The sequence below is a fragment of the Marmota monax genome, unplaced genomic scaffold (genome assembly GCF_021218885.2).
Source record: "Marmota monax isolate L192 unplaced genomic scaffold, Marmota_monax_Labrador192_F-V1.1 WCK01_AAM20220418_F8-fsc00027, whole genome shotgun sequence".
In the NCBI taxonomy this organism is placed as follows: domain Eukaryota; kingdom Metazoa; phylum Chordata; class Mammalia; order Rodentia; family Sciuridae; genus Marmota; species Marmota monax.
This window is the reverse complement of record NW_026694617.1, coordinates 3,375,243-3,447,331: the sequence shown is the minus strand read 5'-3', so window position 1 is coordinate 3,447,331 and position 72,089 is coordinate 3,375,243. Positions and strand designations below refer to the sequence as shown.

General features: G+C 35.0%; 1 protein-coding gene across 1 annotated transcript; it reads left to right on the top strand.

Annotated features, from left to right (window-relative positions):
• Positions 1–16,188: 16,188 nt before the first annotated feature.
• On the top strand, positions 16,189–55,322 carry Ppp1r3a (protein phosphatase 1 regulatory subunit 3A). The gene is made up of 4 exons (XM_046422365.2): positions 16,189–17,058; positions 47,235–47,293; positions 47,393–47,517; positions 49,420–55,322. The coding sequence occupies exons 1-4, from the start codon at positions 16,271–16,273 to the stop codon at positions 51,790–51,792; spliced, it is 3,345 nt and encodes a 1,114-aa protein (XP_046278321.1). The 5' UTR covers positions 16,189–16,270; the 3' UTR covers positions 51,793–55,322.
• Positions 55,323–72,089: the final 16,767 nt, after the last annotated feature.

Sequence of the window (72,089 nt, the reverse complement as noted above, 5' to 3'; positions counted from 1 at the left end):
TCTATGTTGGTTCCAAAGTTTGGCTATTGTGAATTGAGCTGCTATTGATATGTCTGCATCTCTCAGTATGCTGACTTTTAAGTCCTTTAGGTATGAACTGAGGAATGGGATAACTGGGTCAAATGCTGGTTCCATTCCAAGTTTTCTGAGGAATCTCCATACTGATTTCCAGAGTGGTTGTACTAATTTGCATTGCCACCAGCAATGTATGAGTATACCTTTTCCCCCACATCCTCACCAGCATTTATTGTTACTTGTATTTTCGATAATTGCCACTCTGATTGGAGTGAGAGGAAATCTCAGTGTAGTTTTAATTTGTGTTTCTCTAACTGCTAGAGATATTGAACATTTTTTCATATATTTGATTGATAGTATTTCTTCTTTTGTGAAGTGCCTGTTCAGTTCCTTTGCCAACTTATTGATGGGTTATTTGGTTTTCTTTAGTGTTAAGTTTTTTAGTTCTTTATATATCTTGGAGATATGCTCTATCTGAGGTCCTGGTGGCAAAGATTTTCTCCCATTCTTTAGGCTGTCTCTTCACATTCTTGATTGTTTCCTTTGCAGTGAAGAAGCTTTTTATTTTGATCCCATCCCATTTGTTGATTTTACTTCTTGTGCTTTAGGAATCTTGTTAAGGAAGTCAGTTCCTAAGCTGACATGATATAAACTTGGGGGTACTTCTCTTCTAGTAGGGATAGAGTCTCTTCTATTGCCTAAGTCCTTGGTCTACTTTGAGTTGAGTTTTGTGCAAGGTGAGAGATATGGACTTAATTTCATTTTGCTACATATGGATTTCCAGTTTTCCCAGCACCGTTTGTTAAAGAAGCTATCTTTTCTCCAGTGTATGTTTCTGGCACTTTTGCCTAATATGAGATAATTCTATTTATGTGTGTTTGTCTCAACACACCTTCATGTTTAAAACACTAGAAAAACTAGGGATAGCAGGAACATACCTCAACATTGTAAAAGCAATGATGTCACTATCATTCTAAATGGAGAAAAATTGGAAGCATTTCCTCTAAAAACTGGAACAAAACATGGATGCCCTCTTTCAGCACTTCTATTCACAAGCATCCTTGAAACTTTAGCTACAGCAATTAGACAGAAGAAAGAAATTAAAGGGATATGAAGAGGAAAAGAAGAACTCACAGTATTCCTATTTGCTAATGATATGATTCTATATTGAGAAGACCTAAAAAAGTCCACCAAAAAACTTCTGTAACTCATAAATGAATTCAGCAAAGGAGAAGGATATAAAGTTAACACCCATAAATCAGTTGTGTTTCTATACATCAGTGATGAATCTATTGAAAGAGAAATTAGGAAAACTCACCCATTCTTAACAGTCTCAAAAAAACTTGTAAATCAGTCTAATAAAAGAGGAGAAAGACCTCTACAATGAAAACTACAGAACATAAAAGAAAGAAATTGAAGACTGTAGAAGATGGAAAGATCTCCCTTGATCTTGGATAGGCAGAATTAGCATTGTCAAAATGGCCATACTACCCAAAGTGCTATATACATTTAATACAATTCCTATTAAAATTCTAATGACATTCTTCATAGAAATAGAAAAAGCAGTTTCATTTGGAAAAATAAGAGATCTGGAATAGCAAAAAAAAAAAAAAAATCCTTAGCAAGAAAAGTGAAGCAGGAGGCACCACAATACCAGACCTTAAATCATAGTACAGAGCTATAGTAACAAAAATGGCATGGTATTGGCACCAAAAAGACACATAGATCAACAGTATAGAATAGAAGACAGAGACAAATCCTAATCCACTTCTAACCACCATAATTTTAACTGATATTTACATTTTTATTATTTCAAATTTTTTTCATGTATTAATTTATTTGATACTTGTAACAAATCTTTGAGAAAGGAACTATTAATATTTCTGTTTTATAGATGAAGAAATAAAAGCACAGAATACATAATTACCTAATTTCATTTTCTTAATAAATTGAAGAATCTGAGCTTAGGCAGTACATCCAAGCACTGCATTTTCAGATCCCACAGCTGTATTTTCTCTTAATAATGGAAGTATGTTAATTCAATTAGCAATAGTCCAATGGAATCCACAAAAGATTAATAAACATAATTTTTACTGCTTATGATTGACTGGTCAGTACTGATAACTGTTTATGGACATGTTCTCCTTCAAGCCTCTCAATAATCAAACAATTAAGCATTTCTTCCTAGAATGAAAAGTGAGCTATGGAATAGTTAGATACCCTGGCTGAGATCAAACCACTTAGAAAAAAAGAGCAGGCATTTGAACCAGGTCTGTTTTATTCTAAAACCTATATTCTTGACCACTTTATCTGACTTCCTCCAGTAAAATATACTTATTAAAATAAATATTTGTGCCCAAAATGTAATAAATGTATCCAACAAAAATGAACCCAACTAAGGATTATGTAAAATTTAACTACTGAATTAGGTAGAGAGAAGTGATGGGAGGGGAGAGGAGGGAATGGGGGGATAGGAAGGATAGTAGAATGAAACAGACATTATTATTACTGTGTGTATACATGTGACTGCATAACCAATATGATTCTGCAACCTGTATACTCAAAAAAATGAGAAATTATATCCCATCTGATTCAAATGTATGATATATCAAGGTCATTGTACTGTCATGTGTAACTAATTAAAACAAATAAAAAATACATAATATCAACTATTAAGTTAATATATAAAATAAACTTTTGATGATTTACATTAATATAAATACAAAATAACCTTGAATTTTATCTTTTCCTTAATTGTGCAAACCAATGACTCTGGACTATCTACACCATATCAAATGAGGTTGCACTCTTGGATGGATGCCTAAGTCTTTCTCACCTGGTGCTCTCATCTTGAATAAAAGTGTGTATAAGCAGAGGGAATCAGCAGGCATCTTTGGTTAGTATGCCAACATTAGAATACTAGCAGATGAATATTTAATAATTAACAAAGTAAATGGCAGCCACAAGAGTCAATATTTTGCAGGGAAAGTAACTCAGCCTTCTGAGGATGTCACTGGTTGCCAATAAAAGATTTAAGATATCTGTCTGAAGCAAGAGTCTCATTCTAACAGGATGAAGGAAAGAATGTGGGCAGAAGCCCTAAAGCCAAGCTTGCAAAGATTATTCCCAAGACTTCCCAATCAATGACTAAGGCTATTAAGGCAATAGCCATTATTGCCCCTCTCTCTACCATGTGTTAGGCTATTAAGAACAAAATCTGTATTTTATATTCAACTTTATAAATTTAGGTCCCTGATATCAAGGAAGAAGTAAATTACATTTGCTTCACAAATAAATGATAAATTTCATAATAAAAACCTCACAGGCTTGCAGATTTCCCAGTCTTGAGGTTTTTAAAATAATAAATGTTCAGTACAAAGCACTTACATTTCTAAAATCAGATAGTTCATTAAGGATATACATGACTCTAGAATTCAGGCTTATTTACTCCTAAAACACTAATTAGCTATACTTTTCATTATAAAATGCAGATACTATGAGCACACATTTTGTCAATTAACAATATCTATCTCTAAGAAGTTTATATTTTTCTTTCAGCGCTAATGATGGAATCACCTACCACATAAGGTAAGAATCCTGTTGGTTATTTAATTTCAGTTTCCTCGAGTGTGAAAGGAAAGGGTTAGATCTGATGCTTGCTTGCTAAGTATCCTTAGAGTTCTACATTTTTGTAACTCTACATTTATATGTCTTAATTTTGGCCAAAAGAGTTCAAAACACATTATAAATTCCATATGAAATAAACAACTGGTACTGAATATTATACTAGATTTTTTTTTCCTTGAAAATTAAGTTAAAGAATTGGGATGCTATTCTTGGTGGCAAAATTCTTTTTCTATAACATACTCACTTATACTGAATTGTTTAAGTCTCTAGGGAATAAATGACACAGATCTTTAAAAATTTACTTTTATCTGGTAACATTTTCATTACCTGCTGATTTACCTATGCATGTTCAAGTGGTGAATATGAATATTTTCAAAGATTTTTTTCAATGATTAACAAATCTGTGTCCCAAACTATGTTTGGAGTAGTATCCTTTTATAACAAACTTTAAAAATATCAAATATCATTATTAGTTCTAAAGAGATTGCATAAGTCATTTTTATATCTTAGATAAGCCATCTCCAAATAGAAATATAACAGAGTCCCTGAGGGAGAGACAGTATAGTTTGAGGTATTATAATCATCAAACGAGGTATAGGTTGAAAAGGTTGAGAGACTCTGTCACAAAGAAAAATTATCTGGACACCCCTGGAGATCTTCCATCAAATGGAAGAAGAAAGTTCACAAAAGTTAATTATTAAAAAAATAAACCAAATCTAGAACAAATGAATTTTAATAACTACTTTCAAAGAATGATTACTTTGTTCATTATGAATTTCAAAACAGGAGTTTGACATACATATGATATTATGTGAATCTTGACTATTTTCATGAGAGAATTGAGTTCAAGTCTCACCTCTGTCACTTGGATAGGTTCCTTCATTTTTCTGGATTTCAGTTTTCTTATGTAAAAAGAATAGCTAAATCTTTGTTCACTGCCTATAAAGTTCTACGAATATAAAATTTTAATATATTTTATGCCAATTTTTGGTAAAAGTATTTTATAGCTTACATATAAAAAGAGCACATAATACTAGAGAGCTAAAGTTGTCTTTATATGGTGAATGGAAGTTCCTGAGTTTAAGGTTAGCAGACAAGTCATCAATACTTTAACTAAGTCTTGCATCAGAATCACCAGTGAGAGAGCATCATCATCCTGGAAATGTTACTCTGTAGATCCAATAGTGTATCTGAGCTTCTGTAGTGTGAGCATTGCTATGCATCTCTAGTTAAGAACCATTGTTCCACATTCTCTCTTGAAACATTTCTTGAGTTGAGATTGCAGACAAAACCTATGCTAAAAAGGAAACAAATACAAAGTTATAATTAATATCAAAAGACCACTTCTTTCAGAGACGTTTGCAGATCAATTCAGTTTTTCTTGTGACTTTCACTGGATCAGAGCTTATAGATCTTAAAAATTTTCACTGTTTTTGCATAAATGTGTGATAATAAAAATAGCAGGTAATAAAACAGTTTGTACTGAGATAGAATATGCATAAAGAGGAACACACATATTTTAAGTTCTGAATGTTTACATATATAATGTATAATTTTTTATCATTATATATAAATTTGATGTCATATATCTTCTCAAAATCTACTCACCACCCTTTTTACCCTTTTTAGAAAGCATCTGCCTTAGGAAGCTGACATGAATGACCTATAAAAGCCCCTGTGCCCTCTGGTCAATGGGTATCCTTGTTAAGACATCATAGAAAAGAAGAATGAATTTGATGTATTTTGCTTTTGGATCACTTTTGGCAAGGTCATCTCCAGTGACTTTGTCCCTTTACGTGTTCTTTTCCCAATAAACTCTTTATGGCACATTTTTGCTTTTGAATTCTAATAATTGCTCCTTTTCCTTATCCCTTGAGGGATGGCAATAGCTTTGGTACAACTGGCCTCAGTTTGTCACACTACCCCTTGTTGCTTTTCTGTCTTTACACCCTTGAAAATAAACCCTCCTGGAATTATCTAGGCCATCTATGTCTTATTCATTGGGATCCTGACTTATCTGTCTGTTTTGTTAAAACTGCATTTGAGAGCCAATCCCCCATTTTTTTTTTAACAAAAATCAGGTTGGGATGGATGAAGATCCCAAACTTTGTAAAAAAAAAAAAAAAAAATCTCCTGCTCTGCCAAAAACACCTAAGCATCTGAGGAAGAGTGTAGTTCAAGCTATACTGAAATTGAAATGGTAGTGGATATAAGAAAATGAGATGTCTATCTGATCTGATATGGAAATAAACAAGGAGTTGTGAATTTTAACTAAATACAAACATCAAGTCACAAAGCTGAGGCTAGTAGTGTTTCTTAGCATGCTCCAGAGACACTTGATCTGCAACATTACATTCATCTGGCGGCAGCCCATTAATAGAAAAATAAAGGAAAGCTGGAAGGCATTCATAGGGGAGAAGCAAAATGATAAAAAAGCAATGGGGTGCTGCCACGTGACAAGAGATGAAAAAGACGCTGTCCCTGTGCTTTAGCTAAGTGGTGAGGAAGGTGGACATGACAACTGTCTATCATCATGTAAAGGCTGTAAACTCCAAAAGAGAGGCACTGCTCTTTGTAGAGACGGATTAAAAAGAGAAAAGTTTAGATTAAGTAACAGGACTATCTCCTAATGCAGAGACGGTTTATGATTTGTAAAGCTAAATACTACATTATTTAATCTTTGAAAAAGACCAAAATGAAACAAGTTACAAATAATTTCTTAATATTATATATGTAGATTCCCTATAGCACATCTATCTTTCCACCTGCCTTCATCTCTGCCTATCAAAATCTATTGACATATCTTGTAAATTTGCCTTTCACAAACATAGGAATAAGAATAATGATTACTACCTGTAATGATTACTGTAGATTTTGTGCTAGACATTTAAGAAGCTTCTTAATTTACTGTAAACATTGTCTTGGAGCAATCAAGAAAACTAAGGATTAGAAAAATTGAGCAACGTTCTATAGGTTGTCCAAGTAGTAAGCAGCAGAATTTATGATATGAACCCTGGGGTTTTCATCTCATTGAATCACTGGATAGTACCTTATTACATAGTGAATTTTCATCATTCTATTATTTATATGCCTATATGGTCTCTTTTACAAATTCTATGAAGTATTTGGTAGCTAATTAACTTGACTACATGCAATATGTTTAGGTATCTTAGAATAGGTCTGTTTCTGGTTATCAAACTTGCAGGCAAGAGTAGCCACTTGCCAATCTTGAACAAATCATGTATTCATCATCATTCTAGCTATGAGGATAAGGTAAAGGCTAAATAATTTCATTTTTTTCTCTTCCTTGGTATCATCCATTTTTCACTTTGAAAAAATAATTTCTTCCTCAACTACTATATGCAATGCAAATTATTAGTTATAACATAGTTATGAAGCTGTATTTTGAAAGAAATTATGCCATTGGGCTCTTTCATTGAAAAAACATTCATCACCTCTCACACTTCATATTTTTTCAATTTAATTTAATTTGTAAATACTTGAAAGAAAATCATGCTCATGACTAACATTTCAAATACACAGACTACTATGGAGAGCAAGGAATAGACAGAGCCATGTTTACCTTGCAATCTTCAACCTCTGTGGTTAGAGGTGAGCATGGCTAACAATTTTATTTGTGTGTGTGTGTGTGTGTGTGTGTCTTTCCAGGGATTTTCTATGCATGTATCTGTGTACATTTTTTTTTCATGTAGCTAATTATCTTGGTTATCTCTTCATATCAGTACATAAAGCAATATTTTAGTCTTCTAATGACTGTTAAACATTCAATTGTAATGGAGTAACATTATTTATTCAGTTTCCATTAATTTATATTTAGATAGTTTCAAGAAACTTAAACAATTCTGCTATGAATATATATCTACATTTATTTTTGCATACTTCCCATACTGATAGGACAGATTTCTTGCTGGAGCATTTCAGGGTTAAAACATATATACATTCATTTTTTACATGTTTTTCTCAAATTGCCATCCCTAAAGTGGGTTTTTACATTGGCACAAATAACATGAGGGTCCAAATAGGCTGTTCACACTTTAAAATTTACAATGAACTCCAGGATGATATGGTTTCAACTTCTATATTGTGGGCATAAAATGGCAATTTGCCAAAGATGAATATTTTATTTTACATTAATACTTTATTCTTGAGGTAGACTAACCTTTGTCCACTTATATTTTCAAGTCAATAACATGACTTATGTGTATTTTTCCATGACTTAATGAAAAGAAACTAATGTTTAAAATAACAGATTTGGAGGATGGGAAGATGGCGGCGAGGGGAGTGCATTGCCCCCGTGTGCTGCTTCACTGTGTGGGAGTATGACAAGTCAGGACAGCTAAAGGCTATCTTGTTAGGAATTTCCAGCAATAGTGGGGTGCTCCGGAACCTGGAGGAAGGATTTCCATTGCACGAGGATCGGCTACGGGGACTCAAACACGAGAGGTTTGTCGCGCGGAGGGTAACACTGCTTATTCAGCAAATCGCCCCGCGGCTAGAGTCTGCAGCGCGCACTGGGAAACGAGGAGATAGCGACGCAGGGATACAGCGCTGCAGTTTCTGCCAGCTGTGCAAGCACCGTACTCAGGGCTGAATTCTGGGTTTGAGACGGGGGAAGGAAGCTGTCCATCTCGGTTCTCCACACCGGTCAGACCACAGAGGAGGCCAGCAGCCACCATGTTGGAAAGCTGACGTCACCATCCCTGTTTTCGACTGACCGCAGCTCATTCAGCCATAGAACAGGTAATTTCAGGCTTCTGTTCGCCTGTGGCTTGCAGACAGATTGCTCGGGCTCAGTGCCTGGGTGCTTCTTAGTGCCTGCTCTTATCGGAGTGAGCACCGAGCGCGGGGCGGCCGAGTTCCGGCTCCCGGAACCGCCCTGGCCCAGGGCTGGGGAGCCTGCGGAGGCTGCTTCTTGGAGTCTGCTCTTATCAGAGCATACACCGAGCACGGAGCGGCCGAGTTCCGGCTCCCGGAACTGCCCTGGCCCAGGGCTAGGAGCCCGCGGAAACTGCTTCTCGGTCCGGGTCCTGCTGAGGGCCGGTCAGGACTCACCCGTTGCTTTGGTTGCCCGGCAAGGGGAACGAAATGCTGCCATTCGCATAGGATACCAACATGGCAGAGATCTGATGTCATCAGAAAGCGGCGGAGGAGAGAACTTCATCAATACCAGCGGCGACAGAAACAGTTTGTCTCCTGGTGGGGGGGTGAGGCACAGACACCCGAGTCTCTCTCGATTTGTCGTGGAGCCAGAGGGGAGGAGCCGGGCCGCTGCCAGCGCCCTGAGCAGGCCCAGCGGCTCGCCGGCGTGGTGACCACGTGACCCCAATTGGAGAGGAGGCGGAGCGGAGCTGCCACCCGCGCCCGCAAGGTGGGCAGACCCGCGACCCAGTGGTACACTGGCGTGGTAGGAAGGGCAGGGCAGAACCACCGCCCGCACTTGCAAGGTAAGCAGACCTGTGACAGACTGGCGGGTCAGGCCCAGCGGCCTGCCAGCATGGTACACACGTCACCCCAACTGGAGTAGGGGCAGAGCAGATCCTTCGCCCACGCCCGGATCAGGCCCTGCCGGTGTGGTGGTCACGTGACCCCAATTGGAGTGGGGGCGGAGCAAAACCGCCACCCGTGCCCGCAGGGTGAGCAGACCTGTGACCAACTTGCAGATCAGGCACAGCGGTCCGCAGGCGTGGTAGGAGGGGCAGGGCAGAGCCACCGCCCGCGCCTGCAAGGTAGGCAGACCTGCGACAGACAGGCAGATCAGGCCCAGGAGCCTGCCGGCGTGGTAGCAGAGTCACCGCCCGTGCCAGGAACAGGCCCAGCGACCTGCCGGTGGGGTAGTCACGACACCCCAATTGGAGTAGGGGCAGAGCAGAGCCACCACCCGTGCCCGAAAGGTGGGCAGATCTGCGACCGACCAGCGGGACAGGCCCAGTGGCCTGCCGGTACGACAGACACGTCACCCCATTTGGAGTAGGGGCAGAATAGAGCCGCCGCCCGCGTCTGCAGGGTAGGCAAACCTGTAACCGACCAGCGGATCAGGCCCGGTGGCCTGCCGGCGTGGTACACTCGTCACCCCAACTGGAGTAGGGGCAGAACAGAGCCGCCGCCAGCGCCCAGAACAGGCCCAGTGACCTGCCAGCGTGGTAGTCACGACACCCCAATTGGAATCAGGAGAGAGCAGAGCTGCCGCCCACGCCTGCAGGAAAGAAATGCAAGCAGTATGAAAAGACAAGGAAAGAAAGGACCACAAGCAATGCAGGTCAACGCAACTTTAGAAGAGGTAACAGCTGCAGCAGATGGAATGTCAGATAAAGAATTCAGGATATACATGCTTCAGATGATCTGGAGTATCAAGGAAGACATTAGACAGCAAAATCAGACAATGAAAGATCACTTCAACAATGAATTACTCAAACAAATCCAGGAAGCAAAGGATCAACTTTACAGGGAGATAGAGGTTATAAAAAACAAAGAAACAGAAATCCTAGAAATGCAGGAAGCAATAAACCAACTTAAAAACTCAATGGAGAATACTACCAGCAGAGTAGAACACTTAGAAGATAGAACATCAGACAATGAAGACAAAGTATTTCAACTGGAAAAGAACATAGACAGCTCAGCAAGACTGTTAAGAAACCATGAGCAGAACATCCAAGAAATATGGGATAACATTAAGAGACCAAACTTAAGAGTCATTGGGATACAGGAAGGTACAGAGCTCCAAACCAAAGGAATGAGCAGTCTATTCAATGAAATAATACAAGAAAACTTCCCAGACTTGAAGAATGAGACAGAATCCCAAATCCTAGAAGCCTACAGGACGCCGAATGTGCAAAATCATAAGAGATCCACACCTAGACACATTATAATGAAGATGCCCAACATACAGAATAAGGAGAGAATTTTAAAAGCTACAAGAGAAAGGAAGCAGATTACATTTAGGGGTAAGCCAATCAGGATAACAGCTGATCTTTCAACACAGACTCTGAAAGCTAGAAGATCCTGGAGTAACATATTTCAAACACTGAAAGAAAATGGGTTCCAACCAAGAATTGTGTATCCAGCGAAATTAAGCTTCAGGATGGAAGATGAAATTAAAACCTTCCACGATAAACAAAAGTTTAAAGAATTCGCAGCTAGAAAACCATCTCTTCAAAACATCCTCGCCAAAACATTACAGGAGGAGGAAATGGAAAATAACAATGAAAACCAACAGTGGGAGGTAGGACAGTAAAGGGGGGGAGGAATAATCAAAGAGGAAAACAAACCATGTTTAGTAACAGAAATAAACAAATATGGCTGGAAGAACAACCCATATCTCAATAATAACCCTAAATGTTAATGGCTTAAACTCACCAATTAAGAGACACAGGCTAGTAGAATGGATCACAAAACAAGACCCAACAATATGCTGCCTACAGGAGACGCATTTGATAGGAAAAGACATACATAGGCTGAAGGTGAAAGGTTGGGAAAAATCATATCACTCATATGGACTTCGGAAACAAGCAGGAGTGTCCATACTCATATCAAATAAAATAGATTTCAAGCCAAAGTTAATCAAAAGGGATAAAGAGGGACACTACATACTGCTTAAGGGAACCATACACCAACAAGACATAACAATCATAAATATTTATGCCCCAAACAATGGTGCAGCTATGTTCATCAAACAAACTCTTCTCAAGTTCAAGAGTCTAATAGACCACCATACAATAATCATGGGAGACTTCAACACACCTCTCTCGCCACTGGACAGATCTTCCAAACAAAAGTTGAATAAGGAAACTATAGAACTCAATAACACAATTAATAACCTAGACTTAATTGACATATATAGAATATACCACCCAACATCAAGCAGTTACACTTTTTTCTCAGCAGCACATGGATCCTTCTCAAAAATAGATCATATATTATGTCACAGGGCAACTCTTAGACAATATAAAGGAGTAGAGATAATACCATGCATCTTATCTGATCATAATGGAATGAAACTGAAAATCAATGATAAAAGAAGGAAGGAAAAAGCATACATCACTTGGAGAATGAACAATAGGTTACTGAATGATCAATGGGTTATAGAAGACATCAAGAAGGAAATTAAAAAATTCTTAGAGATAAATGAAAACACAGACACAGCATATCGGAATCTATGGGACACATTGAAAGCAGTTCTAAGAGGAAAATTCATTGCTTGGAGTTCATTCCTTAAAAAAAGAAAAAACCAACAAATAAATGATCTCATACTTCATCTCAAAATCCTTGAAAAAGAAGAGCAAAACAACAGCAAAAGAAGTAGAAGGCAAGAAATAATGAAAATCAGAGCTGAAATTAATGAAATCGAAACAAAAGAAACAATTGAAAAAATTGACAAAACTAAAAGTTGGTTCTTTGAAAAAATAAACAAAATCGACAGACCCTTAGCGATGCTAGCGAAGAGAAGAAGAGAGAGAACTCAAATTACTAAGCATACGGAATGAAAAAGGCAATATCACAACAGACACTTCAGAAATACAGAAGATAATCAAAAACTATTTTGAATCCTTATACTGCAATAAATTAGAAGATAGTGAAGGCATAGATAAATTTCTTAAGTCATATGATCTGCCCAGATTGAGTCAGGAGGATATAGATAACCTAAACAGACCAATATCAATTGAGGAAATAGAAGAAACCATAAAAAGACTACCAACTAAGAAAAGCCCAGGACCGGATGGGTATACAGCAGAGTTTTACAAAACCTTTAAAGAAGAACTAATACCAATACTTTTCAAGCTACTTCAGGAAATAGAAAAAGAGGGAGAACTTCCAAATTCATTCTATGAGGCCAACATCACCCTGATACCTAAACCAGACAAAGACACTTCAAAGAAAGAAAACTACAGACCAATATCTCTAATGAACCTAGATGCAAAAATCCTCAATAAAATTCTGGTGAATCGGATACAAAAACATATCAAAAAAATTGTGCACCATGATCAAGTAGGATTCATCCCTGGGATGCAAGGCTGGTTCAATATACAGAAATCAATAAATGTTATTCACCACATCAATAGACTTAAAAATAAGAACCATATGATCATCTCGATAGATGCGGAAAAAGCATTCGACAAAGTACAGCACCCCTTTATGTTCAAAACTCTAGAAAAACTAGGGATATCAGGAACATACCTCAATATTGTTAAAGCAATCTATGCTAAGCCTCAGGCTAGCATCATTCTAAATGGAGAAAAACTGAAGGCATTCCCTCTAAAATCTGGAACAAGACAGGGATGCCCTCTCTCTCCACTTCTGTTCAACATAGTTCTCGAAACACTGGCCAGAGCAATTAGACAGACGAAAGAAATTAAAGGCATAAAAATAGGAAAAGAAGAACTTAAATTATCACTATTTGCAGATGATATGATTCTATATCTAGCAGACCCAAAAGGCTCTACAAAGAAACTATTAGAGCTAATAAATGAATTCAGCAAAGTGGCAGGATATAAAATCAACACGCATAAATCAAAGGCATTCCTGTATATCAGCGACAAATCCTCTGAAATGGAAATGAGGACAACCACTCCATTCACAATATCTTCAAAAAAAATAAAATACTTGGGAATCAACCTAACAAAAGAGGTGAAAGACTTATACAGGGAAAACTACAGAACCCTAAAGAGAGAAATAGAAGAAGATCTTAGAAGATGGAAAAATATACCCTGTTCATGGATAGGCAGAACCAACATCATCAAAATGGCGATATTACCAAAAGTTCTCTATAGGTTTAATGCAATGCCAATCAAAATCCCAACGGCATTTCTTGTAGAAATAGAGAAAGCAATCATGAAATTCATATGGAAAAATAAAAGACCCAGAATAGCAAAAACAATGCTAAGCAGGAAGTGTGAATCAGGCGGTATAGCGATACCAGACTTCAAACTATACTACAGAGCAATAGTAACAAAAACAGCATGGTACTGGTACCAAAACAGGCGGGTGGACCAATGGTACAGAATAGAGGACACAGAAACCAATCCACAAAACTACAACTATCTTATATTTGATAAAGGGGCTAAAAGCATGCAATGGAGGAAGGATAGCATCTTCAACAAATGGTGCTGGGAAAACTGGAAATCCATATGCAACAAAATGAAACTGAATCCCTTTCTCTCGCCATGCACAAAAGTTAATTCAAAATCGATCAAGGAGCTTGATACCAAATCAGAGACACGCCGTCTGATAGAAGAAAAAGTTGGCTATGATCTACATTCGGTGGGGTCGGGCTCCAAATTCCTCCATAGGACACCCATAGCACAAAAGTTAATAACTAGAATCAACAAATGGGACTTACTCAAACTAAAAAGTTTTTTCTCAGCAAAAGAAACAATAAGAGAGGTAAATAGGGAGCCTACACCCTGGGAACAAATCTGTACTCCTCACACTTCAGATAGAGCCCTAATATCCAGAGTATACAAAGAACTCAAAAAATTAGACAATAAGAGAACAAACAACCCAATCAACAAATGGGCCAAGGACCTGAACAGACACTTCACAGAGGAGGACATACAGTCAATCAACAAGTACATGAAAAAATGCTCACCATCTCTAGCTGTCAGAGAAATGCAAATCAAAACCACCCTAAGATACCATCTCACTCCAGTAAGATTGGCAGCCATTATGAAGTCAAACAACAACAAGTGCTGGCGAGGATGTGGGGAAAAGGGTACACTTGTACATTGCTGGTGGGACTGCAAATTGGTGCAGCCAATTTGGAAAGCAGTATGGAGATTTCTTGGAAAGCTGGGAATGGAGCCACCATTTGACCCAGCTATTCCCCTTCTCGGTCTATTCCCTAAAGACCTAAAAAGAGCATGCTACAGGGACACTGCTACATCGATGTTCATAGCAGCACAATTCACAATAGCAAGACTGTGGAACCAACCTAGATGCCCTTCAATAGATGAATGGATAAAAAAAATGTGGCATTTATACACAATGGAGTATTACTCTGCATTAAAAAATGACAAAATCATAGAATTTGCAGGGAAATGGATGGCATTAGAGCAGATTATGCTAAGTGAAGCTAGCCAATCCCTAAAAAACAAATGCCAAATGTCTTCTTTGATATAAGGAGAGTAACTAAGAACAGAGTAGGGACGAAGAGCAGGAGAAGAAGATTAACATTTAACAGGGATGAGAGGTGGGAGGGAAAGGGAGAGAGAAGGGAAATTGCTTGGAAATGGAAGGAGACCCTCAGGGTTATACAGTGGAGGGGGCAGAGAGAGAGGAGGGGAGGGGAGGGGAGAGGTGGGGAGGGGGGATGGTGGAGGATGGGAAAGGCAGCGGAGCACAACAGACACTAGTATGGCAATATGTAGATCAATGGATGTGTAACTGATGTGATTCTGCAATCTGTGTATGGGGTGAAGGTGGGAGTTCATAACCCACTTGAATCAAAGTGTGGAATATGATATGTCAAGAAATTTGTAATGTTTTGAACAACCAACAATAAAAAATTTAAAAAAAAAAGTAAGTGAACATTCTTTTTCATGCAATCTAGACAGTGTAGTCTGTCACTTTATAAAGCGTTGCTGAAATCCTATGAGAGCCCAAAAGGTAAATAGATATGATAACAAGATTGAGGGACAGAGTGAAAGCCAAGAGAGTAGAGAGAGATTGATGAATCAAGGAGATGGCTGATGAAGCAAAATGTCACAGCAGGTGGGAAGGAATACAAAGCACACACAGGAGGGCATGGTAGTGAATGGCTGTAATCCCAGGAGCTTGGGAAGCTGAAACAGGAGCCCTGCAAATTCCTTCAGTTCATTTAGCTATAAGCAACGTAGTGAGACCCCATCATAAAATTAAGAGATAAATAAAGTTAAAAAAAAAATAAAATAAAAAAAAAATAACAGATTTGGTTAATTCTTTGTTCTGGCTGCTTCTCAGACTATTTATTCTACCTGGAAAAATCCACTTCAGTCTTGCATGTCTAAATTCCACCTATTCTTTATGGTTTGTTTCAAATGTTCTCTCCTTTATCTAAATAATGTTTCCTTCCTCAGAAATTTCTACACTTCTATTTAACCCTTTTCTAGTAAACATTTTACATTTTAAGTCTCCAATCACTGTTGCTATCATTATTAACAGACTTTAAATCTATAAATGTTCTTATACTCCCCTGTCTCCCTTTCCCGGTTCCATGGATTGATTAAAATTAAACTATAAGTTTAGTATTATTTTACTAGTTTTATTTCCTTTTAAAATGTTCTAAGTTTTTGTTTTTAAGATCAACCAATTAAAATATTTTCATCCTAAATTTTCAGAATTTCTAACAGTGAACAATGTTCTATAAGTGCCTCTTTGGAATTCAGTTAATAAACAAATGCAACTTTAAATACTGAGAGTTAAATCTGACACACTGGCGAGAGCAAGCGTGGATGCTATCATATTAAAGGCCTTTGGAGGCAGGCTAGCATAGTTTACACGCCATTGAGCCTATTTATAGAGCTGACTCCTTTTTGCAATGTCAACTGTAACATTACACTTATTTTAAGCCTCAGTATCTCAAATATCAGCCCCTACTAGTTGTATAGTTCTCTCTTATTTGATATCAGAGAGCCCAATGGAGCCTTCTGAAGTACCCAGTCAGATTAGCAAAGATAATTTTTTAGAAGTTCCTAATTTATCTGATTCTGTTTGTGAAGATGAAGACATTGGAGATAATTTCAAGCCTGGCTTCTCTCCTCAACCCAGTAGACGAGGTTCTGAATCTTCTGAAGACATGTACCTGGACACCCCAACTTCAGGTACCAGAAGAGTTTCATTTGCTGACAACTTTGGATTCAATCTTGTGTCCATTAAAGAATTTGATTGCTGGGAATTACCGAGTGTTTCAACCAATTTTGACTTAAAGAAGGATGTTTTCCATACTGAAGAGTATGTACTATCTCCACTCTTTGATTTGCCTTCTTCAAAAGAAGATCTCATGCAACAACTTCAAGTACAGAAAGCAATATTAGAGTCAACTGAATATCTTCCTGGGTCTACAAGTATGAAAGGCATTATTCGAGTTTTGAATATTTCTTTTGAGAAGTTAGTATATGTGAGAATGTCCTTAGATGACTGGCAGACACATTATGACATTTTAGCAGAATATGTTCCTAATTCATGTGATGGTGAAACTGATCAGTTCTCCTTTAAGATTTCATTAGTTCCTCCTTATCAAAAAGATGGCAGTAAAGTTGAGTTTTGTATACGTTATGAAACTTCTGTTGGTACATTTTGGTCAAATAATAATGGCACAAATTATGCACTGGTTTGTCAAAAGAAAGAACAAGAGCCAGAGCCTGTGAAGCCACGGGAAGAAGTTTCTAATAGACAAATAAAAGGCTGCTTAAAGGTAAAATCAAGGTGAGGATATATCTTGCAATTATTTGTTATTCATCATCTTGAAAGATTTTAATGCTGTCCTTTATATCACATGTTGTAGTAAATAGTTACTTTAAAAAAGATATACTGCCTGCTATGTAAAACAGTGGTGTCAGGCTTAACAAGGTCAATGCTAGTCAAATAGTTCTGTTATTTCTTCTATAAATGTTAAAAAAAATGGGTATAAAGTAATAGATGGTAGGGGAACTATAATATGTGTATTACTTGCTTAATGAGTTATAAATCAATTTTAAACCACGAAATTCAGACTCTTCATAAGCTATTTATTTTGACATTTAAAGTATATTTATTTTTAGTACTTTTAAAGTGTCTGTGCTCTACTTCGAAACATTTCTGATTAACATAAAACTATATATTCAGTATGTACATAGTTCTCAGAAACTTGTAGACCTTTCCCAAAAATGAAAACAAAATATTTTAATGACTAATTGAGGCATATAGGGAATTTTGGAGTGATACATGTTAAGTTAAATCATAAGAGATAATACTTAAATTATAAACTAGCAGAATGATGTTAAGTATGTGAATGATATATAAATTACATATAGTTTATAATTATAACCAAATGTAAGATTATGGGACCCAAATTAGTATAATTTACTAAAAGTAAATGGAGCAGAATAAAATATGACCCAAATAGAAATAAGGATATTCAGCTATATAGATAAGAGATTTGGGATGTGACCCCTCATTAGTAACCCTGCTCTCCTAATAATATGAAAAAAAAAAATCCCTGGCATTCAGTTCTCTCGATAGTGCAGTGTTGGCTAAGTTCCATGACACTGGGTTAGTAGATAAAGTATTCAGGAGGAGTTAGTCTCCTTCTGCTCTGCACAGTGTCCTGAAGGACAAGTCCACACTGCTCCTCTCTCCACAGGCAAATATTTGATTATCCTCTGAGTGATCTATTCTAACTGTCCCTAAACATAAAGAGTTTAGTAACTGTATCAGAAATAATGTAATACTATGAAAAGGGAATGGTAGTAGGAATGAAAACACCCAGATTTTAGTTCTTTATGTAGAATTTAGTGAAAAAAACCTATAAGCTATGACAGTGGAACTTTTTAACCTCTTTTTGTTTTAATGTATACGACAATAAATAGTAACTACTAAATGTGTTGTTTTAATGCATTAATGAACTAAGTGTAGTCTAGGTTGAAGCAATTCTGGCATATGAAGTATTTCTACTTTCATTTTCTTTTAAAGTCATTTGAAAGAGTAACTTAATCAACTTTGTGAATTGTGTCAACTCTCTTAGTCCAAATCCAACTTTTTCAGATTTTAACTGATGCTGTTAAGAGAGCTAATAGAATCATAATTGTATATATGTGAAAACAATAGTTTAAATGTTTATAAACTTACTCAACAGCATACTCACTGTAGAAACAAAATAATGGTATTTAGCACACTAATTTCTCTACATACACTTGCATATATTAAATACTTTATGCATGAGATAGTCATCAGTGAATATCTGTTAAACATGCTGCAGGTTGCTCTGTAAGTGAGAGAAAACAGAATTTAAGAAAGGTATAGCCTTATTGTCAAAGGGTTCATAAAAGAAGCAGCATTTAACTCAGTGGATTTTCCTGCAATTTAAAGATGCAGCTTTATAATGAAAAAGAATCCACACTGAACTATAGTTTAGGTAGGGGATTCCTTTGATAGATTAAATTTGGATACCAAGAGCAAAATAGAGGCCTAATATTCTACCTCAGTCATGATATTATTGGAACTTCTCCTGGTTGAAGATATGTACAACTATCTATACCTGCACAGACATTTGTATTCAGAACAGTCATCAATGGATTCATAGCGGACACCATTCAAGTTTTAATATTGCTTTGGGGAAAAACCTGAGAAGAACTAAACCACAAAATGGTCTAAAGGCCTGTAAAGTTTCCTAATGAGTTATAAAAATGGAAAAAATCTCTCTCCTTCAAAACCACAAATACATTTTCTGCACTTCTATAACTTAAAAATGACCAACATAATTCAAACCACACTTGGAAAAAAGCATTTGCCTCTGGAGGAGGCTTTTTGTGCCGAGTTTCAGTCCAACATGAATTTTTACATCTGATTTATATACCACTCAAAATGGAGTGTATAAAGGAAATCCTGACAGATCCTTAGAACAGCATGTGCCATAATAGAATATTTATACAGCTTTTCCATGATATAATTTATATGCAATGGGGTTTCAAATATTCCTAAAACTCACACAAGAGAGCATTATCAAATTTCTAAATGAATATAGCAGTTGGATTTCATTGTGAAGAATTTGAGAATAGAGAAAAAGAGCACACCTTATTAGTGTTATTTCACAAAATGTGTACTTGGCTAAAATTAAAGTGAACAAACACACTTGATAAAAATTATAGATTCTACAATGTCTTCCTCCTTCCATATAGTTACAATATCTAAAAGTGTCTCTTATTGAGTGTTTGTACATTTGTTATGTAATTGGAGGTCATTTCTTTCAAAGTAAAAAACAGAAGAGAAATGTATGTGAATTTTTGCTTCATACATGCAAGTAGATTAATAATATTGTGCAACATAAGTCTGAGTTAAAATGAAAATTGTCTGTCCTGGTGCACAGAGCAACATCTAACTTCAATTACTCTTAATGCCAAAGTTAATTTGCTATCAGGATCCTGAGATTGTATCTTCTGAAAGTGTCAATAATCCCTTGTAATAAGTATGGGATGAACTGTGGGAACACTATGCGGTAGGATTTCTGTTATGTCAATCATTCATCCAAGCCTTGTGTTTTCTCTATGGAGATTTTTCTCAGGTCAAGTTTGGCAAATTTTCACATTGGTGTGGACTTTCTATTTTCTTTTGATGCTTGTTAATTTAACCACTTTGGACAGAAAGAAATATATATAGGGAGAGGAAAGCATAGTCTGTAACTGAGAGGCATGTGACTGAGAATGACCCAAAGGTATTTAATTGCACTGAAAGGCATGCATCATGAGATACTTGTTAAGTATCACCACATATCCAGCACTGGACTATGTGCTAGCAAACAAACTAAGCTACTAAACGGATCTACATTCCATGGGGTTTGTTTGAAAATGTATGACAAGAAAAACATAGATATAAATCACATTAAATGCACATAGATAAATAAGCAAAAATAGCATGCAGAAATGGTATACTCTCAAAATGAAAAATTATAGACTTCATAAATATTTTTGTGTTTGATTTCTAACTTTACTATATGTGAACTTGGGCAAGTTAAGTTTGGTTTCCTTGTCTATTACTTGGGAATAAAAGTGGCTGTGCCCCATAAGGGTTTGAGATTTCCATGAGGTAATACACATAAACTTTTGATGTAGTGTCTCAAACATAGGAAGTTATCAATGAATATTGGCTGCCATAAAAAGGCAATGCTAACTCAAACTTTAGGAATATTTGAGAAACTCTGTTAAGGCTTAAGCTCCCTCTAAGTCCATTTCCCATTTCTTTTCAGGTTTCCTGAATTTTCAGGTTTGAAAAGTCATTCCTTTGTCTTTTGCAAGATTTTTTTTCCAGCACTGGGAATTGAACCCAGGACTTTGTGCATGTGAAACAAACACTATATCACTGAGCTACACCCCCAACCCTCTTGCAGCTTTGGAATCAACAAGCAAACTGAACTGTAAATTTTCCTGAGATATGTGTGACCTTATGTCTGGAGTACCTTAAAACTGGAAGAGAACTTAGCAACCATTAAAATTTTACACATGAAAAATGAAGTAACAGACTAGAAAGTGTAAAAAAGGCATTACTTTTGGCATGGAAAGGATGTGCGTATTAATACCAGCAAAACATATGCTTAATAACTATGTGGTTACGGATCTATTTATTTCTCAAAGCCTCAGTTAAGTTACCAGTCAAATAAGGGGTTCTAAAGTCTGTGTTGTGATGATTAATGTAAAATGAGATTATATTTTTAAAGTTTCTCATAAGAGTGTTGGTTGCATATAATCATCAAAAGCTAACTATCACCATGGTCATTATCATTACCAAACCTTGTCCAGCTAACTAATTTCCTGATTCTTGGACTTGCACTGTTTCTCCAGACACTGTAGGTTTCCTTGTTCAAGTTCCAAAACAAATTGAACACATGTTTCTTAAGGACCTGTGTGCCAGGTCCTATGTTTAGGCAACAGTGTCCAATTGAGAAGTGTGCCTAGAGACATGGGCCTATGAGGACAAGGAAAGTCCCCAAGACAGAGGAAAACAACAAACCCAAGCTCAGGTTTTCTGGGTATACAATATAAGCCACATATCTCAAAATATAATAAGAAATACTTATATTTTAGCTTTTCTCGAATGTGTGATCTATAACTGACCTTGAGTGATGGCTAGGAGAGTGGCCTCCTCAGCACCTTGTTTTTTTCTCCTCCACCAGCTTAATGTATGTTCTCAACTGTTGGGTACACAGGTTGACTTCATCTGGTTTTGTATTTTATTAAGTGAAACCAATTTATTATTTTAAGCAAAGAAACAGCATGATATAGGTGTTGGATGGTTTTTATAACTTGGCCAGGTTAATGCAAATATAACCCTAGATGACTTTAATGCCAAGGGAAAAAAATGATTAGTACTCAATATTTCTTTTTTTATACTAGAGTAATAGAACCAGGCACATTCAGGAAAGGGACAAAAAATTTTTCTAAAGCATATTTTAAGAATGTGGAGAGTTTATCTTCCAGGATGGTAAAATTGTTAAAAGGAGGCTAAGAAAAGCATTGGAAAATGGGGCACAAGATATGGCCATGTTACAAGTTCCAGATAGAGCCATTGGATTGTGAAACTTCCTTCATTTACCAGTATAGCATAATCTGGGGTCCTGGAAATAGTCCAAAGAGGTGTAAATATCTCCATGAGGCCTCTGGGACCTAAGGTATTCCATAACTAACTCATTTTGAGTCCCTGCTAATTGTGGAAGCTGGGTCTGTTTAAGTGGGGGGGGGGGAGCTTTGGCAAGGACTTATGGAAACATAAAACACAGCTGCACAGGCCCATCAAGAGGGTGTTGGAAGCTGCCAGCTGGTTGACAGCAAGAAGCCAACTAGCCTAGAATTTCCTTGGAGGTCTACCAGGGCTTCACAGCTTCCTGGTTTTGTAGAAATCTGTACGCCCATTAGCCTAGACTATTGTGGGATTAGTATGAAACTTTTTGGAGAGAAGAGGAATGAGGGATTCTTTTCATTCAGGAATTCTCTCAACCTCTTGCTGAAAGAAAGTGCTATGGATGCTGTGGTTGGAGTGGATGCTCCTTCCTGTAAGCCTAACTTACTCACCAGAAGCCCATCTGCAGCCTGCAAAAAAAAAAAAAAAAAATGGAACAGGGTCCAAGAACTCTGAGCCAAAAATGCTCTAGGCAAAGAAATGATGGCACCATTGTGAAGTAAGCCAGTGTAGTTTTTCAGTTTCCTCTAATTCTGTTAGCTGTGATTCTTGTACCTATTCTAGGTTCTTGCCCCAAACCCCTACAGGAATAATGTATGGGAAGTAACCTCAGGGTAGATTCCTGGTGGGCCTGATTGCCCAGTGTCCTGTCAGATTTAAGAGATAATCTATACTCTGATACCTCACTTTGTAATCTTGCATGAATTTACGTGTATGTGTGTGTGTGTGTGTGTGTGTGTGTGTGTTTATGTATTTGGATGTGTGCACACACCTCACCCCTCCCTTAAGTGCAGACATCTTCAGAATGGCAGGGACTATCTCTGTCTTACATACCTTGAAATTGGTTTCACAGAAGGGTTCTGAGTGCATTTTGAAACAATGGAAATGGATAATTTTAGAGCAGAGAGTACCATAGGGTACAAGGCAGGTTTGAGTATATAACTGGTAAGGGATCCAAAGGCTCTGGGGTCTGGAGTATGTCTGTGTATTGGTGCTTGTGGATTCCAAAACTAATGAAGCATAATGGGAATAGCAGAGGCTTTATAGTAAGGCAGATTTGGGCTTTAACTCTAATTGCCAATGATTCGAACTTGGATATTATATTTTGTATCCATTTTATTAGGGTGCAAAACAGGTATGATAATTTCTACTTGACAGTGCTGCAATGAGAACCATATTAGCTACCATATATGTGCATCTATCCCAATGTTTGAATCAGTGACAATGTGATAAACTCTTGTATGCAGCTGGTCCTACGTCTAAGATTAATGGAGAAATATTTTCTTCCCTCATTATCATTTCAGCTGCCAGGACCCAGGCTAATATAAATAGTTTCAAAATTAGTCATGTTCAATAAGCTCTTGGGCACTAACCAGGGAAACTAATGTTTATGCTTCTGTGGGGACAAATGATTTTTAAATTCCAGCAATTTCTAGGTTACAAAAACTTTGGAAAATTACCTGTTCAAAAGTTAGAGACTAGGTCTATTTTTAAAGGAACTACCACATGGTTTTTCTTAAGATGGTTCTTTTAAAGAGGATTCTTTTGTACCAAAACATTGGCTTCATACAATTCAACCTACCATAACATTATACCTATGGCTAGAATATGAAGCTTATATAGTTCTTTTCCTCTAAGAAAATATATGCTCTATCACTGCATTTTGGTTATTCCTCTATTAAATTCCTCTATTTTAAAGCATTCTTTGTATTCTACCACTACATGAACAGGGAAAGCTTCTCAGGACACATCTCTCAAATCTTTTCAGCTTTCTGTTCTGTTGCTCTGATAACTTTCCAAGGGTAAGCAGCATGGTGGTATCATTATCCATTAGATAAATAACAATTGATTTTGAAAGCTTAATATAATGCCATCCTGCTGTTTAAAATTTTTTATGAAGAATAGAAATAAATTACTGAACTGGACTGTTTCACTGTATTGTTTGATGATGTAGACTGATTGTACATTAAACAAACATGTCTTAGGAAAATTTAATATCCCCACCCCCAGTTACTCTGAAAATGATCTGTGTTGTCCATTAGTGCTATTCAATTCACAATTATAATTGTAATATTGTAAGACAGTGGCTCTCTTTGCGCAGCTGTGCACTTGAGTTTTGCCCCTTTTGAAGTCTGAAGTAGCAAATGGTCAAACTACTTCCCCTCCTCCAAAGAGATATTTGTTAATCATGCTGGATAGTGACAGTGCTTTTCCTAACCATGTGAAAACACTTCCCAACCCATGATAGTATCAGGATTCCTAACCCTAACTACCAGTGGTATTCTGATTTGTTTTACAAAATTAAGCCAAGGTACAACCCTAACCTGTTGACTCTAATTCTAAAAGAAAAACCTCAAGCTAATTTTCATTGTTAAAATAATTACTGCAGGTGTCTTAACCCAACTGCAAACCACAGAATTTTTGTTCAGGTAAATTTCAGCTTCACAAACTGTGCATGGAATGAAGCTGGAAAAATTTATTTTACCAACAACTCCTTTTGGAGATTAAAATTTGTTATTTCATAACATATTGATACAATTTAGTTTATTTAAGCACTTAACAGTAGAAAAAAATCTTTTTCAGATGTAACAGAAAAAGAGATTGCCTTCCTCATATACAATCTTAAGGAGGTGCATAAAAAATAATTATCAATGTTTCTGATCTTAATACAGCACTGAATTTCTCTTCTTTTATTTTCCCTCCCTTCCTTCCTTCCTTCCTTCCTTCCTTCCTTCCTTCCTTCCTCCCTCCCTCCCTCCTCCTTCCTTCCTTCCTTCCTTTTCTTTCCTTTTTTTTTTTTTATCAGTACTTAGGATCAAACCCAGGGCCTTGTGCATGCCAGGCAAACTCTACCACTGAGCTACATCTCCAGCCCAGGGCACTTGATTTCCAAGCAATTTTCCTTGATTCATATTGTAGAAGAAACTATCTAATTCTGTCCTTTGCTTTCAGGCAGAATTATTCTGAAAACCGCTGGAGTCAAATGATTGTATGTCTCTTTTTAATTATCTCCTGGACAATTGTATTCTTTAGTAATGCATTCTGTAAGGAAGTTCTATGTCTCTACTATAGTCTTTCATATTATTCTGTCTTCAGTTATTCATTTACTCTTTCAGTTGAATTAAATGTTGGAATTCCTATACTTTATACTCAAAGCTAAGCAGAATTACATGGTTTCTCTCATTGATTTCTAATTTTCCTGTCAAATAACCTCAATAACTTTAGATTTCCCCCCAGAGGCTTAAGCTAATAAACTAGTAAACTAGTTCGTGACATTTTAATGCAAAAGTCAGAAAGTAAAAACCCATCACTAGCTGAATTCTTCTAGGGGTGAATAATATCCTTATTACAGGGTCTTACATTTTTTGGCTCTGCTGTGTCAGGGGCAGCCAATGGGTTAACAGCTGGCTGGCTAAGGAGCTTTCCTAATCCAGCACACTTAGCTTTCAGTTCTGAGTATTGAAGATATTATTATTATGCTATTTCTTTGGAAGCCAGAGAATGGAAGGAGACCATTTTATAAAATTAGAAATTTAAAAATACTTCAGAATGTTATTGTTTTTTCTTCAGTGCTATCTAAAAATATAGCTATATTAGAATTCCTGAAAACCTCTTAGATAAACAGAGAATAACTTAGAATTATAGTTATGCTATTTCTAGACATCTAGTTATTAAATAAAATTCCATTTAAGAACATAAAGATATTTAAAAAGAATTTGAGTAAATTTGAAAAATCAAATGTAATGCAGAACAAGTGAAATTTAAATAAGCTTAAGTCTATTCTTTTGTAGAAAAGGTTAATATTATTTACAAGCACAAATCATTTGAATATATGTGAATTTCCTGATTGCATGTGTATGATGTGTCTGTATATTCGTATACAATTTTAAGTAACAGCTCTTTGTTCTAATCAGTGAATATATGTAGATAACTAGAGCAGCCAATCCAGTTGATAATTTATTTAGGAAATTCCACTGATTTTTCTGTGGAAAATACACTCATACACACATATGTACATGTAAGATCTTCATTCAGTTTTATGTGTGTGTGCACATGTGTGTACAGTGCATATAAAACATTATTCAAATAGTGTATATTTTCTATATTAGTAACATCTCATTCAAAGCTATCTTTGGTAAATCAAGTCACATTTGCTGACAATGGCAGTTATGCAAACATTTGAGTTACTTGTTTACAAATCTCATAAAACTTATTTAGCTCAACCTGAGCCCAAGGCCTATTGTTGATCTATCCACATTTTGGGGCTTGCATTACTTTGTTATGCTTCTTTTAAATTAACAATATTTCTGGCAGGATTTCCCTATAGAGTGGCAGCCTATAGAATACAAATTTAAAAAGCTATCCTTAGATGAATAGGTTTATGCTTGCCATTATTATATCTGATGAAACATATTTATAGATAAAGAAAATAATATTTAGCAAGAGATTTACTGTTTAATATTATAATTGTATGTCTGGAAGGAAGAAGACCTTTGATGTACTGCCCTCTATATCAGTTTAGTCAGAATGTTTACAATGGTGGCATTTCTAGGTACTCCCCATACATGACTATTTTTTTTAGATCTTCACGTTTTATTTTTATCACTTTTGAATTTTTTATTTAAATATGTGTAGTTTTGATAAAAGCAAAAATTTTTGTGAAAAAAAATCCTAAAATTATTTTACTCTAAAGCATTTCCGTAAATGCTTAGGCTATTTTCAAATAAGATCATGATTACTACACTTAAATCATGAACCAAAAAAATACAATTCTGTGGCTATATTTTGTTGGTCATAACATAGGCAGGGTGCTGAGAAGAAGCATTTGGACTTACTTGGTTAAATTATAAAAAATTATATGTAAAGATGGACAGAGCCAAACGTGTATTTTTAAAGTTTTCAATATGTAAACTCTAGCTCTTCCACTTGTTTTTACTGTTTCAATCCATGCCACTAGCCTACTTGAAAGCTGACTTTTCTTGTCTCTGACTATCCTATTCCTACTTTCTATCAAGGACAAGTTCAAATTTTTATTTTTCCTCCTGAAGCTTTCTTGGCGTCTCCAAATTATTCAGATTCTTCCCTTCCTTAAGAATGGCATTTAATGCCTCCATCATTCATCTGGTGTTTAGTCAAATATTGCCCTTTTCTTCACTTAAAAAAAAAAAAAAAACCAAAGTTATAATTGTCCTCTTCTTCCCAACTAAATGCCAGGTTTATGAGGTCAGAAATGTAATGTAATGTATATAACTTTTTTTTTAACTTAAGTCCTACAATGAGGTAGTGATATGTGTCTGCCACACTTTAATGAATACTATTTAATTTTTATTTTGATATAATTTATATTTATAGAAAAATTCAAGAAGAATATAAATAATTCTCACATTTGTGCATATTAATATTTTAAAACTATATAGTAGAGGAATTCAGTTGCTTTGATTCTTATAGGCAATTTTTTTTTTTACTTTTAAAAACTTCAAGCAGTGGTTACTTTTTAGTTTGTAGCCAATTGCTGATTTTGCTGAATATAGAATATGTTTAAAGTATTCTGAAAAATATTAATGAGCTTTCTGGACATAGTGGCACATACCTGTAATCCTACCTACATGGAAGGCTTAGACAGGAGAATTACAAGTTCCAGTCCAGCCTCAACAACTTAGCAAGACTCTGTCTCACAATAAAATTAAAAAGAAGAAGAAGAAGGAGAAGGAGAAGGAGGAGAAAGAAGGAGAAGGAGAAGGAGAAGGAGAAGGAGAAGGAGAAGGAGAAGAAGAAGAAGAAGAAGAAGAAGAAGAAGAAGAAGAAGAAGAAGAAGAAGAAGAAGAAGAAGAACTTGACTGGAAGTGTAGTTCAGTATCAGAGTGTCCCTGGGTAATCTTCAGGACTACACTCATGTGCATATATCTAAACAAACTCAAGGGGAATACTGTTGGTACTACAATCATTAGACATAATACTTTAAAAACTTTTAAAATTATGTTTTGCTTTTATCATAATAATAAGAAGCAAACATGTATTTTAGGACATTAGCATAAGGTCTGAATAATCATAAAATTTTATTGCCAAAATAATAACATGCTTCATTTTTAATGATATATCAATTAACTCTTATATCACCACACTTAACTTCTCAGAGTTCATTAATAATTTTACTGTAGTCCCCAATACCTTCCATAACTCTGTGTATAAAACTTGAAGTCCCTATCCAAAGTACAAATGTATTATTGAGGTAGCTGATGCATGACCTTGATAAATTTTTTTTCACCATTTCAGAATAACTGTTTCAATTAAATTAGCTAAAAATTAAATTACAGACATTTTGTATTTTCCCATAAACTTTTAATATATAAATCTGAATAGGTTTCCATTGAAAATATTATTTGTAAGTTTGGATTAAAGATTTTCTGAGAAGGATTTTCTATTGTTTGGGTCTTGCTGAATTGTTCAGTGTCTTGCTAAATTGCCAAGACTTGCCTTGAACTTACAGAATTTGTGATCCTCTTTCCTCAGCCTCTCTTAGCTGCTGAGATTGTAGATATGCACCACCACACCTGCTTGAGTTTTAGATATTTCATCTTGCAATAATAGTCCTGTAGTAAGGGCTATTTCCTGTTGTAATTAATTTTGATCCAAATTCTTTCTTTAAAATCTAAGGTTAATATTTGAAATTAATATAAAAGACTAGTCCAAGAAGTTTGGTCTTTATCCTCTTGGATGGATCATGGAAATTATTTAAATATGTTTTCTTCTTTAATAACAGTGACATGAAAGAAAAGAATTATCAGAATATCAGTAGAGCTGATGCTCTTCAGCTTGCAAAATGATAGTGAAAAAAAAACATTCATTCAACAAATATGTATCAAATGCATATTACATTCCACGAACGATCCTAAACTCTATGGATATATCCATGAAAAAAAAATGACATCCTTTGTCCTCATGTAGCTTATATTCTAGACAGGAAAACTAATAATAGACTAAATAAGAAGCAAGTTATGTTAGAAGATGATAAGTGCAATTGAGAAAATAAAATGCAGAGAAGAGTAAGTAGAATATGGAATATCTTCTTCCTTAACTAAAGGATGTGCTTCATTGAAAGGTGATGATTGATCAGAAGCTTGAAAAGAGTCAGCCATGAAGTTATATGGGAAAAGAGAGCTCTGTGCTTAAGGGACTGGCTGGTGCAAATTCTCTGAGGAGAACATGAACAAGAGTGTTTAAAAAGTAGCCAGGGGGCCAGTGTGACTGAAGCAGAGTGAGTGAAGGTGAGTAGGAGATGAAGTCAGAGAGACTATCTGGAGCATGTGGACAGCATTTTTACTCACTATAGTGTTTAACTGTTATTCTGAATGTAAATGAAGGGGTCTTTGAACAATTTTAAGCTTACCAGTGACAGGATATTGCTTTTATTTTAAAAAGTCTGATGCTGGCTGCTGTATAGGAATTATACAATGCCTAAGTGTTGGATTACAACCTGCTCTGCTTACTCATCAACAAATCACACACTGAGGCCAGTGTATAGAGTCGGGAATTGTATTTTAGAATGGGGGAGTTGTCCATCTTTGGTTCCACCATTTTCAAGTGATGAGCCTTTCTCTTCTAATTTTCTTTGGGTCTCCTGTGAACTCCACAAGAGTCATTTTCCATGAGGGTGACTTCTACCCAAAGGGTATCTGAGGGTAAAAAGAGTTCAGGAAAGGCACAAATGAACACATACAATTAGGGGTGGTTTGTCTTTGACACTAAACTCTTCTGAGCCCCTTTTCTTCTTTCCTCTGGCCTTCTGGGAGTTCAGATCCTTAAAACGTGTCTTATAGGTCCATCTTTTTGAATGAAGAACCTGGTTAATAATTGTTAGAGTAAAGGTGGAGTTGTGTAATAAGCTACTCAAAGAAGAAATCCCACAATTAGGTTATCTTTAAAAAGCACTAAATCATTGTAGCTATTATTTTTTTTTTATTTTCAAAATATTCTCATTATCTTGAAAATAGACTTTAAGTACTAGACAGATTGAATAAGTTTATGTAAATTGGTATTTATAAAAAAATTCCTTAAAATCAGCACTATGTACATAAAAATCAAACTAACCATTGAAAGTGATTCTGAAAGACAGCAAATATAATCTTGTAAGTGGTTTCACTTATGTACCATGTCATGAAAAGACTAGAATATGTGTGGTTATGGCATTTTTGTATGAAATATTATCTTGCACATGATCAGATCCAAGCATATTACACTCTTAGTATATCTGTGGACTTGAATTTAAACCATTATATTCTTGTTCTGCCTTCTTTTTTTTTTTTTTAGCAACTATCATCTCATCTCTATTATTTTCACCCAAGACTGATTGTTTCTTTTATGAGAGCTAACCTACTTGTGCACATGACCATACACTTTAGGGCGATTGCATTTACCATAATTGTTTGGGCAATTTGCCACTTAGTATACCAACTGGAAAACATTTTGCTAGTCCAAGTACAAATCTTCATAAACTTAGCCGATTTTATAATAAGTAATAATTGTTAACATAGAAATGATGAATATCTTTTATCCTCTCCCCCCAGAATGTCTAGGTTTCTTTATAGTTTTTTTAAGCAAGTTTAAATTCACTGTGAATATGTAAGTCACACAATGAATGAAAATTGTTTTACAGCTCCAACAGTAGCAGAAATACAATTGGTGTACAATTGACATGAAAGCCTGTGCTTTTGATTATGTATACCCGTCTCCTCCCTAACTCTATCCCAGAATATTTTTAGCAAGGAACTTAATTTCATCATAACCATACCTTCATGTACTGAAAATCAGTTGTGGCATAGTAGTATAAACCAGTGCTTTTCAAACTCAGCTGTGTAGAGAAAAGGGAAAAATAAACCACCCATCCTCAGGCCCGACCACAAAGACTTTAATTTACTTGGTCTGGGGCAAATCCCTGGCACAGGTATGTTTTAAAGGCTCTCTGCATGTTTCTGAGGAGCGCCAGGCTAGGAAATGGATGGAGTAAACAACATAAATGGTGTTCTGAGGTATAATTTTAAAATACTGATAATCTGTTAATTAGTTGCAATATCCACCAAAAGAATAATGCTGTTTATGTCAAGGGAATTTAGTAAATCTGAATGAAATCATACATTTGATAATGTGGCAAGAAACATCATAGACATGAATAGCAACATTAAGAACAGTGAGATGTTGAGATACCATAGATACGCTTAATAAAATATTTATTAAAGTTCACCTCTGTGGTGAATTGGAGAAAAAAACACATTTCTTTGAGGTAAACAACACTATTCAGCATGGTAGGGTTAATTTCCATTTAAAAAGGAAGCATTCATTTAAATGAAGCAAACATCAGTATTTATTTTTTCTGTTTGGAGACATAAAATGGTAAGGACAGCTTTTAATCACTAATAGACTATTGCAATAGAGAAGAAAGTGTGAACTGAACTGAACTCAAATTTGTGCAGAGTAGACTGGACATTTTTAACAGAAAATGAATGAGCAGAGAGGGAGGCAAACAGGAGCTTGGAAGAGTTGGTCTATATAAATGCTGATTAGGTTAGCTGTGTCTGTTTGTTGGCAATTGTTAGGATTCCGACCTTCCACAGAGACTGGGAGAGGCCCTATCCTTCTGGATGATTACATTGTAAAGGAATTCGGGTCCTGGAGCAAATGCACTCTTCAATCAGAGGGGATGCACACACATTTCAAAAGGGAGAAGGAAGGATTCAAATTTGTGAATCCTTTGTAGTAAATGCTCTAATAAATTGTGAACAGAGGCTCATCTTCAGACTTTTGGCTAGAACAAAGAGTAAATTCTTTTGGCAGTCTTGATCTTTCTCAGGCAAACTACGTTTATCCTAGGGATGTGCCCTTGAGCTGATAGAAACTATATTAGTATTTGCTTAAGTTTTAAATCTGTGGAGAAGCAGGTAGACAGAATCTCTCCCATCAAATGCCTAATAGTACTCCGTCTGCCTGGAATATTCTCCTGCTCCTGCATCTTCTTCTGAGTAATCATTGAAGTTTCATGTCTCAGATGAAATATTTTCTCCTCCTGGAAACATTCCATGATCACCTCCCTTCCCTAAATTTGGGTTAGTGCTCTTATTATTTTCCTCTAGAAGGAAACATACCAGTTATGAGATATGCAGTCGTGATTTTCAAATACTGGTTTGTTTTTATCTTTTATTAAATTATAAACTTCATTAAGGCACAATTCATTCAACTTTAATCTGAGCTAGTGGTGTTTAACTTCTAGCCTAATATCTAACACATTTTAAATATTTGTTGAGTGAATTCGTGTTGAGTTGGTTCCAACATTATTCGGATTTAGCATGGTGTTCAATTGGTGTGCTGAGTCTTTTAAATGCATTTGAGAGCAGTGTTCTGCACAGTGTTGATTATAAAGTCCTGCTGTCTTGCTCAAAGTGTGGCCAAGATGTTCATTTTGTTAACATAACTGCATCTCAGCAGAACTTGGCTCCTGTACCCAACACTTTTAGCAGTTTCAGTATGTGGCTCAACTTCCTCAGTAACCTGATCCTTATTCTTCCCATTTGTATGTGGTTTCTAGCTTATCTTTCCTTAAACAGCATATTTTTTTGGTGCTAATTTCCAACCACAGTCCCTTTTAGCCTTCCCCACTTCATTGTCTTAGGATTTTTTTTTTTTTGTATGAACTTTGCTCTATTTTATCAGGGACTCAAAATGCAGTCTTGGTGAGCCATCTTGCATTTTTGAACTCCTTACTTCCTCTATCATATCCAGTGGTAGGATCTAAAGAAAACGAGATGGTACTGTGACCTTTCTAAATCAGTTGGGCTTCTTTCTTTCAGTTTACATATTCATTCATCATCTCTGAACCTGGGTAGGACCAATAACTGTTGGGTGTTTTCTGGCCTTTAGTTATGAAATTAACATTAGCCAGAATACAAACTATAATTAGTTGCTTGTGACAAGTATATCAAATGTTATTTATGTTAAAAATAATATTGCCTCCTATTTAAAGAATGTTAAATAAAAACTAGGTAGTATCTCTTCAAGGCAGTGAAGTTAATTTAAAAGTTATATTAATGATTTTTATGGGGAAAGGATATTAAATAAATATGAACTTCTGTAAACAAATTGCAAGAGTTTAGGCCATATGGAGTTTACAAGGAACTGTTTCTTCTGAAATTTAGTAGAGAAATAGCAATAAAAATTATTGTATTTTAGATTAGATTCAAATAATAAAGTGGAAAGAAAGTGAATACAGGCAGTACATAAAGTCTCAGATGGAAAGTTATGCTGTAACATATTTTTCATAATATGGTATGTGGATAAGCTTCAAAAGACACTTTAATACCTTTCCATAGATTCTGTAGGTTATTTTTGCAGGAATAAAAGTTTGATCTCCTTTTTTATAGAGTATTTTTTCTAAGACTGAACATCTTCAGTGATATTATTTTTCATATAGTTTGAATAGCAACTGTGAACATTAATTTCATTATTTTTGCATAAATGCAAAATCTCATCACAATAATAAGAGCTGATACTTATAGACACTGCTGTGTTCTGGGCACAAAGTGATTTAAGTCCATTTTCTCATTTAATGTGTGACATGGGTATAAATATTTACTTTTTCCCTGGCTTAATTGCTCTTTTTTTTTTTCTTCTTATATTCTCTCTTAAGCTTCTCTCTGTTTTCTTCATTCTTTTTCCTATTCCATTGCCCTTTCCTCTCCTACTTCAGCCCAAGTTATTCAGCTGCTGGTTGTATTACTCATGTTTCAGAATTCCATTTTTTAAAAAACAGTGCTTTCTTCATTTTGTTCTGTCATAAGCCAAAAGTCAATTTGACACTGAATAAATATGTAAAATCATATTTTATCCTAAATTTTGACTGATTTAGTCAAAATGCTTCCAATGGTTCATGTGTACAAATCTGCCTTAAATCAAAGAAACGGGCTGAAGGGGAGGAGGTTTTTGAAGGTGCAGTGGTAGGATTCTACACACGAGTTGTAGAATCCTTTGTGAAGTGTCTGTGACAGAAGATGGAAGAAAGACAATAGTTCACAAAAGGTGAGGGTGAGGGGTTGGCAAAGAAAATGTGCAACACAAAATGTGGACATTTGAGAGGTATGCCTCAGTGCTTTGCATTAATAATTTGTATATTAAGAAGTCACAAGTCTTCACATTAATGAATCTCTAACTAGTCTCTGACACAATAGACTGATATGTCCCTGGAGGAGTCATTATGGCCTATCATGTCAATGATCCGCATATTAATGACTCTCTTATATGCTCATCAACAGGTAGCCTGATAGACTTCCATTGAGCTCTTTTTCATTTGCTTTTTAAATGTGTCCTCTTCTCCCTTCCTTTTGTAATACTATTGTGAAGAATTGACAAAAAGGTGCATTAGGGTAATTTTAACTGTGACGTAAGTTCACAAAAGCATTAAATTTAGAAATAATGCTTTAAGACTTACTGAGCCTGCCTAAAAAACTTTTCAAATGCTGTTAAAAACAAATCTAGTGTGATAATGGGTCTCTTATTTGGATCTTAATGCAAACCGTCTAGCCCAATTTACCCTATTTCTGTTTTCCTTGATGTATTAATTTATAATATGATTAGCATAAGTAGAGCTAGTTTAAAAACCTGTTTTTGAAATGGAGTTAATTGAAAATGGAATTGAATACCAACATACTTCATATCATAGAGGCTACTAAACACTTATTAAAACTAAAAAGCAGTAACTAATTGTATAAAAAATTAAAAGTATTACAGGAAATACTATATATTCATTTATTTGATTGCATAGCAACCCAGAACTGTCTCATGATCTAAGAAATGATTTCCTAACGTTTAAATCAAAATAACCACAACAAGGCACTGAATATCTTAACATTTCCAACTTGCTTTGATATATTTTAATTTTTGTTAAAAATTTCCTAATCATTATATTGAAGAAATGGCATTTTTTAATACAAACACAAAATCTGTGATCTACCATAAAAGCAATACTGAAGAGTTGTTTTCTAGTATTCATCACTTAAAAAACACTTACGTTTCTGTCCATAGTATTGGCAGGTTGTGGCTGAGGAGTCCTTCATGCCAGATTTTTCTATAGGTCTTTCTCCACTTAAAATTCATGAATTCTGCTTTTAATTGCATCTCAGTCCAAAGCAACCTGCAAGTTTTTTGGTGGGGAATCCACACTTTTACCTTCATGATTCCATTTAATCATGCACTGGCTCTTCACAACCTAGTGCCTCATTAGAAAGCACGCATCTCCCAGAATTGTACATGGTGCTCCACTCAATGACAGAATAAAGTACCAGAAGTATCTTTCTCCCTGATTCTTTGGGGTGCATTACAAAAAATAGCACCTTCCACTTATGTTGTAGAGGCTTTAGCCCTGTAATTCTTGGTAGAAAATGAAAAGTTAGAAAATGAAGACACTTTGGAAAGGAGAATTACCAAAGACTTTTTTCCAACAAGATGATGTCCTTCAATTTCTTTCTCTGCTATTGAAATTTCCTGCATCAAGAAAGCAAAGTACCATCATTTTCTAGTGCAAGCACCAAGGCAATATAGTGTTCTAATTTATAAATTGAAAGAAATGAGTTTTAGAAATGTAATAATTCAACATTATGCAAAATAGGCAGATGACTCATATAGACACTGAGGTAGTAGTATGTTTTTAGCTACTTGAGTGCTTGAGCAGTTCAGTATGGTCTCCACAAAGAATTTGTGGTCTCTCATGGTTTGTGATTACATTTTAAATGTAATAAATTAACTCAAAGATCTTATCCAATACATTTTATTTATTTAATTAATTGCAGAGATTGATACTTCTCCAAAATTTGAAAAGTTTTACTTGGCTATAAATAAAATGATATGGAAATACATCTCTGTAACACACAGCAGAAATAATAAGACTACGTCACAAGTTGTACAGGTCAGATTTCTGTGGAATTAAATTTGAATTGATAACAATGACTAGGATTTAATTGAGAATTTATCTTTGGCTACATTGCAGTTTTAAATTAGCAGTTATTTCCATTGATTCTGCCAGCAATTGTGTCTTAAAATTAAGGTATTTTTAAATTAACATATTCTAAATTATACTCCTATTGGAGCTCTCAAGCAGAAAAGTGTGTTATTTCATGTTAAAACTGAGAAGAAAATTTGATTCCATTTTGAACAATACAGGGTGATGGGTAGTGGCTGCCTAGCTGTGTTAAAGTCATGAGTTCAATCTGGGCTTAGCAAAGGAAGCCCCTTTATCTGCTATCAGTGTCTGCCATGGGTGCTGGAGAGGAAGGTCAGCATGAGCAGAGTTGTATTTGTGATCCCTAATCTAATCCCGAGCTTTCACTTTAAAGATAAGGAATGTGAAGCCCACAAAAACCAATGCCCCTTACCATGTCAGATATTAGTCCACAGTATCAGCATATAAAGGGAATAATAAATCCATTAAAAATTCTGGTGTTTCCCCCTAGAGATTATTTCCTGCTTCTTTCAATGGCTGTTAATAATGCAGAATTATATTCATTCTGTTTTCCTTTCTGGTATTATCATCAAGGAACTGAACTTAATGCATCTTTTCATCCTAAATTCCTCCTGCATAGTGCCTTTAAAGTTTTTCCCTTAGACACTTCTGTTCACAATTAGACAGTTATCTCAATTATCTCTCTTTTGATCAGATATTTCTCTTCTGTTCTGTTTTAGTCTTGATCAAGAGAACACTGCTACTATGGCACCAAAGGAAAAACCTTGGTAGCTGGAGTAGCTGGCAAATATATTATGAACTTTACCTCTCGTTAATTATGTCTCCACTTTCCTTCTTCCTCCAATACATAAGCAGTTAGGAAATGTCAGAATGCTAAAACGCCCGCTTTTAGGAAAAAATCAACATAACAGCATGAAAAGAAACAGTAAGCAATAAGCAATTCTTATACCCTAGGAAAGCTTTTCAGTGTGTAGATTTGTATGTATGCAGTTAGGGCCAAATGCTTATATACTGTTCTTCAATGACTATTAAAAAAACCTTAAATGAGTTCATAATTTCTGACTTAAATGATCATTTATTTTCCTTTCTTTCTTGGGAGAGAAGAGGGCAAAGGAAATCAAATGAGACCTTAAACTTTGAACAAAACTCACAGGTCTGAATTTCATGAGTATTTTAACATTTACTATCTAGTTGTTTATCATGGAGTGAGAGGTGATGCCCAATAATTCCAAGTTTGGTTCTCTTTAAACAGTTCTGAACATTTTCAGGCAGTGTTAAGGAGTCACAAATGCACCATACATTTCTCACTTGGGAAATGATCTCTATTTATGCCAGCTTTTTGATTCACTTTGGAACAGAATTACATTTCGGTGCTCACAACCTAATCTTGCCCTTAGCTCTAACTGGTTGGGTAATTCTATCACATCAGACTTAGATTTCATGGAACAGGTCTGTAAGAGGTTTCGCTCATACTTTAAGACAAATATGGGGTTTTAGCATGATAGTTTATAGAACCTGAGGAAAAAACATATTAATTATACTAAAGACTGCTACATTTTGACAGTGTTAAAATTAACCATAACTCCAAATGAAGAAATACAACACACCCAGACACTGCAGTAATATTAACATGGTGCCCAAATCCTGACACTGAATAAATCAATTGAATTATAAAGGAGGTGTGAATTAGCATTCCAGTGCTCACTGTATTTGGAGAGGATACTTTTAAATAAAAGTTATTTTTACTGGAGATCTACTCATTTCTTTTTAGAGTGCAGACTTTGATTCTAAGCATATATTTAAAAAGTCTAAACAAGTATGCTATCATGGGCTATACATTTTACTCTTAAAAGTACCTTGTGAATTAAAGATATGAGAAAACATGATGAAAATTAAAAATACAGAAAATTTAAAGAAAAAGTGGAAGGCTGATTATGGGTTTCTACTTTAATATAAAGCTGATGATAAGTGTGGTATTTACTATAGTTGGCTAATAATAAGTAATAACAATAGTAAACTCGTTAATTACTTCCACATATTGAAAACTATACTTAGTAACTATTCTGTGTAAGAGAGTAAGCAATATTTTGGAAAAAAATAAAGCATAAGCAGATGAAATCTGTGGTTCGACATCACATGGTCAGTAATTGATTTAGAAAGTATTAACTATTAGGAAAGAAACATTTGCACACCAGTTTTTCTGCTCTTTTTCAAGTCTCTTACCCTCTATGAAAAGAAAACTGACCTGAGGACCAAGACCCTTGCATTTATAGCTTTGCCGGCTAGATAACTTGTATAACTTCTGCCACATTGTTTAACCAGGCTTTAACTTCTTTTTCTGTAAAATGATGGGATAGGACTATATAAGTATGAGGTCCTTTACAAATCTGAGATCCTATGTAAATTAGAAGAATTTGGCTAACCTTTTTGAAAAACAACATGGTACTCAGAGATAAAGAATCTATGATACATTTTGAATAATTAACAGCTGACTGAGAAATACAGTTATTGTTTGTTTATTCTTGTGTTAGGTAGGTTGAAAACCTCCCCTGTCAATGTTTTGTCATTTTATTCTGGGGGCCGGTACCTAAGATTGGCCTATTCTTCAGTGTGCCTCTTTTCTGGGTATGTGTGAGTTATGTATACAATTAATTTCTTTCACTCATAGAACTAAGTTCATTGTCTATCTTTATCATAATTGAGTATGTCTTACTGGAAGCCTGAGGCATAGGGAGGCATTTTTTGCAGCTCCTTCATGATGTCTCAGAAGTTCTGATTGCAACCCTTTCTACACATGCTCTTGCACCAATGTTTCCAAACAGGAGTACATCTCACCAGATCTAGTGATTCAGTTGAAGATGCGGGTTCTCATGTCAAAGACACTAATTCAGTAGATCTGGTTTCAAACTCCTGAAGCTTTGAAACAAGGACCATATCGTTTTCAAGTAGGAAGCCTATGAATCATATTTTTGGAGGCAATGTTTGGATTTAAATTTATGCCTTTTAAGTGAGATGACTACCAATTGATGCCCTGGTTTTTCATGGTTCACTTTTTTTTCTACACTGTAGCTTGAATTGATGTAGTTGGAATAATTCTTTTTCCTGATAAGGTATATGCATATGATGCCTTAAACGTGAAATTGCTGCTAATGCTACATCTTATTTAGGTTTCAACTTAGAGGTCAAATACTACTGGAAACTATTTTTACCCCCACTCTGCTATTCACTGAGCACATACTTATATACTTGTGTGTTATTGCTTTAATTGTTTACTCTCCCCACTATTGGGTAAGCCCTTGTGGGAAGGGACTCCATCTTATTCACTGTGGTCTTATGCAACATTGGGGAATTTGTAGGTATTCAATATAATATTTGTTTAATGATAATTGAGTGGACAAATAAAAATGGATTGCTATGAATTTAAAACTACTGTGATACCTCAAAAGCCTAACTATTGGCTGGAAATAGTTCACTTCTCCCTATAATAGCACATATTTAATATTTACTGCAGATTATTACATAAAATTTCATTATTATGTCCCACTTTAAAAAAATAGGAATAAATTCACCTTCAATTGTAAAGATGATACAAACCTGATATTGTGAGTTGTAAAGGAAAAAAGACAATATTGGGAATTGTTCTTTCAACAAGCACTAGTATCCATTTCCAATGTGCTCAAATACCTTTTAAGATAAAGACACTTTCTGCAATAATACTTGTCCTGTTACCTTTACCTGTGCTTGTCTTCCTAAACTCCCCATTTCAAGTTATGGTGGCTCCATCCTTTTAAATTCTCAACCTAGAAACCTCTGTTCATCTTTTCATTCATCCTAAATAGTGGCAAATATGTTGCAGACACACTTTATTATTAAATTAGTAATAAGTATGGGAAATGGGTTTGGGGCTAGAAGTTCCATCTAAATAAAGGAAATAATTTCCAAAATGCCAGTCATTAGAGAGGGAAAGTAGGCATCACTAAATTCAATGGACTTGGTGCTCTGAGCTACGTTGTTGCTTATGTTGCAAATCTGGCCTTCATCATATTAGGAGATTTTCAACATCATAATACTACATTCCATCTCCTCATCTAGTGAACAGGTACATTATTTTAGAAGTTACAGAGATTGGGTTAGGGGTTCTGATTGAAAGCAATTCTGGGAGCTGTTGTAACATTTGAGAGTGATAGCATTTGTGGGAGAAGGTAGGGAGAAGGTAGCAGGGCTCCTGAACAATTGAGAGGCTTAAAGTTCCTATGTGATCTTGGTTTCATTTCTTGGAAACCCATTATTGTAGAATGCCCGAATCTAGTAACAAAAATTTCAAGGACTACTTAGAATTTAATGGACTTGGGTTAACAAATTGTGGATTGGGAAGCATTTTATTTCCCTCTGTGAAGGACTAGAATAAAACTGAAAACCTAGGCATAAGTTGCTGATCCACTGTAAGGGCTGTGAGCCAGAGATGAGGGGACAAGCCTGAGTGTGGTGTCTACATCTGTGCCTATGTGTAGGTCACTTACCCCCTAAGACATCAGAAGGCAGCCTGCTGACTAACTCAACACGTTGCTGACTTGTAATGCAGGAATTCTCAGTTAACCACCAGACTTAACTTTCCCTGTCTTAGGTCTTGGCAGAAGCAACACTGCAGATTTCTAATTCTCAAAGATGCAACCAAGGTTAGGCACAGAGAGGAATTTTTAAAAATTATACATAGGAAATTGATCAACAAGTCATATTAATGCCGCATTAAAATTTGTAACTCAAATTTGGTTCTTCTCCTCCCTCCTCGTTACCCTCATTCTTAATTCTCATTATTCCTGCCTGAATTGTTGCAGGTACCTGGTGACAGTCTTCCTGCTTCACTGTGGCCCATACATGGCTCTCCTTTACAGTATCTCTGGGGTTAGGTGCCTTACCTATCTCTTCCTCCCTCCTTCTTTGTCTCTCTCTTGCTCTTACTCTAGCTCTTAAGTTTAACTTCTTTACTTCCACTCCATAGGTTAAAAAAATACCTAAATAATTCAGCCCCATTTTGTCTGTCTGGTTAAGCCATTTACTGTCTGGCTCAAACTAACTCCAGTGGAGTCCCATGGATGCTTCCTCCACAGTTCAAACCCTCTGAACATCTTGCATCTGGGTGGCTTTTACTGTTGTGCTTTCTTACTCTCATGTTTAACCACTTGTTCTTTCCTCTGCCTAAAATGACCTTATCATTCTTCTCTAATTGGGAGCCTCTCACTGATTCCTAAAAACTAACTCAGAATGTTATTTCTTTGTGAAAAATTTCTTGATTGTTCTGACAGTGTCTTCATTTCTGGCCTCTCTTAGCTCTAAGAAAGTCATTGTCCTGTCTTCTTTTTTGTTATTCTAGATATCACTTATTACAGTAATTATAATTGTCTATTGATCGATCTCTTTCCGTCATTGCATTTTAGATTCTCTGAGATAACAGGCTATAGAGTATTCATCTTTGATTTACCAGGGCTTGTTACAATCCATGGTGCACAGCAGGATTCAAAATATCTTTTAGAAAATGGAAAGATCCTCTTATGATAAAATAATATAACTATATGTATCATGATTTATGGTACACTAAACCATAAATATTTTGCTTCACAAAGTAATATATCTTTTCATAATTTTTAATTTCTAAATTTATAAATAATTTAAAGATTGTGGGCAATCATTTGAATCCAGAATTAAAATAATTATCCTGAACTTTGGAAAGGGTAATATTTTAAGATTTGGAAGACATATAAAAACAAATGTGCTTTAAAATACTAAATCCTTTTTTGAAATTCAGCTTTAATGGAGAGAGAAGAGAAGACCAATATCATGATAATGTTGGTGAGAAGTAAAAAGGAAAAGGGAATATTATTCAGCAATAAAAGAGAATAAAATCATGGCATTTGCTGGTAAATGGGTGGTGTTGGAGAAGATAATGCTAAGTGAAGTTAGCCAATCCCCAAAAACCAAATGGTGAATGTTTTCTCTGATATAAGGAGGCTGATTCATAGTGGAGTAGGGAGAGGGAGCATGCAAGGAATAGACGAACACTAGATGGGGCAGAGGGGCTGGGGGGGGGGAGCGAGGGCGCAGGGGATTAGCAATGATGGCGGAATATGATGGGCATGGGCATCATTATCCAAAGTACATGTATGAAGACATGGATGGGTGTCAACATACTTTATATACAATCAGAGATATGAAAAATTGTGCTGTATATGTGTAATAAGAATTATAATGCATTCTGCTGTCATTTTTTAAAATCAATTAAAACTAAAAAAAAAAAAAAAAGAAAAAGGGAGGGATAGAAAGGATAGCTTACTTATTCAATAGCACTTATGGTGCCACTATTATGTGCCAGGCACTGTGTTAACCACTGAGAATACAGAAAAGTAAAGAAGTCACCTGTTCAAAAAGGACTCAGGGAATATAAAGGGGAGATGGGAAATATTAAAAAATGCATTTCACTTTTAACACAATCATATATATATATATATATATATATATATATATATATATATATATATATATATATTTCTGGGTCCCTTTTATCATCAATAATCAAGTTTGTCATCTTCATCAGATTTACTTAAGGTGTTGAATTAAACTCTGATATGCTAGATCATATGACTGACATTTTGAATTTCAGAGTAGAATTTTATATATAAGCATCATCTAATTTAGTCTAGAAAGCCAGTTTGAAAAATATTTTGACTCACATGTTGCCTAGGAGTAGATGCAGTAGTTATGGATTATATAAATATTAAATTTTAGAGAAAGGCACCTGTCAAAATGTTTTCCAAAGTAGATTTCACTATTTATTCTACCACCAGCAGTGTGCAAGAAGCCTGTGTCTCCAAAACATCTTCCACTTTTGGTATCTTTTAAATTTTTGCCAATTAAATGCATATAAAAGGCTATCGCCTTTTTATCTTGATTTTCATTTCTCTGTTCTCTAGCAGGGCCCATCATCTCTTTGTGTTGATTGATCATGTCCTTTCTGTTTTGTGAAATGTCTGCCCTCTCACTTCCAAATGAATTGTTTGTGCTTTCTTATTGATTTGGAGTTCTCTCTGTGTATACTCTTAATTCTTATTTGTGTTGACTTTGTGTAATATAAACATCTTCTCCTAGTTTGGAATTTGTGTTTTTATAAAGTCTTTTAAGACACCATATTTAAATTTTCATAGAGTTACACTAACTGATTTTTGTGGACTACTTTTTCTTTTTTCTTATGTATGAAAATATTTCCTACTCTGAGGTCTAAGATATTCACATATATTTCTAAGAATTTTAAGATTTTTGACATTTATGGTCTTAATCCATGTGGAGTTAAATTTTCAAGATGCATTGTGCCAGTTTCATCTTTTTCCATAAGGGAAGTCATTTCCCCTGTCTCCCTAAACTGACTAATCCTTTATTTCCCTATCATTTGACATGCTACATTTGCCATATACCGAGGTTTTAGATAATGTCTTATTATGTTACTGAGCTCTAAGTACTATTTTGTTGATCAGTCTGTCTTCCCCTTAACCAGTACTTACTGTTTCAGTAGCTAAATCTTCGTAGGAACTCTGAAATCAGCTAAGGGAAGTTCCTCCTCCTATTTTTCTATCTTTCAGAAATATTCCAGCTATCATTAGTCCTTTTTCTCCCTTTGGACTCATACTTCCAAATTATGCTATAAAGTTTTTAAATTGTGATTAGGATTGAATTTTTAGATCAATATGGGAGAGAACTAATATCTTCCTAATATGTCTTTCCTATCTATGAATATGGTATATTACTTAATTTAATATATCTTAATATAATTTTATTCTTTTCCCTTTAAGAATTTTGTACACTTCCTATTACTTTTTGCCTACATGTATTTCATATAATATATAAATTTCATTTGTTTTTACTTTTCTTCCTTGTGTTTACCTCTGAATGCAAACTTTTCCCTATATATCTGTATTTGCATGTTTTTCTAAGACACTACCATAAATAAAGTACAGTTGAATCCCTAAACATTTGTCCCTAAAATGGGTTTAAAAGGCAGACTCCTTTCCTTTTGACTCTATTACTTTAAAAAAATTATTTTAAAGAATGAATTAGGGACTGGGGCTGGGGGCTGGGGTTGGGGCTCAGCGGTAGTGCACTTGCCTGGCATATGTGAGGCACTGGATTCAATTCTCAGTGCTACATATAAATAAATAAAACAAAGGTCTATCAACAACTAAAAAAAAGAAAATATTAAAACAATTGAACATATATATATATTATGTGTGTGTGTGTGTGTATGAACGATAGTATTTTGGCTAGATAAAAGCAAAATCATTCATTAGATATGATTTTTCCCTCTACAAATGAGATTTTCTGTATTGTTATGGGAATAAAGAGGAAGCAGGAACAATTAAATGCTCTAAATATGGTCTCTAAATATTTTGAACACATATACATTATGTACTTGGAGAAGGAAAGGTAGGTCAGTTTGTTGTTGGATTCCATAAAAATAAATCATTTCATAGTTATATGCTTCATTAAGCAATATAAATTTATAGTTCAATTCAGTATCAATTATGAAAACTGTATTTTCTTATGAAATTATTTTTACATAAACATCATTTTCATTTACATTGCCACACAAGATATTAAATGTTTTTAGTAAAGCTAAAATAAAACATTATAAATATATACAAATTTGAGATTGGCTAACTTCACTTAGCATTATCTTCTCCAACTCCATCCATTTACCTGCAAATGCCATGATTTTATTCCCTTTATTGCTGAGTAATATTCTATTGTGTATATATGCCGCATTTTTAAAATTCCATTCATCTACTGAAGGGCATCTAGGTAGGTTCCACAGTTTAGCTATTGTGAATTGTGCTGATATAAACATTGATGTGGATGTGTCCCTGTAGTATGCTGTTTTTAAGTTCTTTGGGTATAGGCCGAAGAGAGGGACAGCTGGGTCAAATGGTGGTTTCATTTCCAGTTTTCAAAGGAATCTCCATACTGCTTTCTATATTGGCTGCACCAATTTGCAGTCCCACCAGCAAAGTATGAATATACCTTTTTCCTCACATCCTCACCAACACTTATTGTTGTTTGTCTTCATAATAGCTGCCATTCTGACTGGAGTTAGATGATATCTTAGAGTAGTTTTGTTTTGCATTTCTCTAATTGCTAGAGATGATGAGCATTTGTTCATATATTTGCTGATTGATTGTATATCCTCTTCTGAGAATTGTCTGTTCAGGTCCTTGGCCCATTTATTGATTGGGTTATTTATTTATTTATTTTTGGGAGGCTTAGTTTTTGAGTTCTTTATAAACCCTAAAGATTTGTGCTCTATCTGATGTGTGAGGGATAAAAATTTCCTCCCAAGATGTAGGCTCTCTATTTACCTCACAGATTGTTTCTTTTGCTGAAAAGAAACTTTTTAGTTTGAGTCCATCCCATTTATTGATTCTTGGTTGTAATTCTTGCACTATAGGAGTCTTCCTTAATAAGACCTAATCCCACATGATGAAGATTAGGGCCTACTTTTTTTTTTTTTTCTATTAGACACAGAGTCTCTGGTTTAATTCCTATGTCCTTTGATTTGAGTTTTGTGCATGGTGAGAGATAGGGGTTTAATTTCATTTTGTTGCATATGGATTTCCAGTTTTCCCAGCATCATTTGTTGAAGAGGCTGTCTTTTCTCTGATGCATGTTCTTTGCACCTTTGTCTAATATAAAATAATTGTAATTTTGAGGGTTAGTCTCTGTGTCCTCTATTCTGTACCATTGGTTTACCAGTCTGTTTTGGTGCCAACACCACGTTGTTTTTATTACTATTGCTCTCGCCGAATGTTTTCTTTGATATAAGGTAACTGATTCATAGTGGGGTTTGGAGGGAGAACATAGGAGGAATAGATGAACTCTAGATAGGGCAGAGGGGTGGGAGGGGAAGGGAGGGGGCAGGGAGTTAGCAATGATGGTAGAATATGATGGACATCATTATCCAAAGTACATGTATGAAGACATGATTGGCGTGAACATACTTTTATACAGAGATATGAAAAATTGTGCTCTATGTGTTGTAAGAATTGTAATGAATTCTGATGTCATGTATTTAAAAAATGAAATCAATTAAAAAAATAAATATATACAAATTTGAATTACCTTCTTAATAACAGAATGGAAAAATTTGCAATTTTCTCATGTTTTTGTTGAAAAAAAAATAGCCGTCCTGGGATTTGGATTAAAATTATCCATGCAATGAAGAGTAGACTCTATTAGGCAAATTTATCAGCCATCACTAACTTTCCAGATTTCTTTTGTTGCAGAAAAGTCATTAGGAAAAGTCACTAGAAGAAATTTCAGCTGACTATACCAGAAAATATGGACATTTGGCCAAATAGTGCTGATACATTGACTTAGGACTTCACAGTGCAAATGGGCATTTTCACTAACAATATTTTTTCTTCTGCATGTTATAGAAAAACCAAATCCTAATGACCTCACAAATATAAACAAATGAACATCTAAAAAAAGTACTAATCTGTTGAATCAGTATACAGAATATAGTGGAAAAAGGGAATGTAACCTGAATCATTTTAAGGAAAGAAAATATCTGCTTGCATTTGAGCTATCTGCAAGTCTTGGTTATAAAATGGCCAGTGGCAATACACATATGAAAACTTTTAATGGAGTATAAATTTAGCTGCCTTTCAGTTTTTAGTTAGCTTTTTAAATTTTTTCCTTCTTTTCTGGAGTGAGAGTAAATGTTATATCAATTCAGTTGAAAAAAATTAGATAATATAAAATACAAAATCAATAATTGATATCTTAGAAAGTAATTTCATGACCATAGCTGGACTACCAGTGCATAAGACTTCATTATTTAAACCAAGAGAGAAATGTTCTCGCTTGTGCTTATTAAATTCATGAATGATAAAATAATTTACATTTATATGCATTTTCACTATAGTTATATAAATTTTAATGTGAGCAATGTAATCTTGATTGGAAATATGGCATTATTGGAATTATTAAACATTTTTACAAAGTCAGTATTTGCTCTTGCATTATTCTAAAAGATCAATTTTATTTAAAAATATACAAAGTAATAAAAGAAAATGTGAATATGTTTTGTAATGTTTATTTGGCTTGCTCTTGAATTGAATTTCACCCTGTATAAAAATATTTAGAAGATGTATTCCCAGGGCAAATGTATAACATTTTGTTTTAATTTTAACAGTAAAGAAGAATCATCAGTAACATCAGAAGAGAATAACTTTGATAATTCAAAGATTACAGGTAATATTCTTATTTATTTTTTTAAACAGAATTTTTCTCTTTTTTGAAAGCCTGCAATTGAAACAACCTTATAAAGGTGCCATTGTATCAACTTTACAGATGCTTATATCCCAAGAATCGTTTATTCTCATGAGGACAAGGAAGACTTGGAAACCAGTAATCAGAATGTAAAAGACGTAAACAGGGAACATGATGAACATAATGAAAAAGAATTAGAGTTGATGGTAAGTGTTCTGGTTGCCACGGTATTAGAGAAGATGAATCCATTTATGCATCAAAGATGCTGCAATGCCTGCTTTTCAATAGCTTCAACTAATATAATTTGCAAATGTGAAAGCACTGTCTATTCTTTCCTTGCATCTCTAGCTTGATCAACAAGGCACTTTGATTTCAGTATGTTGCTTCTGGTCTCTGCAGTGGTAAATTAATGACATTCATTTCTTATCTCTGTACCAGAGGCTCTGAGTAATAGTTTACAGGAATTGTAGGAGAGGTAGCACTCTCCTGATGTGCATTTCTAATCTTTGTGACACGTGTACACTCAGCACAAACTCGTCTGTAAAATGAGAAGGCTGGACGAGATGATTGTTAATGTCCTGTCCAACTCTACAAGTCTATAATCCTTGCATTTAACAGCATTTCATTTCACATTTTACTTAGTTCCATCCTTGTGAGAATCTCAAAGTTCTATATCATTGTAAAGTATTAAATTACCAAGTGAGAAGAAAATAGCCTGTGCCATAATTTTTAAACAGGAAACAAATTCAGTGCTGTACAATTTTGTATTAAATTTGTTATAAATTTCACACTTGGTGAGCATTCAATCTATTGGGGATTTTTTTGGGGGATGGTTTAGATAGCACTTTTATCATAAAGGAAGAAATAGAAGTAAATGAGTCACATAATGCAATTTATCCCTTATTGTATTTGGTTGGAGCTCATATCATTGGGATACATGGATTCATAATCATCTAAGATTAAAATGACATTTGCCTCTTCGAGTGTCAGTGCTGAAACAGAAAAGAAATAGAGCTTATCTTTTCCCCCACATATTCCACCTTTTCTATAGTGATATGGCAACTGCATCACTAAAGTATGCAATTTACTTTGCTCCAACTTTAAGAAACTACAAAGTTGTCACCCATTCTGAGAATTCTCACCAGCTGAAAGTTAACATCACCATTTTTTTCAAACTACAGAATATAATGAAAGTACCCTGAAAAATCACATACTTCACCAATACACCTCATTACAATGAGCCGACTCAAATAAAAAAAAAAGTTTGTTTAGAAGTTACTGAGATTGTACGTCCAATAAATGAACAGGGAGCAGTAATTTAGATGCTAATTTGCTCCATGCTGACGTTAATGCATAAAACAATGAAGCTCTATAATAGATGGAAATACAACCAAATCTGTGGAACCCACAGGCATTGGCTTACAAGACAGCTGTGCAGTTGACAAGTAACATGAGCCTTATGTGAGAAGAAGGGGAAAACGTAAGATTTGCATATAATTATTGAGATCATGCAAATGTCAGTTATGAGGAGGAAAAAAAAAAACACAGGCATCTCACTGTTAAATCCTGACAGTTGGCATCACTGAAGAGCTCAAATACATTTGAGTACCAGTTGGCAGAGGGTCATTAAAACAGAATTTGCAGAGACATTAACTCCCTCACTTTTCTTTGAGTGACGTTTTGCTATTAATAGTTTGCAGAGGCTTTGCAGAAAACATATTAATAAGAGAAACTGTAATGGGGGCACCTACAGCAAGTGTAAATGCAGCAAGGGGCACCCAGGAAGCTGCTCTCTAATTGATTAGCATGGAGCTATCAATGTGTATATCCTAAGTGAGGAGAAAATGCAATGACAAGCAAGAATAGTGAATAATACAATGTGATATTCGGAGCCTGGGAAGGAGAGTGATTAATTTGGTCCCCTTTTCTTACTAATCTCATTCCCAAGTCATAGCCTACAAGGATCTCCCCAAAACATCAGACTTCCAGAGTTGGTATAAATTTTGCAAATGAGGTGCATCAAGGAAATCTATCAGATAATTACTAACCAAATTAATAAAATGTATTTAGTCAGATGGTCATTATTTTTGTTGTTTTTATCCCATAAGATAAATCAACGCTTACTAAGAACTGGAAGTGCCACTTCAAGAGACGAAAAGAACACATTTTCAACAGATCCAGTTGATTTCCCAAATAAAGCTGAGGGGTTAGAGAAGAAGCAAATTCATGGTGAAATATGCACTGACTTGTTCAAAAGGCCTTTGTCTCCAAGTTCATCAGCAGAAAGTTCCTTAAAGGGAGATTTTTACCACAATAAAAAATATTCCTTTGGAAATGAGGATAGTCATCCAGCTTCAGAGGAAATTGCTTCAGATTTGGGAAAAATCAAGTCATCACTGGGAGAAACCAGTAGTGATGAATTAGTGCAATTACATACTGGCAGCAAAGAAGTTCTAGATGATAATGCCAATCCAGCCCATGTGAGTGGCAGAGTACAAATATTCTGTCCCTCCTCAGATCGACTATTGGCAGAAAACCTTAATAAGAATCATGAAGGAGGAGTTAAGAAAATTGAAATAACAGATTGGGAATGTTCAAGAAGAGATTTCCATTCAGATACATCCACATATCTGGAAGAATCAACAGAAAATGTAACTTCCAAAGAAGGTTATAGCAACAGTATGGATGAGAAGAAACAAAGAATACACTTAGGTGTTCATGAAAAACAAAGCAAAAAATTTCAGTCAATCTTACATGACCAAGAAGGAAAGATGGGCCACCCTGAAATAAGTGTAGAAGGGTTGGAAATTAGGAACAGAGACCTGTTTCCTGTGCTAGGCAAAGATACTACAGTTCTGGCCCAGACAATCACAGCAGACACTTTTCCCTCACCAAGGAAAAATCCAAATTGTGAAGACGCTGTATTCACAAGTCCAGAAAGAGATGAAGGCACTCCTTTAGAAGGGATAGCCAGTCAAGCTTGCTCACCAAGAAATGGAAATGGTTTAAGGGATGATTATCGTTTCCAAATTGAAGAAGAAAAATCAGGTTGGATTAATCCTGAAGATCAGAATAAGAATAAACAGCCTAAACAATATTGGAATGTTCTGGAAAGTCAGGAAAAAGCAAGAGAGAGTGAGACAAATATAACTCAGCAGATCAAAGAACAAGCAGATTGTGAAGACATGTGCAGAAAAAGAGATAACATTAGGAATTTGAAAGCTACTTCTAGGGAAGAATTGTTTACCTGCCAAGAAACAGAGCGTTACGAACTGTCTTCTCTAGCTGATCATGGTATTACTGAGAAAGCAGAAGCAGGAACAGCTTATATAATTAAGACAACATCAGAAAGTACTCCAGAAAGCATGTCTGCTAGAGAGAAAGCAATAATTGCTAAGCTACCTCAAGAGACAGCACGAAGTGACAGGCCCATCGAGGTAAAAGAAACAGTGTTTGATCCACATGAAGGGAGAGATGATGATTCACATTATACCCTTTGTCAACGAGATACAGCAGGTGTAATCGATGACAACGACTTTGAAAAGGAGTCACGTTTAGATATTTGTAACGTACATGTAGATGAAATGGAGAAGGAGGAAACCACATCTATGTACAATCCCAGGAAGGCACACGACAGGGAGAAATGTGGCACTGGAAATAACACATCGGTTGAAGAATCTTCACAGGCCATTACAGGCAATCAAAAAGCAATGTCAAAACTGAATTTACAGTTTGGAACGTTGTCAACAGACAAAAAAAAAATCCCAGAAAATAGAGATCTTGGACAGGTCCAAGGATTATCAAAGAAAACAAATTTAGATGCTCTGGTTTATTCTGCTTTTAACTCAGACACTAGCAGAGCTTCTCAGAATGTTTCTAGCCACCAGACTAAAGTGTCAGTGCCATCTTGTGAACAGGCAATTGCTGTAGAGAGTACAACTGCGACCATGACTCCCCATTCTATTCCTACCAAATCAGAATATAATTGTAATCCAACCAGTGAAACCCAGGATCACGCTGTGTCTAAACCCAAAGAATTTTCCAAAAGTTCAGAAATAATGATATCAGATGGTAGAAAAGAAAGATGTATAGGCCAGAATTTTCAACCAGGAGAATGCAGGATGGGAAAATCTCTGGGGCCAATGATTTTAATCAGTGAGCCTCTGGAGAACACAGAAGAGGAAAGGCATGAAAATGAAGGATTAATAAACTCTGGACAGTCGCGATGCTCTTCTAGTAACAAAGAATCTGATAGCTCTGCTTCTGCTAGTCTCTCTGTCCAGGAAAGTCAAGCTCAAAGCAATGAGTCTCTACTCTCAAAATACACCAGCTCTAAAATATCTTATTTCCTTTTGTTTCTGATATTTCTTGTAACCATCTATCAGTATGACTTAATGATAGGCTTGGCATTCTACCTTTTATCATTGTACTGGCTGTACTGGGAAGAGGGGAGACAAAAAGAGTCTGTCAAAAAGAAGTAACCTTGGCACTTATTATTATTCTCTCTTAAAAGATAAGCTATTTAGCCCCAAACATTTGGATTGGTGAAAGAGACTATTCATTGTTCAAAGAGCCAGTGCAGGTTTTCTCTTGAAGGATCATTTAAAAAGGAATGCGTATGAAGTTTGCGCCTTCATATCAGTAATTATTCTATATAGGACCATTATGTTTGGATCATTAAATACCTATATGAATATGAGATCTGAAGCACGTCAAGTTGAAATTAGGTACAGCTGTTGCTCCTTAGCAGGCTATGAAGTCGCAATGCTTCACGTCTCTTCACTACTTAAAGTGCTATTTCTTGCATTCATTTCTTTTGCAGTAAAGCTTCATTTTTTTTTTTTCCCTGAGAGCACTTTTCCCCCTATGGCTTTTAAAAATAGATAAATCATGAACAATGAAAGAAGATTTTTTTTTCTTTTGGTCCTTTAAACTTGACCACGAAATTTGCATTTACTGCTGTATCATTTATCAGTACATATTGATAGATCAAATATTTCAAATTTCATTTCATAATTATAAGAAAAAATCATGCATATTGAAATATGTAAACTTAAATTGAAAAAGCACACACATTATATTCACATGAATTAGACTTCATACACACACCTTATACCTTTTTATGCCTATGAAGTCAGGGTGTTTATAAGCCAAATTTGACCAAGACTGAAACAATTGGAAAATTATTTCTCTATTCTGAAAAATTTTGTGGATGGCCTGTCTTTAAGTGATGTTTTTCTCTTATAAAGAGAGACTGTAATATAGCTGAACAATTTCAATGTCAACTATTATTCAGAGTGGAAAATTTAAATTAAAAGTTCCACAAGCATTGTTTCAGAATGACTTTGTACCTATAAACATAAGGCATTAAATGATAATAATAAAAAGATATCCAAATGAACTATGTATTCTATGTGTTACTACTTTTGCTTTCAAACAATTTTTTAAAATCTTTTATCTTTTCTCATGGTAAGGCAATAAATTATTCCCCAAGGTGCATTTAGAGAACAGTCTCTGGTGATATTCATGATGTGATTAGACGGTTTTAAGAAGATAATTCAAAATTTTAAGTAGGTAAATAGTTAAGTGTGGAAATCTACTGGAGAAGAAATGAAAGTCAAGTATAGCAGTGACTTTGTCTGTTGTAGTTTCCTATGGCAAAAGAAGTAAATAGGAGAACTTGTCATTTTAGTTAGGGATAATGCAAGGATTTATATACAATCTATTTCAACAACTATTTGTTGAAGGACTATAATCTACAAAACCCTGTGTTCTGTTCTATGGTGGAGCTTTTCCTTAAGTATTATCCATAGCTACTCCTAGTTTTAATTATGTAGTATGATCCTTTTAACTTGGCTGCAGGGATGAAAGCAAGTCACACAAAAGGAGCCTATGGAGATGATTCCTTTTTCATAGGAACATGTTTGATACAGCACATAATGTTGACCTTCAGAGGAAAAGAGATAGTCTATTCACCTGTAATGGTAAATTCAGTGAGTAAAATCTGCATGTATCAGCCCACTATCATAAGTGTATTTTTGAGAAGACGAGAATCAAACACTTAAAACTGACTTTTAGCTGGTAGTAAATGATTTTCTTAATTTTTATTAGGTACACAACTATTTCCCAATCTCCTAATGCATGCAACTCTCAAGTCCCATTGAAAATAAATGCTTGACTTTAAGTTGAGCAAATATAAACATCCTGAAGTAGAACTTAGGGCAAATATTTGATTGTTTGATAAAGCATATTTTCAGTTACTACAAGGGGAATACTATAAATGTACCTGGAAATTATCTCCCAAACTGCTGTCCTGATATTATGTTGACAGGTCCAAATTACAATGGAGTTAAGTTTAGCATTTTTCCAGTTCTTACTGGCTTGGTGTTTGAATTCTACTTTTTAAAGAGTTTTAGTCAATATGGCATCTCATTAATGCAAAGAATACTACATTACTTTATGAACACAGGTGCCTGAGTTGAAATTATTCCCTTCAAAGAATAATATAACCTCTTTTATCTCTCTTATTTGACTTTTCATAACATTACTTACCAAATCTTCTCATATGTTTGTAATCAAACAATAAGAAGTTTCAAAGGGTTAAAAATAGTTGTGTAATTTTTGCATGCCATAGAGAAATAATTGATGATTGAACTGACTTTCCAAACATTACTAACAAAGAACTTGAAATATAGTCATAAGAACTTGGGAAACTATTGATTGCTAGATGGAGAGGTAGAATTTTGCAAGCTATTTTAGTCATTGCACTATGTTCAACAAGAAAGGTGGGTCTCAGGAATAACTGGCAGACCCTGGCTAATAAATATTTGGCTGTGAATCATCATGGGAAGGGTCATCATCTTTTAAGCATAGCTGCTGGCACAGTGTCTCATAAAGTAATGATAAAGAGCCAAATGAGGGTGTGGCAGAAGAGTCAGCACAGAGGTACCTTGTATGTCTCCTTTATGTATTGAATAAGAAACTGTCACCTTTCATCCTGATGGGCTTCACACTTTTAGAAACAAAATTCTAAAAATTAATTGATATGTCAAACAAACACTTATTTAAAAAGAAGCACATTTGTATAAGCCATAATACCACAATGTATGTCTCAACTAAGAGAAAATGAATCAACAAAATGACATTTACCCTAAAATATTAAAGAACATTGGGTTAAACCTAGCCCTGCCTTCCTGATGAGCTCCAATAATTTCATAGTGAATTATTTCAAGGAATACGTGTATCTATATATTTATCACTTTTTACAAAAGAAACAGAACATTTTTGTTTCTGGTTTACAAGGTAAACTTAAAAGTATTCAGACCAAATTTTGGGGGAAAATAAATGTTTTATTTTCCCCCCAAATAGCATTCATAGTACTTTCTTCATAATATTTTCCAAGCCATAAATATTATGTTGCCTTCTCTATTAGGTTCCCTTTTGCATATTGATAAACTTAAAAAGCAAACAAAATTATAAAAATGAAACAGCAAAACTAGTAAAGATGTAAGCAGTACCTTTTATTGATTTGTTATAATATCTGACCTTGCTTTCAAATTTTCACTGAGTGAATATGTAAACTGAAGCACATAATAAGGATTTTTTATTTGTTGAATCCCATCTTAACCAGTTCCTATGAAACTGAGCGATAGGATAGACTTTGATTCTGCAACAAGGTATAAAAGAACTATGACAGCTCATGTTCTCTAGATGCTTCCACAGTTGTGCACCTACCTGAAGAGAACAACTGAAACTATTCCTTTTATTTATTTGATTAAACTCATTTTATTTTTTTTATGTTTTTGGGAAAAATTGCAATAAAAATCTTGGCACTATAATTTTCTTTTCCTTCTTAAAAATAGATTTGGTCATTAATCCAATGTTTCCATCACTTTATCCAAACCACTTTAAACTGCAAATTAAATTTTCATAAGATTTTTCAACCTGGCTTTGTGCTTCTTTTGTAAGAAATGTCTTTAATTGTAGTGTGCTAAAACCTTATTAAACAAACAACTCTTTAAAAAGTACAGGATTTTTACTTTGTATCATTTATCTATTTGTTAAATTCATGCATATTATATTCATTTTTCAAAGATAAAGCAATACTTTGTTTGAAATTTAATAAAAAAATCCCCCAAGTCTTTCCCTGTTATATCCCATTCTTTATATTCAAGAAGATAAGGTGGCAGTGGGGTAAGTCAATAGTGGATTGCAGATATATCATTATTTGGGTAATACCTTCAAAATCTGATTTTGCAGTAAATTACAATGCCTGATTAAATTACTGGCCTTGTCTGAAATTGGTAAATCTTTCTTCTTATCATTAAACCCAAACCATCTAACCTTATTTCCCACTGTCCCCTGCCTCAAATACTCTATTAGTCCAGCGAAGTACATTGTTTCACAAAATATGCTATACCTATCTGTTTCTTTGTGACGTTAAATATGTACCTCTTTGCCTAGAGGACACCTGTAGTTGTCTCTATTTTACTCTTCCTATCATTTTTTCACACTTATCTATGTACAGTTCAAGTGTCCATTCTTTTTAAGTATCTTCCTGTTTCAGTTTTTGGGCTGTGTTTCCATATGGCTTATGACATTAACCCTCTTGTTGCATGCCCTGAGACCTCATCATCCTGACTGAACCATCTGCTTATCCAGACAAGAATACAGTTCTCTTTCTTCTGACCACTCTCTGAGGAGAAGTTTGTATTAATCCTCAGTGACTACTTGTGTATAGAACTGAAGTGTAGTCATACCTCCTTTCTTTTATTCTTGAATTATAGTGATAACTACCTTCTTTCCTGTTGCTGCAATGTAAACAGGGTACTCTGAGGTCTCATTTAAAAATGAGTGAAGTTAACCAAATCAAAGCTGGGATGCTTAGGAAACTTCTGAAGACAAGGCTTAAAAGGCAAAGAGAATGTGGAGAAGCAAGACAGAGGTGCACTAGATTTGGGATGTAGGAAGGAGAGAAACAATCCTTTTTATTTCTCTTAATAATTAAATTGACTTTCCATATTTATGAATTCTTCCTAGTACAAGAAACATTCCCTTCACTCCGTTTTTTTTTTTTGAAAATAATATACCTATTATCTATTGAAATAAAAATAATGCATATCTTAATTCAGTGGCTAAGGTGAAAATGAAAAGAGCAAGGCATGTTTTCAGAAGAAGTAGCTCAGTAGCTTAAAAACCAACAAACATCACAAGGTATAAAGTGTAAGAAATTCAATCTTCTCAAATGCTCCCATGCCCTTTCAAATGGCTGATCTCTCAATTTCACACCTGTTCTGCATGTCAACATTTAGGGTAAGCAAATAGAACTGGGGGAAAAAAACAGTGAGTATTTTAAAAAGAAATAATTTGCCTGATTAATGTATGAGAAAATACAAACACAATATTATCATTTCAATAAATTACAGTCATGTAGTAACCTACGAATACTGTGTGTAGTGATATATGTAATATGTGGCGATTTATTCTTTCCTTGATAAGGATTCTTTCCCTTTCAGATAGAGAAATAAAATAAGACAAAAACCTGTCTCTTTTAGAGGCTGAGTCTAAAGGAAAGCAGCACATAGCCTGTGAATGTAGAAGCATGTCTGATCACAATTTAAGATCATCAACAATTAGTCTCTTAAGACTTAAACAAAAGCCAGATATATGTCTGCTATATTGTAGAATTCATTAACTTCATGCGTTGGTTGACTTGATTCTGAATGGAAACAATTTAAAATTTCCTAAAGACACACTCTATAAACCATAATATCAAACAGCAGAGAGATAGTACTTAAGTGTCATTATAAAATGCTACAAATTCTCAGTAAACACTTAAATAACCCATAATCTACTTTTAGTAATTTTATGTAGGAGGCTTTTATGGTAGAGTTTATAAAAATTTTTTTAGCAAGGAACATTTATGAAAACATCAAACCATTAAATTATTTTTATACAATCTTAAGACCTCTTTTGTTTTTACATATTAAGTGAATTCCCAATTAATAAATCCATCTCTGGGAGATCCAATTGTATTTTTTCATGATGCATATCATTTTTTTTCTCTTTCCAAGTGAAATTATTCTGAGTCCTACCTACAGAAGGGAACCAAGATTCAAGAAAAGATTGTTTTCTGCCTTCAGGAATAAGTGGAAATATTATAAATGCATTTCTACTCTTTGAAATTTGGAAAAGAAAGTGGGAAATAAAGATGAAATATAAATTTTCTCATTTACTTTATAATCTTTACTATATTGGATCAGGTCTTTAGATTATAATTTAAACCAATTCCCAAGTGAATTATTTGAGCTACCTGGTCCTATTGCCATATCTCAATTATTGTTTAATTAAAGTGCAATTGTTATTTTGTTATTACATGAATAAGCAAGGTGTCATGAGGCTGTAGTTTGAATCTTTGTGTATAGCAACTACATATATGCCTTCACGGATCTGTGCATGTGAAGCTCAATCTTTTATATTAATAATGATGACTAATGAAAATGATGATAATAGTAACAGTGCAGTGAAACAGTCATTGGCTTTTTTTTCAATTGTTCAACTCCTCACAACATTTTATTTCTTTTTTATAGTTGTAGATGATGGACACAATTCCTTTATTTTATTTATTTATTTGTATGTGGTGCTGAAGATTGGACCCAGTGCCTCTATATGCCAGGCAAACACTCTACCACTAAGCCACAACTACAGCTCTCAATCATTGGTTCTTTTTTTTTTTTTTTTTTTTAAGAGAGAGAGAGAGAGAGAGAGAGAGAGAGAGAGAGAGAGAATTTTAATATTTATTTTTTAGTTTTCGGCGGACACAACATCCCTGTTGGTATGTGGTGCTGAGGATCGAACCCGGGCCGCACGCATGCCAGGCGAGCGTGCTACCGCTTGAGCCACATCCCCAGCCCCACAATCATTGGTTCTTGAGTATTTAAACTGAATCCTGTTTAAGCTCATTATATAAAATAGCACTTATTTTAAAGACTCTGCATCATATAGCTAGAGGAATGAGAAGTTGTGCTCCATTTGTGTACAATTTGTCAAAATGAATTTGACTTTCATGTATAATTAATTAGAATAAATTTAAAAATTTTAAAAAAGAATTTCATGAGAGAAGTATTATTATTTTTCATTTTGTAGATGAAAACAGATGAAAAAAAGAGATTAATTTTTCAAGGTCAAGGAGCTACAAGTACTTGGCAGAGTCTAGATTCTGACCCCAGCAGCCTTTCTTCTGAGTTTCTTGACCATTGTATCATGTTGCTCCTTTAATCCAGGTGCATGGAGCTTTCTTATGAAGTGCAACATTCTACATCAACATGCAAGTGGTGCTATAGGTATATCACAGATGACTCATGATGTACAGATAATCCTCATTATCAATGTTCCTAAAGATGGAAGTTTTCTAAAATATTCTATTCCTTTAAATTCTTTTTTATTCAAAGTATTTCAATTAGAAAAAAAGAAAACCACGGTAGATTCCTTTGAGACCACAAACCAATAATTGCAACATCTTGTGACCAGTTCAGTAACAGAGGTAACATTTAGGAACGTAAATGGCCTAAAGGAAGGACAGTTTGATCTTGAAAGCACTTTACTACTTTTTTCTTTTCTATTTTTACTATTTCTTTTACTTTTTCTTATGGATATTATTTATTTATTTTCCATATATGAGAGAAAACATGTGGTACTTGTCTTTTCAGGACTTATTTTGCTTAGCATGATGTCTTCCAGTTCTGGCAGCACTTACCTTGATACTTTTCAGAGAGGATCCATCTTTTTTTTCATTATTAGAATTTTAGGAATCAAGGAAATAACAATAAACTCCTTCAAAATTATAACTAACTTTTACAAATATAATAGCTAGGATGAGGATACATCTTGATGTTACTGGCATAGTGTTTATTATGAGGAGTGTCACTAATAGCACCCCTTTAATATTCAAAAGTAATATTGTTTGAATGACAAATTGTGATGTCACCCTAAAAATTCAAGAAAATAATCTAGCTAGTAGATTTAAAGAACTGTGTGTCATATGAAAAAACAAACAAACATGCTTTCCAATTCAAATGTCATTTATAATCTACAGACAGAATTATTTTCTTTAGGGTTACAGGATATAATTGAAACCACTAACTCCTGATCAGTCCAGGTAAAGTAGAACAATATTTTGCAGAAGCAATAATGTAGAGAGCAGTGTTTAAAAAGTAGGAATATTTTTTGAAGAATATGCTCCTCAAAATGTATTAGAAAAAAGTCATTTACATACTAACAACAGATAATTAATATGGTATGACCAGATACTCTAGCCTATTCAGAGGACTCAGGACTATATAAATTCCTTCATTCAGGATAGTCAGGAATAAGATGAGGAAACTTTTGTGAAAGCTGTGGAGGCCACTGTGTGTTAACCAAATTACAGTGGTGTCTGTTGCTGAAAGTTGTATTATGTCTATATGCTTTGCTCATCATCAGGAAGAGGAACCTTATGGAGAAATAACTAGATTCTATTATTGAGATTTAACAATAATGAGCTAAGACATCACTATTAGAATAGCAAGATAAAAGTAGATGTAAACAAATGATCCAGATATCTAGTAAGAGTCAAACATATCTTAAGGCAGAACCACTGTCACTCCATCCGTTTTGGCTTTTGCAATAACCTTAACTTTTGGCTTCACTTCCTGTAGGTATCCTGTGGGAAGCTGTGAATGACAATGGATCTTTTCCTTCACATATGCTTAAGGGATAGGTGTGTTGGAAGCTCATTCAAAGAACTACTTTGATTACTGAGACTTGCAGAACATGTTCATGCTGATAAGTTGGCAAAGGACCAGCATAATTGCCATAAAAGCTTTAGCCACATCTCTACTGGCTTCAGCTAACCTTTTCCCCACCAGCACAGAGGAATGATTTTTGAAAACTGCTCTTTCTAAATCTTCTCTTTGTATATTCCAAAAATACCACTGGCTTCAATTTTATGTATCTATAAAGCTGTTCTATCATGGAGGTGTAAGAGCCTATGATATTTTATAAAGTTAAGCATCACCAATTTTTATTATTAAGGCCAAAGGCAATTTGATAATAGTCAAACTGTATCTGTCACTCAAAGCTCTTTGGTTGGAAAGAAACATAATTTCTGAAAGTAGTTTAAGGCAAATATGGAACATACAACAGGAAATATAGGAAATAAAGGACTCCAAGCCTGGAAGTGAAAACAGGCATCACAAGGAATAGGAGTCAGGAAATGAAAAGCTGTCAGAAATGGAACCTCTCCTGGTTTTCATGTTCTCACATCTTTTATTTTTATTTTCTTCTACTTTCTGCATCCACTTCACTTTTCTGCTTTTGTCAGCGAGTTTTCTCTCTCCACTTACTTTTTGAGACATGTGATACCTAAAATAGAATTATCCAACAGTGGACTAACATACCAATTACACACACCCAAAAGTTAACTGGCTTTTAGAAGTTTAGATTTTCCTGGGTCTTAGATCTAAACTACAAGGAGACAGAGATTGGCTTGGTGTGGATTCAATTCTAAAGGCAACCCATTTTTTTTTTCCTGGAAACTGGAAGAGAAGTAGTATGAGGAGGAGCTTTTTCTACTTCTTCCCAGTTAAAGAATTCTCCACAAAGGGAGCCACTCAGGTTCTCAAAGGACTGATGGAATGGTAGATTTGTAAAGCATGTCTATTAATATTTTTTTAATATTATATGTTTATTTTTAATTTTTTAAATTGATTTTTTAAGTGACAGCGAAATGCATTACAATTCTTATTACACATATATACCACAATTTTTCATATCTCTGTATATATATAAAGCATGTTGACACCCAATTCATGTCTTCATACATGTACTTTGGATAATGATGTCTATCACATTCCACCATCCTTGCTAATCCCCCGCCTCCTCCTTTTCCCTCCCACCCCTCTTCCCTATCTAGAATTCATCTATTCCTCCCATGCTCCCCCTCCCCACCCCACTATGAGTCAGCCTCCTTATATCAGAGAAAACATTCAGCATTTGGCTTTTGGAGATTGGCTAACTTCACTTAGCATTATCTTCTCCAATGCCATCCATTTACTTGCAAATGCCATGATTTTATTGTCTCTTATTGCTGAGTTAAATTCCATTGTGTATATATGCCACATTTTTTTTTTGTCCATTCGTCCACTGAAGGGTATCTATGTTGACTCCACAATTTAGCTATTGTGAATTTAAAAATCATCTTGACACAAATACAGTTGTGGTTAAATCAATCACTAAGATTACAGTTAGTACATCCAGCTTGTTGTCTGCTTTTGTTTCTGGGATCTCAAGCCATCTCTCTTGGTTTCCTGCTTTTTCAGGGGAAGTACATCAAAGTATCATCCTTTTAGTGAGGATCTTTTAGTAAAAATTTCTTTAGTCTTTGTAAATCTGAAAATGTCTCTTTGGTGATTTTTTTTCCTGAGCTTTGCATTTTCTCTTAACTGGATAAACATCATAGAGTCAAAATAATTGTTGATTTTTCTCCTTAAAAGTCCATGAAATGAAATTAAAAGGACAAAATAATATAGTTACAACAACAAAGACAATGGAGAAAGACTGTAACAATACAATTTTGGAAGTTCTAACATGTATTGATGAGTGATAATTTATTTACAAGCCCAAATAAGGTGAAATTTATCCTAGTATTGACAGAAACTCACAATCAATTCAAATGTACCACATAACACCAGAAATGCTCAGCAGTTAGAAGTACTAAAGTGTGTCAGAAAATGGAAATGCTGTTAGACTTGAAAATAATAAATCGTTAAAAGACTCTGCGAGATGTGTTTGGACCCCCAGATTCCCTGGTCTTCTTATTTTACACAGTTGTGCTTCCCCAACCCTGGCAGGACTGGGATTTTACTTTTTTAGTAAACTGATCATCCTAACAACAAAGGAGGTTTAAAATAACCTTTAGGGAGAGAAACATTTGGAGATTCCTTAGTTGGAGATCCATCAATGAAGTAACTCAGTTAACGTCTCCCTACATGACAGACATCAGCCAATGAGTCTTCCTGCTTCTCCCAAATGGTATAGCCTCTAAATTAGCTTTTAAAAAAAAAATTTCACTACACCTCTAAATATTATTAGAAAGCCAGTACTCATAGGTATTTGAAGAAAGTCTTTATCATAAAAGGAGAAACAAAAAGAGAAACATGGGCCAGATGAACTAAAATAAAAGAGAAAAAGCCAGGAGCAGAAATAAATCTCAAAACAACTGTGTCTATTCTCACAGAAAAGAAATTATCAGAGACATTCAAAAACAATCACAAGACGTTTGAAAGACTAAACAGCGAACAACAAAAATAAAAATAATAGTGGGAATAAAAAATTAGAAAGGGTTGAAAAATAAAATTGAGGAAATTTCTGAGAGAATGGAATGAAATGACAAAGAAGTGAAAAAAGATAAAATGGAAAAAGATGAATCATAGGCCCAGCATCAAATCAGAAGTCCTCACATCCAAGAAGTTCCACAAAGGCACAAGCACATGAAATTGAGGTGACAAAATGTCTAATAAATAGTGGAGAATTTGTTCTGAGACTGAAGAACATGGTTTTTCATATTTAAAAATTTCACTGATATCCCAGTAAAAGAATGAAACTGATGCAGAGAGAAATGATTGAGTTATAGCCTTAACCTAATCAGTGAATCATTCCCGGTTGGGATTAATTGAGTAGTAGCTGGAGGCAAGTGGGATGTGGCTGGAGGAAGTGGTTCATTGTGGGTGTGGCTATGGGGGTATATATTTTGTATCTGGAGAGTAGAGTCTCTCTGCTTACTGATCATCCTGTGAGCTGCTTCCCTCTGCCACACTCTTCTGCCATGATGTTCAGCCTCACCTTGAGCCCCAAGGAATGGAGCCAGCTGTCTGTGGATTGAGATCTCCGAAACTGTGAGCTCCCAAATAAACTTTTCCTCCTAAAATTGTTCTGGTCAGATCTTTTAGTCACAGATGTGAAAAAGCTGACTATAACACATGTAAAATGATGATGCTATGGTTTGGGGTCTTGGGTATCATAGGGATAATAGAAACTTTTGTCAATTGTGAGATCAGCTGGTTGGATTGTGCTGTTTAGGGAAGCTATTTCTGCATTTTCCCTAGGCCTGAAACTTGTTAAATGTGCATTCTAGGTCTTAGTGTTTTTTTTTTTTTTTTTCTTTTCTTAAAAAAGGGGCTGTTATATGGTATAGTTGGGTTGATTATATATTTCTGCCAAATTTAAGGGTATCTAATCTTTAGCTTCAAATTGTGAACAGGTCTTGAGTTGCATTATTGAATGTTTTAAATTATCCTGATAGTTGTATATCATGTTGCAGAAATGGCAGGAGTGGAGGACTAAAGGGGAGAGAAACATCCCTGCCATATTAGATAAAATGGCCATTAGAGGGAGAGGGAGATATTAGTTACCCTAGTTTTCTCTGTTTCAACATGATTTATTTTGGATTATGTCAGTCTAGTTACTCCAGAGAAAGACTTTGTTTAGAAGGCCTAGTTAATCAATGTGAATTTTAGCCAAAGAAAGTGATATTGATTGAGTATATATACATTTATTCTCTTTGATGGACACTAAAGAGTATCTGAAAATAAATAAGAATTTAAAAGAGATATTGTGTAAAATTAATTTCTCAAAAATTTATGATTTATCCATAAATTATACCACCACATATTCTTTTATGAAATTCAAAATATGTACAACACATATTATGTTCACATGAAAGGAAATGATCCATTATATAAAGTTCTTAGACATTTGATAAAATCTTATTTCATTGTAATACCAGGGGTTCTCCAGGGCTTGAGTGGTATATGTCCAAATAACTGATAAAGTGAAACCGTATTGCCTATAAAATCCAGGTACATGTATTTGAGAAGTTGATATTTTTGTTGTTGTTTGCTTGTGTTTTTTTCATAAACCACACATTGTAGCAAGGAAACTAATGGTGGCCTGTACAGGGACATGCAGTTGCATTTAGAAGCCTGAAAACGAACTTTATTTCTGGACTTCAAGCTTTTTATTTTCCGTTTTCATTTTACAACTCATCATCCCCTCTTTTATTCTTCATCTTTGCCACTATGAATATTTTATTGTTACCTTGAGATGATTTCACACACTTAAACAAGGAACTATCTCACAAAATTTTAGGACTAGGTTAAAGCAGATTTGTGCTTCCTCTTACCACACTAAATTATGAAATTACTAAAAAATGAAATAATACTTAATGTTATAAAGTTTACTTCTACTAGAGTAAAGAGATGAAAAATTATTTCAGTCTTAAAAAACCACATTATCCAATGATTAACTAAAAGTACTGTTATGTTTTAGTTTCACAAGGAAGACCAAAAGGTAGCAATATTGAAATACCATATTGACACCTCTCCTCTGATTATTTATGTCATTCTCCTGAGCCACATTGTGGAGTATGGCTGACCCAACAAACTATCAAGTTCTGAGAATTGTTGTAAAATCCTTTTGATCTTATTCAGGGAAAATGTCTGGTGTATATTAGCTTTTCATTATAGGAAAATGCAAGTTTATAGATTACCTCTTAAAAAATGACCTAGAAAATTGAGTAGGGTTCTTCAGATACCAAACAATTCCTGTATAGGGAAAGATTGAATTAAATTGGGATTTTTTACTAGTATATTGAATAAACACTTCATCTTTGATATGTTAACACTACCTGGGACCTTGAAAGATTTTTTTTCCTCCTTCCAATTTATAGATTAGAATTCTGATGCAGATGTGATCAAATATAAAGTTATTCTTTTGTATATTCTCATTCAGGTCTTTCAAAGTCTCCTGTCTTCTACAAGAATATTTTTTACATCTTTAGGTATGTTTCTGATAAAATTGGATCTAAAACATAAAAGGTAATATGATCTTTAAGTTAGTCAAATTTTCATCACTGTCACCAAAATGCCTGAAATGAACAACTTAGAGGAGGAAACATTTATTTTGGCTATGGTTTCTGAAGTTTTAAACCATGGTCAGCTGGCTCCATTGTTTTGAGCCTGAAGTGAGGCGTAACATCATGGTAGAAGGGTGTGGTGGAGGAAAGCTGCTGAGCTCATGGCAGCTGGAAAGCAAAGAGCATGGTGGGGATGGGGAGCACAGAGTCATGAGGGCTGCAAATGGGAAGGCTGAGGGGGCAGGACTGAGCAAGCTCTTGACAACTCACATCCTGACACCATGTGGCCCTGATACAGAATGTGGAGCTATAAGACTTAATGTTAGCCAGGCACAGTGGTGCACTCCTGTGATCCCAGCATCTTAGAAGGCTGAAACAGGAGGATTGTGAGGCAGGTTCAAAGCCAGCCTCAGGTAATGGTGAGACACTAAGCAATTCAGTGAGACCATGTCTCTAAATAAAATACAAAATAGGGCTCAGGCTGGGGCTCAGTGGTTGAGTGTCCCCTGAGTTCAGTCCCTGGCACCAAAAAAAAAAAAAAAAAAAAAAAAAAAAAACAATGTTTGCTCTCCTGGGTTTTGCTTGATTTGGCCCCAAACTTCCTTTCTATTTCCCCTTTGAATGGGAATATTTACCCTATTCATTATATATATATATATTTAATAAGGCCTTCTAGTTAAGAGTTTGCTTTAAGTCTCAGAAGAGACTTTGGACTTAGACTCTGGAGCAATGATGAAACTGTTGAAGCTTAGGACATACTTGGGGGACTCTGTCAGAAAGTTATGGTTCACATGTAGTGTCCTTCCTAAAATTCAAGTGTTGAAGGCTTGGTCCCTAGTGCAGCAATGTTCAGAGATGGGGTTGGGGGGAAATGACTAGATCATGAGGGTTCTAAGGTCATCAGTAAGTTACTGTATTTGCTGGACTAATATTTTTAATGGACTGTTGGGAGTTGGTAGAAACTAGAGGAGGTGGGTCCTATTTGGAGAAAGCAGGTCACTAGGGTGTATGGCCTAGTTTTTCTTGTCCTTGGCCAATACCATCTCTCTCTTTCTCTTTGCTTTCCAGTTGCCATGAGGTGAGCATCTTTCTTCCACCATTCCCTTCTGCCACGATGTTCTGCCTTATATCAAGTCCATGTACTGAAACCACTGATATTAGGAGTCAAAATACAGTTGTTTATGTCAGGGGTTTTGGTCATAATGACAAAAGCTGACTAACACAAATCTGATTTTCTAAAATTTATTATGAGTAAAAATTTATAACCAATTAACTATTTCTTACATTATAGCCAACTATGGATATCCATAATATTTCCAGTGGCTAATGTATAGTTGGCTGCTATGGAAGGTTAGAAGTGCACAATGCTGTGATATAATAATCTCATAGATATTCATTGGGAATGATTTCTTTTTTCTTTCTTTTCTTTTTGGTATCGGGGATTGAACCCAGGGTAGCTTATCCACTGAGCCCCATCTCCATCACTTTTTATTTTTATTTTTTTAAATTTTGAAACAGGGTCTTGCTAAGTTTCTTAGGGCCTCACTAAGTTGCTGATGCTGTACTTGAATTTGCAATATTGTTAACTCAGCTTCCTAAATTGCTGGAAGTACAAGCATGTGCTACCACATTGGGCTGGAAATGATTTTATATAGGTTGTTCCTTAAAGCTGCACTAGGTCTGTGAGAAGAGATGGGAAAGCAGGAAACATTTTACCCAAAAGGGTAGAATTAATTAACTCAACAAATACTTAGGATAAACTACAATAAATAAGAGCTAACTCCTAGTCTATACTGTTTTGGACTAAGCATACTGAAAGTAATTAACACAAATAATCTAAATCTATCAAAAACATACAAGTTAAATACTATTTTTTATTTTATAGTTGAAACTCTGAGGCACAGAGTTTCACTGAGCAATTAAACAGTAGAATAAGATTGAGTTCAAAGTAGCCAACTCCAGTGCCTCATAGCTAACAACAAGGACCCTGGAGCTCCTTGACTTCAAATCCTGATTTCATTTATAGTACCTAGCTCAGTGCCTGAAACTGGGTAGTACCTAATTAATATTAACTATTTCAATGATCAATAATACACTGCTCAAACATAGCTACTTTTCTGTGGCTATGTACAATTTTTTCAATGTACCGCATATGACACAAATATGATAAGTAGAAGATCTCATGCTTCAGGGTACTTTCAACAACATAGAAGATATAGATACATGCCCCTGATGTGTAATGGAATGACCATGAGAGAGATTAATTCCCACTAGGAGAGGAGAGTTCGGGAAAGACCCAGAGGAGAATGTTGAACAGAATATAGGACAGAGAAGCTTGCAGTTCAAGAAATAGAGAGAATGAACTAAGGGGGACAAAAACAGTGCACCAAGGCAACATAAAATAAACCAGTATTTATTGTTCCAGAAACATTCAGCATTATGTTGAGAGAATAGCTTGGCTTGTGTTTAGTTTACACAGTGGGTTGAGAGGGTAGTAAGAGGAAGAAAGAAGCAGGAAAGCAGCCCTTAGTTCAGATCTTGTGGAGCCTTGAAGAGGTCTTTAAACAACTCAGTGAGAGATCAAAGACATTTTTGGCAAATCATTTGGGTAACAGGACCTAAAATGGAGGAAGGGAGGATAGAGTCATTACTATAAGCATGAAAACCAAACCAGTTTTGTTACCATAATTTAGTTCTACCTTCATATTCCTGACAGCACACTAGATGATTAATTTCTTTTTGGTCACAGGATATATCACTTACTATTTTCATCTTTGTTGTTTCCTCCTTTCAAAATAAAGGCGCCAAAAAGATAAATATATGATCCTGAGCTTATGGAAGTCACAAACCCTCTGTGTTTCACTTTATGCTTAAATACTGTAAATACCTAATACTTAAATACCTATATTTTGCTCATGATGGTCGTTCATAGGTATGAGAATCTTCCCTCTTTTGACAAATTCTTACTTTTGTTTAATATCTTCATTCACTGGACACATAATAATATATTATTGATTACGTTATTTGCATTTCTTCTCATAAAGACCACATTTTATGCCTTAATCTCTAAATAGAGAGTAGTAAATAGCATAGTTTCAAGTAATATTGATTTAATTGATTAATAATAATGTGAAGTTCATGCTTTGATAATGGTCCTTTTCTAGTGGGTTGCAAAATTTACCAGATTCCGTTTTTAGAACAAATTTGACTTGTAAAACTAAAGTCATAATTTGTCTTACTACCCTGATTTAGTAAACCAAAAAGACATCAATTTTATTGTGCATTTTTATATTTTATCTCACAAATCAGAACACATGCCACCAAAAAGGTGGAAGAGGGTGTTTTTCTTTCCTTAAAATAGATTTATTCCATAAAGTAAGAGATAGTTATAACAAAACTTTTTAAAATTTTTTGAAACATCTCAATAGAGAGTATTTTCCAAGGAAAGAAAGCTCATCTTAAGCTATTTGACTTTTATTTGGAAACCTTTTTTGTGACTGTTACATCATATTTTCACATTGCTCTTTGGGATTTAGTAAAATGTATCTCTTAATATTTGAAGCCTGAATGTCCTCTAGATATTTTAAGATGTTACAGCAAACAAAGACCTGTTGGTCCAAGAAGCCACTAGAAGTTAATCTTAAAACTAATTATGGTTCTCCTGCTGAGAGTGTCTTTAAAAGCCACTTTCAAATTTCTGTCAAACATTTGCAGTTCTAGTTCAAATACATTTATTTTTTTTCAGAATTAATTCACTTGCATTTAAACTTCAAGATACTGTTTGCTTTTCATTGTGAAATAGAGAAAGGTTATGGAGAAATATCCAAGGAATTAAAAAATTAACTCTGAAAATCCTCTTTTAATTTTGCAAAAATTTAATGAGTTCAGTTCTAACAATCATAGATAGAGTTATATAATTTTCTTAAGGATTTGGGAGTTGTCTCATTGCCAAGTCAGGCTTTTAAAGAAAAAACAATCAATTCTTAAAAATAAACCCAGTGAGTTGATTGTATTGCAATTCTAAACTTTATTGGAAAGTTATCAAATGTCCTTTCTTCTTTGGTCACATTTATTTTCTTTCCCCATGAAAAACAAACACAGCAGCAATGAATTTCCCATTCTCTTCTCCGACCAGCACAGATGAGGTGTATTGCCTGCTGATGACACTCTCCCCAGTCAAGGGTTGCATGCAAGCTTTTTACAAGTAAAATGCCTTCTTGCCTGTTACCAGCTTTTTTTTTCCCCCTAGAAAAGAAAGTGGATTAGATTTAGATTAGATTTTTGTCTTATCTCTTTATCTTAACATTTGTTTAAAGAGAATAACCAGGGTCAACCATAAGTCTAATTGGGCCATTTTTGCCAATTAGAAAACATTTAAAAATCAACATTTGTTTCTTGGGTAAATACTATATATGTAGTAATTAGTTTCTGAACAGAAAAATTAATTTTTTTCTTAGATTATAAAATACTGGTTTATTTTTAACAATTTACCTTCAGAGAAAGGGTCTCTTATACCTTCTATGAACAACCTGAATGGAATGAAGGCTAATTTACTAGTAAATGTTAAAACGTATAAAGTTAGTTTCATTAAGTAGGTTTACATAATTCATTTTTCTTATGACAACCATATCCCTTATGACATTCAAGGATAAATATGTTTTAGAAATTTTAGATAAATTACTGTTTCCCTGGGTTCATTGTCATTTGACTGAACCCCACAGTTATATCCAATAAGAAGTTAAAAATGAAGTTACTGTCAACTATTTTGCACTGACAAACATAGTGACTCACTCTGCAAATAAAAGCATATCAACATGAGCATTTCCCAAGGGTATATTCTAGGTCATAATCTTTATGTTAATGAATTCCTTACTGAATAGTAAATTGTAAGAATATATTACCTTATTCCCATAATACATTACCTGCCAGCAGGTAATTACCCATCAAAACCTAAACAGAGAGGAATATTGCCCTGTGACACCAGTGACCCCTGCAGGTAAAATTAAAGAAGAGAGGACACTGCAATGGGACAAAAGATACTACCATATATTAGAATGCAGTTAGATAATGCCAAAGCATTAGCATTTTTAAGTAACTACCAATGAGGTTTGTTATAATTATTTGCTAATTATTACTGGAGATTTTGTGACCTGTAGAGTAAGTAAGCATATGTTTGGGGATTTTATTAGCTGTTGTTGAACACAATTTAAATTTTGCATACTAATCATAGTTTTTAGAGAACAGTGTCCAGGTAAGGCCTTTTGAAAAGCTGTTGGGAATTATTTAATTAAGGAATTATAGAAGACTACAAATGGCCATCTGGTCTATTAGCTAGCCTGAAGACTAAAGACTTCACATGAACAATTAGTCTATAACACCACCCATGAATTGTTCTAAATGTGAACTGAAGCCTGAGTAATTATAAGGAGCTAGCTATAAAGAGTTGAGGGAGCACCAGAGTGGAGGCTGAGGGAGGGAAAGGACCTGCTCCTGCTGAGCAGGCCAGTGTGAGCTGCAGAGTGGTTGGCAGAGCTCAGACATGAGAGGGTGTGTCAGGTAAAAACAAATGGACTTCTCCTGGTGTTAGGTAGTGATAAGAAAGGAACATAGTACACTGGATAAAAGCTAAATCTTTCTATTAGAACAAAGTCAATTGTTTTCTCAGGTTCCTATAAATAAAGCAGGTTGATGACAATTGTTTTAAAAATATCAAATTGCCATATTAATGCTAAAATAAAAAGGTTTGTGTAGATTAAATTGAATTAAATTTTGGCAACCAAATGAAGAAAGATATCATCATGTGATAATGGCTTCAGATCCTGAGTATGTTCTACAATTGAGAAAAATTAAAATATATTAATTTTAAATAAAAATGGGTAGATTTTCCTCTACCAAGCTTTATAAAAAGTAATAGAAAATTAATCTTCTAAAAGGTAAATTAAGGAGATTTTTTTTCCTTTCTAAAATAAGCACAAACTACATTACAATAGTAATGAGTTAATCTGTATATTATGCCAAAAGAACAAGTAAGATCAGTGAGGAAAAATTAGTCAAGTCACTTATTTGGCTTAAGGGAGCATTCAAAAGCCGGGGGTCGGGGGTCTGCATTTAACACTTTATAAGAAGTCGTTGGCCTCAAGTAGCTAAAATTATTTTGTTCAAGTATGTGTAAAATGGATAGAATAATGCCTAATGTAACAGGATTTTGCAGCACATTAGCTGAAAACTATATTGCCCAGAGCCTGGCACATAGTAGGCCTCTGATTTATAAGATGAGTTTCAAGACTAACTGAAGATAATCTGAATAATTTTATGGTTTGGATATGAGTTATCCCCCAAAAGCTCATGTGAGAGACCAGGCAAGAAAGTTTAGAGGTGAAATGATTGTGTTATGAGAGCCTTAACCTAATCAGTGCATTAACCCACCTGAATGAACCAGCTGAGTGATAACTGTAGGCAAGTAGGGTGTGGATGGAGGGGTGGTTCTCTTGGGGGGAGGTGCCTTTGAGCTATATATTCTGTCCTGATGAGCTGAGTATAATCTCTGTCTCCTTTACTGTTGTGGTATCCTGAGCCATTTCCTCCACCCAGCCTTCTGCCTTAATGTTCTGCATCACCTCAGGCTCAGAGCAATGGAGTTTACCATCTATGGACTGAGACCTCTGAAACAGTGAGCCCCCAATAAACCCTTCTTCCTCTGCATTGTTCTCTCAGGTCTTTTGGTCACAGTGATGAAAAAAAGATGACTAAAACCATCATCAATAGAATTACAAATTGAGAAGCTCAGTCATTAGCAGGCAGTTAGTAAACTGAGATAAGTAGTTTCTG

Excerpts from the sequence above, each read along its gene's own strand:
- Ppp1r3a (XM_046422365.2), top strand. The coding sequence starts at position 16,271 with ATGGAGCCTTCTGAAGTACCCAGTCAGATTAGCAAAGATAATTTTTTA. Across the intron at positions 17,059-47,234 it reads TGCTTAAAGGTAAAATCAAG|TAAAGAAGAATCATCAGTAA; the intron begins GTGAGGATATAT and ends TAATTTTAACAG. Across the intron at positions 47,518-49,419 it reads AAAAAGAATTAGAGTTGATG|ATAAATCAACGCTTACTAAG; the intron begins GTAAGTGTTCTG and ends TTATCCCATAAG.